The sequence below is a fragment of the Barbus barbus genome, assembly GCF_936440315.1.
Source record: "Barbus barbus genome assembly, chromosome: 2".
Lineage (NCBI taxonomy): Eukaryota > Metazoa > Chordata > Actinopteri > Cypriniformes > Cyprinidae > Barbus > Barbus barbus.
The window spans coordinates 19912609-19984697 of NC_136730.1; the positions used below are offsets into that span (position 1 = coordinate 19912609).

The 72089-nt window shown below is 40.2% G+C and overlaps 1 protein-coding gene across 12 annotated transcripts; it reads right to left on the bottom strand.

The window, feature by feature from the left end:
• Window positions 1-25123: 25123 nt before the first annotated feature.
• Window positions 25124-52162, bottom strand: LOC306886867 (transducin-like enhancer protein 3-B). Of its 12 annotated transcripts, XM_079444203.1 has the most exons (22): window positions 51778-52162; window positions 51086-51268; window positions 50279-50379; window positions 49902-49965; window positions 48517-48561; window positions 42881-42943; window positions 42668-42772; window positions 38353-38385; window positions 36211-36415; window positions 36044-36060; window positions 32552-32671; window positions 31685-31735; window positions 31442-31594; window positions 30889-31021; window positions 30481-30659; window positions 29936-30012; window positions 29145-29394; window positions 28218-28465; window positions 27955-28102; window positions 27515-27665; window positions 27103-27179; window positions 25124-26044 (listed from the first exon to the last, which is right to left on the bottom strand). In XM_079444203.1, exons 2-22 carry the CDS (start codon window positions 51107-51109, stop codon window positions 25937-25939), a joined length of 2352 nt encoding a protein of 783 aa, XP_079300329.1. In that variant the 5' UTR covers window positions 51110-51268; window positions 51778-52162; the 3' UTR covers window positions 25124-25936. The 12 variants fall into 12 exon arrangements, with proteins under 12 accessions (XP_079300329.1, XP_079300335.1, XP_079300334.1 ...); XM_079444209.1 differs by lacking the exon at window positions 38353-38385 and having other exon boundaries at window positions 36211-36412; XM_079444208.1 differs by lacking the exon at window positions 38353-38385 and having other exon boundaries at window positions 30481-30656.
• Window positions 52163-72089: the final 19927 nt, after the last annotated feature.

Here is a 72089-nt window from a genome sequence, read left to right on the forward strand (position 1 = left end):
CAAACACGTCATCATCATAAAACTCTGCTCTAATTAAGCTTAATTAAAGCAATCTAATGTAATCATTCGGTGGATACGAGCCCGAAGAAAGGAGATGAACCCACACGCACTAACAATCACTTGCTCTACGAGTGCACTCACTCCCATCAATCACAGTGCTTCCCAAAGCCATGCCAATCCTTCATTAAGTTGAGGAAGAGCCTCATAATTAAGATAATGCAATAATCTAATAGTGTCGTTGCCTCTGTCTCTCTCAGTTTAGTGCACGTGGGAGGCACCACTCAATCTCCATAAAATACAGACGATGGACAAATCAGTTTCTCCTAGCTGATGTAATGCTTTTTGAATATTCATAGTGTTTTCAGAATTTTAATCAAAGTCAGTGATGGACTGCAATATGAGCTGGGCTGAGCAGACACACACATGCAAGCAAATGCATAATTCATATTGCTTAGCTCACGGTAGTTTGGCCACAGCTGGCTAAAGGAAATGTGTGAGTGTGAAATGTGTGTGTCCTGGCTTGAGGGTTTTGGCTGTGCCTGCTGGACACATGGCAGGTCCAGATGTTCTGGTTTCGTATGTGCATAGCTCATCAAAAACGCCATGCCTGTGCCACCCTTGGGCCCCTGCCAACCCAGACACCAAGCAGGACTCACTCTGCCATCTGCCATGAGCGTGTCCCAATGCATCATGGGCTTGCTGCGTGTGTTTTGTGATGTCACAATAAGCTCATACACAAGGCGACGAGCTGGTTACTTTCCAACATGGTAAAGACCTTTTGGCCTACACTACGCAACCATCCAACATATTTCATACAGGTGTGTTTTGTTGTTGCTATTCCTCTCATTTTTATTTAAAAAAAAACTTAGCAGATGTGCTACTTCTGTTTAAGCCCTGTCCAGTGCTCAGTCTGAAAACCCCTACAGGCTAGATCCAGACAGCTTACACACTAGATTTGAGTCATTGAACTGTGTGGCTGTCAATACCGTATTTACCAATATGCACATATGCACACACCCTTGAGGGGCTAGGTGTCCAAACTGAAGGGATCAAACAGAAGCAAGTCTGGCACAGAGTGATGATGTGTCCCCAGTGACTGCCCGCCATTTTGTTTTGCTTCACGAAGCATGCCCCAAGCCTTCAGTCAGTCTCACTAGCCAGCACTGGTCTATGGCAGCCTGTCAGAGATGCTAATACTCTCCCTCCATCTCTCATACTCTCTCTCGCTCACTCTTTTTAAGTTTAGTTTTTAATTCAGCTCAGTTCACTTGGAAGTAGATATAAAACTAAATTTGATAAATCAAATGATTATATGGCACACTTTGTTGCCACTTGATGTTTTCCACAGCATTAGAGGCTGAATATATATTAAATTAATTACAGTGATGCAATGTTCTATCTTTTATTAAAAGAACACATTTTAGTATCCAAAATATTTAGTTGTGTCCTACATTTTGCATGCATCAGTGTTACCGCATTATTTTGCCTAGGGACGGGCAGCTTGGGTCCTGGAGGGCCACTGTCCTACAAAGTTTAGCTCAATCTCTAATCACCAGAAAAATTTAAAGGCTGCATCCCAATATGCATACTTCCCAACAAAATAGTAAGTGAAAAATAGTATGTGGGGGAAAAAAAGTATGTCCAGATAATATTCATACTGCACAAATTCATAATGTATAGAACATACTTTTTAATGGTCACTACTTATTAAAAAGATGCAATCAAGTATGTGATTTTGGAAATTTACAAGATTAATTGAAAATCACAGGCAAATGTCTCAGGGATTGTCCATCCCTGATTTAAAAAGACATGATTGATTCAGTGAGTGTGGAAGAACTTGACTGGTCTGCAGAAAGCCAAGTCCTGATTCCAGCTGAACACCTCTGGTGTGACTTTATATGCAGACCTTGAGCCAAAAACTCATCACCAAACACCAATGACTTGTACATACGCTATATGGACAAAAGTGTTGGGACACCCCCTTCTTTAGAACCCAGTTTATATATATATATATATATATATGACCCAATACATATATTGACCCAATACTTTTGGCAATATATTGTATGTTTATCGGTACCTACAACCATCCTATGGTCCCAAAATAGTTAGCCCCTTCCTAAGTGAAATTTAATATTAGCTAGATCTGCAACCCTATAATACATCTAATTTTTTATATTTATTCTTACATTAATTTCCTTACATTTTACAAATTGCAAAACAAAACAAAACAAAACTTAGATACAAACAAACGTTATTATAAATCAATTTTGATAATCGAAAAAGATTCAAAATAGAAATATTAGATGAAAAACATACTTGAAAATAACTGGAAATATAAAAATAAAAGCTCATTCAAAATATTAATGAAAACTATGATAGTATATAAATAATAATAAAATAACACTGCAACAAAAATGTATTCATCTTTCATTAAGTGGAAAAAGGCATATCTCACTGTCTGTGTCAGTCTTTGTAATGCCTTTGGCTGCCTGCTGGATGCTGACTGTTAGACTGAGTGTCATCAAACACCATCCTTCTCTTCCTCTATCCATCTCCCTCTTCCTCCATCAGAGAGAGAGAGAGAGAGAGAGAGAGAGAGAGACAGGTGAGAAAGGAACGCACAGAGACGATGGGAAGAAACGCTATTCTTACTGCCAAGTTTTTTTTTTAGTCTTTTTTTTTTGCTGTGCCTGAAGCATTGAAGTGTGTGTGAGTGGAATACAGTTATCCCTGACTGAATGGTCAAAGTCTAACACATACACTGTCTGCCTCCTCCTGAAGAGATCTGAACATCTGGACTGCAGATGAGTTCTTCTCATGCTCCACATTTTCTTTCCAAGGGAAACAAATACCTAATGAAATTAGCCATTAGTGAAAGTGATAGTGAGAACTCTGTCTCATCAGGTATTATTTCCACATGTGCACACACACACACACACACACACACACACACACACACACACACAGAGAGACACACATCTTGCATCACAGCCACCCACAGCAAAGAGATTATTTACTGCTGTTGTACGCAAGCAAGTTCCAGTTCCACATATGAATGATTAATATGCCTATAAAATATAATCCCTCTGTAATCAGAACTCTCTGACTCTCTCTCACACACTTAATACATCTGTGTGATACACACACACACTCACACTACATCTGAGTAACAGAGAGACAGACAAACACTATTAATTATTTATGCACTCGTGAGCAGCATTAAAATTCGCCTATACCGGTCTAATTTTAAAGAAAACATGTACGTTTTTTTCCATCCTCAGTCAACTGCACAAAAACCCGGGTAACCTAAGTCTCACCTGCACAAGTGCTGCCTCAAAGTGTGGAGTTTTATTCATTTATTTTTTATTTATTTATTCACAAGAAAAGGAAGATTTTCATTTTGATTGGCTGGCTTAATCATAAATGCTGTGGCTCATTAGAGCAACACAAAAAGGCTGTAATACTAAAATAGCTAGGAGGTAGTGTGCTCCCTACAGCTCAAAGTACACTATGGTTTTTACACATATGCTAAGGTGTGCATATATGTGCGTATATGTGAAACAATATTTATGAGACAGATCATGTCACCTTTTTTTTCTGATTCATTTAAAATATATGTGATTTAAATACGAGTGCTGTACTCAGTTTCTGATATTTCAGGATTTCCCTATTCAAGCATATAGTACTTTGTTTTGGATGCCTAAATTAGCTGACTGGATATGTGAGATATGAAAGCTGAATTAACTGACTTTTCTTAAATAGGACTTTGATACTTTAGCTGAAATTTTCCAGTTATCAGATGGTGGATCAGAACCTAGAGATGACCTCTACAGCCCTGAACGTCAACGGAGACCAGAACAACTAGATGAGCCCCAGAGACTGATCCCCACTGCCTCCTAGACGGCCATTGGGACAAGACCACAGGAACCAGATGAGTCCTTTGCACAATCTGACTCTGGTGCAGCCTACATTTAAACTGCTGATTTTGTCTGGCCAGAGGAGAATGACACTATTTCAACACTATTTCCCCGTCTAAATACTGTAAAGCTGATGTAAAGCCCCCCAGCTTTATATCAAGCTGATGTAAAGCTCCTTTGACACAATTTGTTTTGTTAAAAGTGTATACAAATAATATTGACTTGGCTTGACTTGACTAGTGTGCATGTGTTGAGTACCTGTGCCCGTACAAAGTAGCATGCAATGAAGCAATCTTCTTTAATTGTTATGCGTACTCTATCTATAATTCCGATCAAAACTGTTGTATACTTTGGCCTTAACTATCGTCTAGCTAACTAAATAGCATGCAAAAAAAACACTAACACTATATTATATACACTAACAGCACTCAATAAACAAGCGCACAATGCAAACAGACACACGGGCCAAAACACAGCAGTGGACAGGATATTCTCTGGATTATATGAAACATAACCTGCATAACTGTGGTGTTAAATTAGACATAACACATCCCCCCTAACAACCTGCCCCCAAACAACCCATAACACAGTGAATGCCAAATCCACTGCTTTTCCATCTCATTTAACAATGCCTTGTCAAATTCACACACGTTAAAACACAAAGCAAAGCATCCCCTGATAGAGAAAGAAAAGCATCTTAGTGCAGTGGAGAGTAAAGTACATGCTGTTTTTAATGTGCTGTAAAATATTGATGTGGAAAGTGTGTGTGTTTTTTATTTTTTGCACACAGGGAAATACCAGCCAATTCAATGTGAGATTTGCAAGCTACTATTTCACGCTGATCTGAAACCAGTGGCTCCTTCTAAATTTGAGTCTTAATTGCAACATGGGAAACCACCGAGATGATCTCAGCTCAGGGTGAAAGGGGTTATGGGTAAACAGAAAGGCCAAAGGGCAGCTAATTTATTCATAAAAAAGCCGGAGAGTGGATGTATCTTCTTACAATGATGTGGGCTAACAGTGTCAGTCAGATATTTTATTCATGCTCCTTATGCATGTCTCACATATTCACTTATACAAGGCTGTTGCTCCCTACCGAACCAGAGTTTGTGTGTTTGACCGGACTGTGCAGACACTTGATAGTAGCTCTGAATATCTACCAGCATTATCGGAAGCTCTTACCACTTTATCTTACTCATCCAAGAGCGCTTCTCAAACTGCAACTGATAAGAGGTTAAAGTTGACGCTGATCACCAAAGGAGGCATTAGAATGAAACTGGATATGGTCTGATATCTTTGTGATCATAATCGTGCAACGGGAGATGCTTTCCTAAGCTTAAAAGCTTTGAATGTGATTTGTGCTTCATAAGCAGTGCAATACATCTAATTTGTCTTCATTACCCATGTGCTTGGACTACAATGAAAGCTATCATTGTGCACACGGGTTTTTAGAGGGCGCTAAATTTTATCTTCCTCTGCAGCCTGAGGTAGAGGGCACAGGATCCACACTCATACGTACACACAGATAAGACCTGCCATTGAATACTATTAATCCTGGCTGATTTGCATTGTCAGAGCGCCTGTGTTTGAACAATGCTGTTGTTTCCTTGTTTGCTAATTTAGGAACAAACATTTGCCTGTGCTGCAAACAAGCTCTCCCAGGATGTGTTATTAATAGGCTAATTAAGCCAGCGGTAATGAGCAGGATTACAGCTAATTATGACAAGATTTGTTTTGGCGTTCCGTCTGGGAAGAAGCAGTGGAGTATGTGCATCTACCTGGGAGTTCATTACTGCCATCACCATGCACCTGAGTGCACAGAGTACGCCGCTGGGGGAGGAGGGGGAGCACTGTGTGGATTTATGTAAAGGAGGATGAAGGGAAAGAAAGCATGAAGGTGTGAACGGTTAGGGTGGTGGTGTCCTGGGCTGTGATATACAATACATGACAAACAATAGAGTTGTGTTTTTTCGGTATTCAATTACTCAACTGGTGAGCATTTCAGCCATCTTATTGTTGAGAGACGCGACTCTTCGTTGAACTCTGCCCCCTTGGTTACTGTTACTAAGGCAGACGAGTCTTAACGAATGGAGATTTGCACAAACAATGAGAAGTTAATTGCTTTTTTTAGATATAAAAAGACGGCGCGCTCATGTTACTTATGAATAGGAAATGTGCAAAAAGTGCAACTCGCAATATGGCGGAAAAGTCCCACCTTCTAATTAAAAGAGCCAATCACTAAAGTCATTGCATCACTGCAGCGTTCTGAGACTGATGCGCACTTAGCACTGCACATGTGCTTGGGCCTGAAAAGTAGCCTTTTTAATGCTATTTGAGCATAAGAAAGTAAAATTATGAGACAGTTGTTGTTAGATTTCATTGATGATTTAAAATATGAAATTTAATTGTAAGCTTGGTGAATAGCTTTGGAGAACGGTTCTATTAGGAGACTCCAAAGGCGGTGGAGCCTCCAGAAGGGCGGTCACAAGTGTTTGTTTGGTCACACCCTTTCTTCGACCCTGAATTTCAGTAAAATGTGTGTATAAAGTCATGATATTTGATTGGATGTTAATCTTACATGAGCTGGAATTCATTTTGACATTAAAGGAATACATTTCTGAACTCTTAAAGAAATTCTTAAAATCACCATGACATCAAAATTGACAAAAAAAAAAAAAAAAAAGTTTTTTTTATGAATTATTTATCTGTGCACACAGTTGCCGGATACAAACTGTCTACTAGATTCCATAAGGAAACAACAAGCATTGGTAATATACATTTACAGTGTGCTGTATTCCTAGTGAAAAATCATTGTCCTAACTGTTATCGCCATACTGAAATCTCAGTTAGCCAATGATTAATTCTTTCTGAATCTTAAAATATTAGTATCCAGGACACCGAGATCTAGAGAATGTACACTGAGATTTTAAAAGCTTAGATTAATTGTGTAAACAGTGATCATAAACAGCTGTCAAGAGTTCTCTTCTCTGAAACAGAGGAGGCTTGGACCCAGAAACAGATGTGTCGTAACTTAACAAGTGTAGGGGAGAAAAGGTCGCATTTTTCATTTCATGTCAACTTTAAACCTTAGCATTGTGATTAAACAGCAGTTGCTAAGGTAGGATTATTCAGTAAAATTTTTAGAGTGTAGCTTAGCAAATTATCAACAAATTGCTTTATCAATAAACTGAAACATGCAAACACTTTCTGTTCAGTTGCTTTTTGGCGACAGTGCAATAATCTACCAAATCCACATATTTTATGTTTCAAATATATTTAAAATCTTATAATCCTAATTTTTGTAATACCCTATGAAAATATGTGCTAGCTAATGTTACAGCGTAACAGAGAGATGACTCAGGGTTTGAATTAAATGCTCACAAAAACATACCCACATACACATATATTTCTGTAGCTCAGGATAAGAAAACTGAGATTGGGATTTACAGCTAAGCTTCATATTTTCACACTCGTCTTTCTAAGAACAGCCAACACCAACACAAATCCCTGCATCTCTCATGCACAGAGAGAGAGTGACAGAGAGAAGGGAAAAGGAGAAATAAATATATTCTTGCAAAAGCTAATTTTGAACAGGTGGATTTATTTGAATGGATCAAAGATTAGGTCACATGTAGAACCTCAGCTCTAAAAATGATTGCTCACATTGTTCCCAGCACTCAGAAAATATAAATCACACATGCACACACATTTAACAAGCTTTCTAAATGGAGACTTTCCATTAACCTCTATTGTTCTTAAATCAAGCTAAATATAATTACTATAGGCCAGTCTTAACCCAAACACTAACCACAAAAATATTCTAAAAATGAATACAAATTATTTGCTTTATGAGGGTCTTGTTATGAACCTATTATTTTCTTCTGAGGATGTTCAGACTTGTTTTTCTTGTGGGGACATGTTTCAGAAATTATGTCTCTAAAAATATAGATAGGCCATAAATAGACTTGCATGTTCACAAATGTCTCATTCAATTTCCATTTGATTTTTAAAAAGAGAAAGGATATTTACTGCTAAACTTGAACAACAGTTTCCCCAAATAAAATAGCTTTTTCTACAGCATGTGTTCACAAAGATTAGACCACTGTAATCTTGCAGGGTTTAATAAAAACATACAGAGAGAGAGAGAGAGAGAGAGAGAGAGAGAGAGAGAGAGAGAGAGTTAAAACAGAGAAATGAAACAAGGCTACACTGCTTCAACAGATGACTTTAATCCTGTTTATTAAATTATAAAGAATCCATGAGGATCAGGAATAGAGAGTCAAGGATTTAAGCGATTTGTGGATTTTTTGCAGAGTTATTTGATGAAATGGGATTGTAGTGAAGTAGGGGAGCTTTGTGAGCATGTGACAGCAGTCGTGAACTGGGATAAATCGCTTGAGAAACAGAGCACAACCGACAGGATCAGACGCAGACATTTATTTGTTCCAAATGCATGAAGTATTAAAGGAAATAATTCACTCATTCTCACACAGAGGGAAGCAGATTCTAGAACAGCATGTGATTGATGGAGTACTGACAGCCTATAAAACAAACGGAACAAAAATATCAATATTCAAATCAGAAATCTGCAGGCTGTATCCATAATCACACATAACAAACAGGAATCAGACTGATTAATGAAAGTCTATGTAAATAAATTCAGATTTCAAAGTGAAAGCACAGGGATGTGCTGAATTACGAAGACTCATTTAAATGGCTAATTTTCTTGCCACTGATTACAGAAGCTTTATATCTCATTGACACGCATTTTGGAACAATGGAAGAGGCAATTTGTGACCCCAGAATAATCTTCAGAGCGCTCTTTGTGATGTCTTTTAAGAGATACTTGGAGGTTGCGATTTGGGAAGATTAGAGCGAATGAGAATTAGCTGGCTGGTTATGGCTGGGTGGATTCGCTGGCTCTTGGGGACCTCTATGTCACTGATAACTTCCACTGAGCTGTTTGCTAAGAGGATAGAATGTGCTAATCCAAGTCAAAAGACATACCATGTGAATTACATCCCCAAACAGATTATTCCACACAGATTAGGATGAAAGCAATAAATCTTGTCATGTCGTTCTTGATGCTGGTACACACAAAAATCAGAACTAGTAGATGATGTTGAAATAAGTTAGCGTATTAAAGTCAGCACTAAGCAAAGAGCAATAAGAAAATCATAACAGGTGTGGAAATATGATTAGAAATCTGAAGTGCAGTGTAATGCTAGAGAAGCCAACTTCTTTGGTTTCTCTCAAACACTCTTAAATATAGTTTTAAGGAAGGATCAGCATTTATTTAGCTAGATTTGCTGTGCAGATGTTGTCTAGTCCTCAATGTGTTTGTATTTATATTGTACTTAGAGTGTGTTTGTGTTCTAGCGGCCTACAGAAAGAGCTGTAAGAGAAAATGTTGTCTTACAAGTTAGTGTCAAGCTGAAAGAGGAAGAACATCACCCTTCTGTCATTATTTATTCACCTTCATGTTGTAACAAACCTGTATAACTGTCTTTCTTCTGTTGAACTTAAAATAATATTTTAATACAGATATGCTGAAACTCATTGGGGTCCAAAACAGTGTTGGACACAACTGACATGTCATCTTTTTTGTTTTCATAAGAAGTAAAATAATAGGTTTGGAAGGACATGGGGCTGAGCAAATAACAATTTTCTCTTTTTTACCTTTAATATCTAGAGAAGTTCTGTTTTGTGCTGTAAACCAGCAGTATTGTAACATTGGTTCATAAAGACCAAGACATGCGATGAGAGTCAGTCATGTGTGGCATATTTTTGTGTGAGCAGTAGCATCATTATCAACAGACATTTCGAGTCTAAATTGGGGTGGACTGTAATTATCTGTCGTCTCACACCTCCACTCCCCTTGCACCTAGAGGGTGTGTGAGAAAGAAGCAAAAGGCAGACAGGTGTGTGGTATTGTCTTTCTTGAGTGTTTGAAACAGTGGCACCCAGAGAGCTCCCGGTGCACACATTGGCACAGATGCACACAACACATACCCACAATGCATCTGGTCATCTAACACCCCACCCAAAAAATAGCTTCACTATTAGATAAACACTTTTTTTTCACCTGTGAATGTGGAGGAAGACAAAAGGGCACGAACAAAGAGAAGAGTAAGAGGTGGTGTCAGATAGGCATGCTATAGGTCATCGAGAATCTAAAAGACATTACATCTGACTCACACTCGCTGGCATTCTGGGACTGCGGGGAGCAGGTGTGTGTGTGTGTGTGTATGTGTGCTTTTATGTGTGCTTGTGCAACCACACTGAGCAGATGGTGAGAGCAATAACTGACAAACCCTGAGAGGGAACTGAAAGCACCTAATAATTATCCCTGTGTTTTCTGCCACAAACACACCAATTAGAATCCCAGCAACACCTTGCCAACACACAGGTTAGTATGTCTGACACTGAGATCATGTGTACAAGGATATACTAAAACAACACGCTATTCTGAACAAAGGGCCATTGTTTACGCTGCAAATGACTCATAATAACATGTTATTTCTTTCCTTTCTCCTAGCTGTGTTTCGGTCTCTCAGTCTTGCGGGTCTCCAGGGGGTAAAAGCAGAGATGTAGCTGTGGATCCCAACAGATGGAACGCTTGTTAGAACACTTACAGGACCCATGAGCTCCCTAGAGGACCTGCTTCTCAGACTCAAGATACAATACATTCAGATTCAGCTAACAGCAAAGTTCACATTCTCTTGTCAAATTTTAAGATGTCCGTATGTTAACTTGCACCCCAATAAAGCAGACTTGACTTGACTTGCCCACTTGAAATTTGTGCAGTCGAGCTACAGTCTTCTTCTGTCTGTCCATGTAAAAATGACACAATGCATAAATTGAAAATTTGTATCCAATTCAGAGTCGTATCAAGGCTAATTGTAGTCTTATTAATGCATAGTACAATTTCAGTCGTGCATTTAAATGTATTTAAAGAGAAAGTACACTCAAAAATGAAAATTCTGTCATCATCGCTACTCATTATAATCCCTTTAAATGGTGGATTTGTTTCATCCAATGTGAAAGCTCTAAAATGAACACATTTGATGGCGTATGAAGTATTTTTGACTATTTTTTCAGACTCATTTCCCTTGAAATCAGAATGTTCCCCTCTTTGCATCAGCGTTTTTGGTTTATGGCATTCAAAGTACAAAAAGTCCTGGCAATTACCACACCAGTCAGATCCCTTGACTTCATCCACTTAACATTTGCATTCCAACAAGGCAAAAAGGCACTTCATACCTCTCAGCAATGTCGACATGATAATATCAGCGACTGAAGCACTCTGGTAATCCAGGATTACAGGAAGAGCTTGGTTATAAATGCAGACAGCAACTGTAAAACAGTAAAAAAAAAAAAATCTATTTTCCTTCAGACTGATCTAGTTTGAAAATAAAGCAAGAGGTAAGCAATGCACAGGCTGATCAAGGTTTAAAACAAGAGACAACAACACTTACTGACCTGGGATCAGTGTAGAGGCTGAGGAGGCTAGGGTCAACCGGATACCCCCTAAATTTCATCCTTTCATAAAACCAGAGAGAGACACAAGAAATAATATCAGTTCCGCTTCTGTCTGGGAAGTGTTGTTCTGTGTGGAATTTGCTAAAATCACTCATTCTTCTGTTTGTTAGACCTGAGTGATGGCTTAGACCATTTTAGACCATTCTTTGATTACCAACTGATCTGAAAAGCACCTCCTCATATTTAAATGTATGTCTATATCTGGTTTCAAACAGTATAGTGACCACAGCAAAGCGAGTGACAGGCTAGCATGTGCTATTCTGTATGCTTTCCTTTACTCAACTATAGAAGAAACTTAATGCACTGTACATTTTTACATAAGCCATCATATGCTCTTTTTTTCTGTCTCCACCCACTCTTCTTATTCGCAGCACTGAAAATGAATCCCCTGAAACTGTCCTAAGGTAAACAGTGAGTGTGAAATCAGGAGAGAGCAAGCTGCAGGTCTTTTTAGGATCCAGCTCAGCTTCTGAAAAGTATTCTAGACTTTTGCAGTGATAAATCACACATTCAAATTTAAATTGTGATATTTTACATTGTTATAATGTACTACTTTTTCGAGGTAATTTTTATAACAGACATTTTCAATTATGTAGCAAGCGTCTGATCAATACTCTGTCAATTGAGACATATGGCAGGAAAAATGCTTGGATAACAAGACCAGGAACACAGCATTATGAAAAAAAAAAAGAAATCTGAATTATTTATAGACCAATATTGTGGTCACAGTGGTTAAAGATCTCGACTGGTGACCTGGAGAATGAAACCTAATATGTGATACATGAACTGGACAGTTAAAAATGCCTAAAACAATTCCACTTGTGTTGGAAAAATGCGTTTGGGAATAATAAAATATGGCAGAAAAATAAAATAAAATAGATTGATTATATAATACACTGATGCTAAATTTACCTCTTTATTTTATGGAGTCACACACACAGTGAGGCAGTTTAATTGTATAAAGGCACAATAAAGTAAAAAAAAATGACATACCTACATCTAAAAAATACAGAAATTGTGGGAAATACTTCTCCAATTAAAAAGACCACTTAAAACAAAAAAGAAGAAAAAGAAAATCATCTGTGCCCGAAAACCCTCCATTCTCAGTGTATTTCACATGTACATGTCTTCTGAGAAGGATTGTTAGAGATTTAAACTAGCATTAGACAAAATACTACTTGAGTCCGATCTGTAAGAATAGCTTCCCACCACCTAATCAACCCGAGGCCTGTGCTGTCTGTCCGCCTGGGTGCCTTGCCTTTGTTGCACCGTGAATAGATGCTAAATATCCTCCCAATCTCCTTCCTGGCTCTGGCTGAGCTCTCAGGGCCCAGTCTATTCACATGCTAATGCAGACAGGCTTGATTCCTTAATCACAATCCTGCTGAAATCCAGGAACAAGGAGATGTAATAGGGAGCCATTTCCTCATTGTTATTTCATTTTTTCCTTTCTGTAATTCTCATACCCTCTCAGTTTTGCCATGAATTACAAAGCATACCGATGAGAGCGGAAAAAGTTGGAGTCTAAGATGAGCCATTCTTTATTGTAGCACTGGATGGTTAGTGACAGCGACTCTCCGCATCAATTCAGTGGAGGATTTGATTTGTTTCTGTTGACGAGCTCTGTTAATTTCCTCTCCCGCCTCATTAAGCTCTAACTGCCAATTAATGTCTTTTGTTCTCGGTAATGGCTGCCTCCCAAACAGAGCCGCACACTAACACACATACACACACGGACACAGACTTACACAACAATAGGGGAAAAGTATCAGTAGTACACCCCTATAGACGGGAAAAGAGAGCAAGAGAGGGAGTCGTTGATTAATTGGGAGCTTAGTGGAACAGCAGGCAGACAGGATCTCTCATTAGCTCCTCTCCAAACTCCACCAGCACTCAGACACCACTCGTAGCCCCTCAGGACATGAGGTCATGATCTCCCATGGCAACAGTTGGACGGACTAACAACGCCCCAATATGCGAAACCTAAACAATGACATCATATCTTCAAGTTTGCACATATAGCCACACAGACACGCATACAAATGGCTTTGGAAACGTCAATATTCTTTGACGTAGTTCAAGGAAGACATCAAACAGCCAAAAAAATAAAAAATAGATGGTTTTGGGTGGTGTAATTTGTTTGTCTCTTGAGAACGCTTGTGTGTCACATCACTCATCTCTGCTTCGAGAAATCCTCAACTACGCTCCCATTATTAATAAAGAGCGGCTATTTTGAAACATGGGGCTCTTAGACTGTTGAGTGCCAGGGAGAACCACGCTTCACCCTTCGGTCCATTAAGAAAGAATGGCTGTTTTTTTTCCAGCCAAATACTTTCTGCGAGCGCTCCTATAGGGGCTTTTAAGGGAAAATATGATTATGCTGTGATTCAGTTTTCAAAGAGATCCATCTGAAAGGTTTTTGAACCTTACATTTTCAAGATCACCTTAATGAACTTTGGTCAGCCCAACTTCTGAAGTACTGAGAACAGTCATCAACTTTTCATTTGATTCTGAGAGAGAGTGGAAGAGAAAGAGAGTGAGAGATAGATCAAAAAAGAGAGAGGGGGGGGGGGGGGGGGGGTCATAAATTTTTATGGACGTCAAAGCATGAAGACAGTGGAGTGTGTGTGTTTATGCAAGTACACTGCAGAAATCTCATTTGTAACCTTCTCTCATCTAACACAACATTCCCAAACCATGCTCTCATCACTATACGAATATTGCATGTAGTTGTTTTCATTTGATTGCTATATTCTTAATATTGCATATAGCTAGCACCAGCCAAAACATCTATATCTTGAAAATAAAGGGGGGAAAGGGGGGTTCCAAAAGGGGGATTTCACAATGATGCCACATAATTTTTACTACTATAAAGACCTTTTTGTGCATATTACATGGATGTTAAAGGTTTTTGACCAGCAATGAAACCATCAATGGCAATAAAGAACCTTTATTTTTAAACAATCTTGACCAGCTGTTTTGGAGATTTTGCTCTGCATTCAAATATGTCTACCTCCTTACTATACAGTAGTCGAAAAACAGTATGTGAAATGAGTAGAATGTCTGAATTGCCAACATAGCAAATGTACTAACTCCCAATTTGTTATATCATACTACAAACATCCATACTGTACGTTTTGAATATTCGCAAAGTTCATCCTTCATAAAATGTAGTACATCAGTGTGTGATTTCGGACATACTCCATTCAAGTAGATACAAGCTGTACTGGCCAAGGTTTTTTCCAAGATGGCCATCAAGTGGATTGATTGACTTTAAGATACTTCGTACAGGTAATGAGTGACAAGAAGCCTCACTTATTAATAACCCAATCTACCCTTACCAATATATGCCAACAATGTATGCCAACTGAAAAAAAGTAACTCTGATCTGACACCACATGTGTCAAGTACAGTGTCAATGCATCTCCTCACTGGCCTCATTTGATAGTAATGTAGACATTAACAAGGCAGAAGTGAGTGAAGCTTCAACTTCCTGTCACTAAGCAGCTGTTGCTGAGTTTACATTTCAAACTGTTGTATCATTAAACCCCTCCATATCACTCCACAGAGAGACTTAATGTGAAAGAGGAAGCTTTAAAACAGAAACAGAGCAAGTTTGCACCAGTACAGAATCATGCATTAGAAATTAAATAAAGAAAGATTTAGGTTTAAGAAAGAAAAAAAAGATACAGCTGTAAATGGAAAGATGTGTGTACGTAAGTGCGTAATGCTTGAAAGAATGAAAGAAAGTCATACACATTTGGAACGACATGAGAGTGAGTAAATGATAACAATGTATGTTCATGGGCAATCTATTCCTTAAAGAATATAATACAAGTAAAGGAATAAACAAATAATATATTCATGAATAAATTAACATATACTGTACCACATTTGAACTGTGAGTCATATTTTACTTTTTGTAAAAGTTTCATGGAGTATCCGAAAAGAAAATGATGTTAGCTGCTGAAAGCAAAACAAAACCTGAAACTAAATCATCTCCAGATCCAGCACAAGGATTTTCACATCCAGACACCCTCCTCTCTCGTTCTCTATCCCCACCACTGATCAGTGGATTACACTGATCAAATGAGACAAACAATATGCCCAACATGGTGACAAAGCAGCCATCCTGCTGTGCCAGGGACTGACAGAACCCACTCACTCGCCTCTGCCAACCCACAGAGGACATGCAGACGGGCTGGCACGGGTCCTGAGCCCTGACCACTGCAGCTTCATGCTCATTATCTCTTCCTGGGATTTCCTGTTAGCACACATGCATGAAACAAAAGGCACACACTTAGGCCTACATGCTGCTAGCATTAGCAAGAAACTGCTTTGGCTTGCTAACAGAGGGACAGAAAAAGAGAGACAGAAATATCAATGCCTCACTTTTTTGGAACACAAATAACTGAATATATTATATATAGTATATATAGTGCAATTATTTATATTATACCATAAAATCATTATAGAAGTATAATAATATTAAACATGTAAAACTGCCAGTATTTAATTTGATATTTGGCTTGTTTTCCACTTCACCAAAATTATCAAAACAGTTATTTTATTCTCCACACAGTTCTGTTTGTGGTGGGATTAACTGCTGCCATCAGAACTAAAGAACTCTCTCCCATCTGTTTTCCATTTCTCTTCTGATTCTACATCTGTTTCTCATTATTCAATTTAATAAAGCAATTAAACAATGCAATTAAAAATAAAAAATATGTGGTTAATGAGTCGTTTTGTGGTCCATTAGAAATTGGTGCTCTGTCTCACCTCTTAAATTAGATAGGTAAAACTTTGAATGCATTTGAGAGCACAGAGCATATTATTTCTTTTGTATGTGTGCGTCATAACTCCAACCTGTGCTCTCTGGTTTTTGTGTTTTAGGACTTTTGTTTTGTAATGTGTTCCTGTTCATGGTTTTCTGTTTGTTTTGATTCCTGTTTATTCTATTAATAAAACTCTCTGCATTCGGATCCTCTTGCCTTCGTCCCTGAGTCTCATCAAACATAGTGTGCAGGTATTCATTGAATATTGTTTTAAATTTGAATATGCATGCATTTAAACTTATATATTTCACTTTAATATTTTAACTACAAAAAATGTAGGAAAATATTTAGTTATATTGACATTTGGCTTAGCCTGTACCGACTGTACACATACAGTATATTAGAATATAACTATTTTTATGTATACGGTCACACTTTATTTTAAGGTTTTAAGGTCCAATTCTCGCTATTAACAAACCATTAACTATGATTTTGCTTCAATAAACTCCTAATTTGCTGCATATTAATAGTTAGTTAGGTAGTTGTTACGTTTAGGTAATGGATAGGTTTAGGGATGTAGAATATGGTCATGCAGAAAATGTGCTTTAAGTACAAATAAACAGCCAATACGTTAATAATAGGCATGCTGTGTGCTGTGTGCAATAATAGTGAAGTGGTCCCTATACTGAGGTGTTACCATACATACTATACATGTTTGCATAAATCTGAAGTGCTTGATACACAAAAACAAGTTTCCCTCGTAGCCAAATTTCAGAGGTAAAACTGTAGTACTGAAGATAAGCAATTATCCAAGCATCAAGTCTCCATTTGCATCCTCACCTGACAAAGCAAAAGTTCAACGGCACATCCACAACACAATCAACCACCTCCTTTTCTCCAGTCACTCAGAAAAGACGAGCACTAATGTCGGTGGGTTTTCAGTGATCAGTATTTTCTCTTTCTACCACTTGTTCACTCTGTCAACCTTTCCTTTTCATTCCTCCCTCTTCTCTCTCCTCCCTTTCTTGGTGGTAATGCTGTTATAGGGATGGAAAGATGTAATACTATGCAATGGGTATCTCAAGTCAAAGCAATGGGATATTAAAGCAGAACATGTTGTATGATTTGCTTCACTTGTCTTACTATATATTAGGTGTCAAAGGGAGGAATCTCCAAGCTGATAAGCTGCATTGAACACACCGGCTGGTTAGACGGAGGGGGGGGGGGGGGGTTCAAGCTTCAAGCTGACTGTATGGTGACAGGGTTGTATTCAACACATACAGTTCCATATAAAGTACAGTGGAGGGTCTTTTTCCTAGAATGGGTATAATTACTTAATGTACCATGTAGGCCATCAACGTGCTAGTCAAATCAGCAGAAGAGGGATGCACCTTTTTTCTCTTTTACAGCTTTAATGGATAAGATGACTAAGCCAAATTCTTTGAGAGGAGGCGAATGATATGTTTGGGGATTCTCTTGTAAAGACTGCGTTCTTCCACCTCCAGACCATTGCACATCCCCACCCAATTTTAAGCCTTAGGGCTTCCAGTCTCATAAACAACAGCCTCTGTTCCTCATTGTCTTACTAGTAACCTTTCCCTCTCTTCTGTGATCCAGGGGTTTTCAAATGTTTTTGATATTTGGGGGTCCTTGACATGACAATCCCTTTGGGAAGGATTATTTTCTAAAAATATAAAGGCAATTATACATTTGGAATAATTAAGATCTTTTTAGAAAAGAAGAAAAGTTTTTTGAAAGAAGTCTCTTCTGCTCACTAAGGCTGCATTATTTGATCAAAAATACAGTAAAACGGCAATGTTGTCAAATATTAATACAATTTTCAATTTGAATAGATTTTTATTTTTTTCCTGTGATGTCTGTGCGGAATTTTCAGCAGCCATTACTCCAGGCTTCTATGTCACATGAACCTTCAGAAATCATTTGAATGGTGATTGTGATTTTTTTTTTTTTTTTTACTTCTTACAAATACACTTAGTATAATCGTCTCCCTTTTTTTCTAGGATGTGAACTCTCTCATGGCCCTTTGATTAAGACCCAGTTTGAAAACCCCTGCTCTAATCTATGCAGCATCTCATTAAATTAAAAACAATTTACATAACTTACTGTAAGGTGCATGTAACTTAGGTTATGCTGGTTGTTTACAATGTTGTTAGTGAAGCAGAATAATCCATTACTAACTTGTTCACATCGAAACCAGCCTTGCATTATGTTAAACAAAACAAAACGCATTCACCTGCATGTAAACTTGGGAAATGAAAAGTAATACGCACTCGAGTGTATGAATGGCGTGAAGGTGGCAAGTATTTACTGACTTGAAGCAGTTGTGCACCAACCACCAACTGTGTCTCTCACACACACACACACACACACACACACATCACCATCTGCTCCTGTGTGCACTGATAGCCCGATGTGAGAACATATTATCATTGTGAAATGTGTGTGTAGGTGGGTCAGCTCAGTCACGGCAGCGATCAGGGACAGAGGCGGAAAAAAGTACCTCATCAGATTAGGAAGAAAAACGCTTATGGTGTCAAGAGGTATGAATTACAACCAGCCCCATCTGTTCTCACTCGCTCAGTGTCATTATCATCAACTCTCTAATTATTCTCATTATGACTGTTTATTTAGAGTCAGTAGTCATTCTCACGTGGCAGCGTCGTTCACAACATACTTTGAGAGCACGACCACTGGGGCCTCGTCGGCACTGAGATTCAACGATCAGCAATAGCACCAGACAAACAGGTCATGCTTTACTTGGACTGCTGAGGTTTAGGTCTTCAAGAACAACACAGCAACTGAAAATAATGAAAAGAAGATGCTCATGAATATAGAAGCATCACCTTTTAAGGATTTAATGACATTTCTGAGGCAGCAAGTTGACAACCACCCTCAGTGTACCAGTAACCACAGGAAATCGTTAGCAGTAAGAGCTCATTTCAGCCCTGCTCCGTCTGATTGAGGAGCTAAAGGAGAACTTCATAATTATGTTAAATTAAAGGTCCTTTAGATTTAATCTTACCCTTTCCAATCTCTTAATTACTTATTTGTCCCAATTATTTGCTTTACTGAGCCCATTAACGGCCCTTTTCACCTCAGAATTAACCAGTAGCAGCTGTAATCATGCCACTGTGAAGCCCTCTTCATTAGAGCGCACCCACACACACACACATGCACACACTGGGGAATATGTCAGAGAAAGCTCACACTCTCTGATGAAAACCAGCATTAAAGTCACTTCAGGTGGCGTTTCAGAGGAAGAACCCAACTGTGCTGAGATGATCTGTGGCTGTCACACTTTCCTACACAACTCACACTCATCACAGAATATGAATCATCCAATACTCATGTCCCACTCTTTGTGTGATGCATCACTGCATATGTAATATAATTTATGTGCAAATAAAATATTTCCTCAAACAGTCACCTTCTCAGCATGGTGCAAATCTTTCATATCTGCTGTGAATCATCCTGAAGATGCCTGCGCAGCTCGCTCTGCCAAAACAGGATATTAACAATTAAAGCAGCTCCGATTTATCATCATTTCTCAACACCCTAAAATGTTGGTACATGACGGACATTTATCATTGTAAGAATGAAGATGTGAACTGCATGTGCAATAATAATAATAAATCATTGGAGAAATGTTCGATGATAGCGTAAGCTTTGCTGTGTTAAAAACCGAAGTAGAAAGCAGATTATTGTCTCAAAAGAGCTTCAAAAACATTGTCTGAATAAGGATTAAGGTGAAACCTTCCCAACTTTATCGGTCCATCTGTGCTGAACAGCATGCACTCGGCTCCTGTGGTTATTACATCTGATTTTTGTCAGAGAGATGGGCCACAAAACTGTTCAGGGCAGGCCATTCAAGAAATGGACGGTTTGTTGGCACTGCTGCTATATGACCTTAGCAGAGAGATTGAGCTATTACACTTTTAATGACCAATGCAGGAAATGTTCCCTTAATCCTGTCTGATTGCTAAAGTTATACATTTCCACTTCCAACAGGTTTAAAGTTAATGACCATTATGGACATACCTGATGATTAACTTCATAATCACATCCTGCTGCTGTTTCTTTTTCTGTCCAGTCTGTCAAAGCACCAGAGTGGATGCATTGTAAGGTACAAAAGCATTTGTACACAATCCAAACAATGCAATGGGCAGAAACAATACATACATGCACACATACAGCAAACTTTTTAATCAAGTATATTGTGATGTGATAAACTTTGTAAAATGTGTACATAATGCAGACTATTGTTTAAAAGTTTGGAGTCGGTAAGATTTTTTTTATGTTTTTGAGTCTCACCAAGTCAGCATTTATTTGATCAAAAATACAGGAAAACAGCAATACTATAAAATATCATTACAATTTAACTTTTCTATTTTAATATATTTTTTAAAGTAATGTATTCTTATGAAGGCAAAGCAGGAGTTTTCAGTAGCCATTACTCCAGTCTTCAGTGTCAAATAATCCTTCTGAAATCATTCTAATATGCAGATTTGCTGCTCAAGAAACACTTCTAAAACACATTTCTCCCTGGGCAGCTCCTGGGACCAAAAAATAATGCACAGCACAATCAGCAGTGCTGCTTGAAAGTTTGTGAACCCTTCAGAATTTTCTATATTTCTGACCCAAAAGATCACCAGACTTTCACACAAGTCCTGAAAGTTGACAAAGAGAATCCAATCAAACAACTGAGACCAAAATACAGTATATACTGTGCCATTTATTTATTGAGAAAAATTATCCATTGTCTGTCAGTGTCTGACATATCTGTCAGTGGAAAAAGTATGTGAATCTTTGCTTTCAGTATCTGGTAAGACCCCTTTTTGCAGCAATAACAGCAGGTAAACATTTCTTGTAACTGCTGATCAGTCCTGCACAACAACTTGTAGGAATTTTAGCCCATTCCTCAGTGGGGAACCACCTCAACTCTGCGATGTTGTTGGGTTTCCTCCTATGAACTGCTTGCTTCAGCTCCTTCCACAACATTTCAATTGGGTTAAGGTCCGGATTTTGACTCGGCCATTCCAAAACATTAACTTTCTTCTTTAACCATTCTTTTGTAGAACAACTTGTAGTAATACACTGACCCCAAGGAAACATGACCCATTTTCTTTCAAGATTCAGGACAAATGTCCTAATATTTTCCTTTAGAATTTGTTGGTATAACTCAGAATTCATTGTTTCATCAATGATGGCAAGCCATCCTGGCCCAGATACAGCAAAACAGGCCCAAATCATGATACTACAACCAACATGTTTCACAGACAGGATAAGGTTCTTATGCTGGAATGCAGTGCTTTCCTTTTTCTAAACATAAAACTTCTAATTTAAACCAAAAAGTTATATTTTGGCCTCATCTGTCCACAAAACATTTCTCCAATATCCCTCTGGCTCCACATGACTGCAGACAGGCAGCAATGTTCTTTTTGGAGAGCAGTGGCTCTCTCCTTGCAACTCTGTGTATTAGAATGGTTTCTGAAGGATAATGTGACACTGAAGACTGGAGTAATGGCTTCTGAAAATTCAGCTTTGCCATCACAGATGTAAATTACATTTTAAAATATATTACAATAGAAAACTATTTAAAATGCAATATTTCACAATAGTACTTTATCAACTAAATGCAGCGCTCAGTGAGCATTTGCAAAAACATTTACTGACCCAAACATTTTACTATAAGTGGATCGTTTCTGCTATAATGTTTCAGTCTGTACAAACGTAACACTCAACACAAAAGGGATGTGGTGAGACTGTCATGTTTGAGCCTTTATAACAATAAATTTACCTCAGCCTCCACCTGCAGATGCGGCAAGAAACTCATGAACCTCACAGACACACCACACTGCCCTCTCAGTGTCTAATCAGATGGATGAAACTAATCTTCTCACACCGACTTCTCCAGTTCAGTAGGAGTCTCCTCAAGAGCCGCAGGAAAGATTTCTGAGCACGCTCGTCGCGCAGGAGGAGAGAGATGGCAGCAGAGGATGAGTGAGGTTACTGTTTCATCTGGCTCAGTAAGCCTGGACTAATTTGAGGCCTGAGTGGAGAGGGCACTTGTGTGCAGGCCTGATGAAAGCTCTTCAGAGGAGAGAAAAGAGTGGAGGATTGTATCAAATCGCTGGTCACTCTCATAGAGAAGCCCTTCTCTATCTCTCTCTCGCTCGACAGAGCCTCTTGTCTTTCTTTCTCTCTCTCTCTCTCTCTCTCTTCAGCGATGCCACTCAACAGGATAGCCCTTTAATCTCCACCTATTCAGCTGCTCCCTTATTAAGAGTGGAACTAGGAAGAAACAAAAAGAAAAAGAGAAAATAAAAACACCTTGTCTATGTACAGCTTTTTCACATCAGAGCAAAAGAAATGAAAGAGATGAGAGTGAGTGAGAGCAGAGCAAGAGCCTGCAGGAAAATCAGTATGTTGGGATTTGGAGTGTCTCTCTCCCTCTCCTTCATCCTCTCAGCACTCTTTCTGAGGAGAACATCAAACTCAGGGCTGCCAGCTAAGGTAAGCTTCAGAGAGACTGAAGGAGAAAACAGAAAGCAACTAAAGGAGAGAAGAAAAGAACTGGCTTCACAAATGCTAAAGGCACTTCGTCAGTGAAGTTTAAACAGAATCCACAGGAACTGAATTAGCTTTGGGTTTGAGATTGAGATTCTAAAAGGGCTTCTGGACAGGGAGGATAACGCAGAGGCCTGACTCACCGAGTAGGGAGAAAGAGTAGGTCAGTTTGTCATCATCTGAGGGAGACAATCGAAATCTGCAGAGATTAGTGAAAATCAATATCTCTCATGTGATCTATCTACTGCCATAATGTACAAAGCCAGGCTGGTACATCAGTCAATCATCAATCTGCTGCTGACACTCCTTTGCTAACGGCAAGACCAAGTTCATCATCTAGTCTTGTGTATTTAGACAGGAGCGCCCACAATAGCAGTACAGACTACTCGTGCTGATGTGAAATCGAGCTTCCTGTGAGAGACCAATAGGTGTAATAACAGAGCAATAGAGGCCTCAGCACTTCTTTGACACCTGTGATGGAAGTGGCATCATGTAGACGAAAGTTTCTTTTTTCTATTTTGATGGCGGGATAATAAAGTCCTGTTCATACCAAGGATAATGCCTACAATTTTAATATTCTAATGCACTAACCACAGAAACCCCACATGGAAACTGTGACCACAGAAAGCACCACACACTACAATCAGAAGTAGAACCATCTTTTATACTTGACAGTTAATTTAATATATCTCTGCCTAATTTTGGATATTTTTCCAGCTGGCAATAGGCATGCGCAGTAGGCAATAGGCACATTTTAGCACATTTAAATTCACAAAATTGTGCAGATTTGCTGCTAAAACCAGTGTAGACAATACAATAAATAAGTCCACATTTCATCTGGGCCTTTCAGTCTCCAGTCCTTTTTCTCAATGTCAAAAAAAGCTTTCCCTCTTTCCTTCTATGGTGCAAGGAAGATTCAAGGCCAAAACAAAATAAAAATCAGTTCACCCTGTAACACTTTCAATTTATATATATATATATATATAAATAAATAAACAAACATTAGTGCCAAGTAGAAATTTTTCCTATGGATTTGAGTATACACATGGCGTAGCCAGGCAATGTTTTAACTAACACATTTACTAAAGGGCTATCGTGGGCAAACTTCAACAGCAAAGTTCATGGGCAGAGGAAGTGTGAAGTTTCATTTCTTTAAGTTACAGTAATTTTACTTCTAGAGCATCAGAATGCAGGAGGTGAGAGACAGACATTTACGGAAATCACACAATGAAACAAACTCAAACCACCAAAATAAATCAATTGGCTCAAACACACTTCCTGGCCAATAATCCACTTGAGGTGATAAAATCAAAAGGGTGTGTTGTGTGTCTCACCAGCTGTGGTTGGGGGACCGCAGGGCATTTTTGAGTCAGCTGGGTCTGTGGTTACAACAGATAGCTGAGGCAGCAGAAACCATGTCTCTTACACACTCAACTTCATGTCTCAACTCTTCAGTCAGCCTTTCAGCAGCTTGACACCATGTGGGAACATCTAGACAACATATCCAGCATTCCCAGCCTCTGTCATTAGTCTCCATACTGAAGACATATGGGGTTAACGTGACACACCCAGCCTGTGATTCAAATCCCACAGTGGTGCTCTCAATTAAACCAACATTCATGACGTTTTACAAAAAAAAAAAAAAAAAAGAGTTTATTGAATTATTAACAACTGTACATTATCAGTGCTGACACATTTTGCTACATACTTGTGTGAAGTAGCGAGGTTGTGAAAGGCAGGTGGGTCAAGGTTTTGTACTGTACTAAAGTCAGAGTTTGCCATGACCGATTCTGCTGTGGCCCCATGAAGCAGACTCCAGTTCCCATAGTTCAAACAGTCCACATTTACACTAAAATGGTTAGCCAGGATCAGGTTTAAAAGTGCCACTCTCTTCGCTCTCTCTCTCATGCGCACACACTTTCACACAGAGCTTCCACCAAAGTCAGTGCAGGCAATGAATAGATTCATTAGAAAACTGGCTCAACTTGTACAGAAATGAATCCCCAATTGACTCTAATCACTCACGTAGAAGAAGATTTACATCAATCTGTGAGTGAAAACAGGGCTGCAGGCTCATTAGGGTGGAGCTCTACAGTAAAAGTAAGCTGTCAATCACTGGGGTGAGTCACATCCCGTTTCAACAACAGCGAACTATAGTGGGGCCGCTTATGGGATCAGTTGGCAAGTTACTCATTGCAATGTGCGATCCACGCCGAGTCAGCATGTTACAATCACACTTCATTATCTGAATTCCTCTTTCCAACAAGACGCCACTCAATGCAAAGGGCACAGAAAAGTAGTACAGTTAGTCATTCTCCATGTTTAATATCGCTGTCAATTTACAAACATCTCCTCTCTCTCCTCTGGGCTGTTTCTGTCGTATTCTGACTTCTGCAGGAATCCTGTCTGATCCCATTTCCATGAACAGCACATAGGCTCAAAAAGCAAAAAAGAATTACTAAGATCAGGAAGGGGTTTTCCACATGAGCCTTTTAGCAAATGGGCAGCCCAGAGAGTGAGCTTACAAAGTCAAAATGAAAAAGTGTGTCCTAATCTACATTCATCAAGCATTAAGGACATGAGGACAAAGAAACCCATCACAAGTATATCAGGACATGGAAATATATATAATTATATTTATAAAACGTCTTTATTACTCCATATATACACTTTTTAACAAATTGCCCAGGGAGCGGGAGGTTAAAACTGAAGCACTGCTTCATATTACATCACAGATTGTTCACTTTTTGTTAAAAGGAAGGAAAGGCGGGGGAAAAATACTATGGAAGGAATAGGCACACACAATCCCATGAGCAGACCGAATGAAAAGGCAAGACAATATTTACTACATTAGTGCTGTCAGGAAGTCCTTGGGACAGTTTAACATGTTTCCGCTTGGATCTGTAGAGGACCGCTCCACTGCTGTAAGAACCCAGGTGCGTTAAAAATAAAAACATCTGGGAACCGATCCCAATGGACCAACCAGTTCCTAACCTGGGTTCCTACTATAAAAGGAGGACAAGTTGGAGGAGTGATCCCTTGAATCCATTAAATATCAGGCCCAAAGAGAAACTCCATACATGGGTCTTTATATCTGGCAAAGCAGTGAATTTAGTAGATCACTTCATACACAGTGGCCTTCTTGTCTCCAGATCCTGTCACAATGTACTTATCATCAGCGGAGATGTCACAGCTCAGGACAGAGGACGACTCTTTGGACTGTGGAGAGAGGAAAGCAGGAAAACGATTAGCTGACATGATCAAACAGTCTCGGTGACATCATAAAGCAAAGAGCAGCATGTCAACATCACTCCCTTCTAAATATTAACTGAAGCATTTAAGCCACTCTGAGAGGCAAGTAGGTGTGTAGACAATTGGCAACATATGTGAGCAGTGCAGAGTTGTGTGATTTTTGCCTGAAGCAGGGAGACTTAAGTCGTCAAACAATTTAACGGCCATCATCTAACTGAATGTCAGCAAGAATTCCCCTTGTGTTAAACAGTATTAATAGATTATCATAACAGCTCATGTCAGCAGTCAACTTGAAGGGAGGAAAAATAAAAAAAAATAACATTTTAGTGAAAAGTGACAGAGATGGTGAATGCAAAAGGTGATTGCAAAGAGGTTTTAAATTTAATTCAGGGAATATTGCCTGCATGTCAAAAAACCAAGCACAAATATTGCTGAGCAAATGCTCACCAGTAAACAGAGCAAACAATATGACAAACCCAGAGTGGAGTGGCAGTTGACAGAGTAAAATGTTTTATTTACTTGTTTACATTTCCATTTAGCTTTATTTATCATGTCACTTTTAGTCATTTTATTTCAGTTATTTCAGTTTTAGAGGTTTTTCATCAGATATATATTTGAAACATTTATTTATATTTACCTATTTAAAACAATGTAATGGCTTTAAACTTAAACAATAAATACTGATTGAAAGTTGTAGCTGCTCCACTGACACTACTGATTGTCTGTTTTTTAATGATGTCCATTATTTTGACAAGGCCATTCAGAATGGCTCTAAAATGGCAGCTTCACTTCCTCAAACCAACAAAGATGTCATTTCATGCATTCTAATGGCCCATTTTCTGTAAAGCTGCATCTCCACAGCAAAAATAAAAGCCATCGCTCAAAGACCCTATTACAACAGGTATAAAACTCCCAAAGAGAGCCTGAAAACAGAATCTAAGAAGCTCACACTACAAATCACACAAACATTTCCACTGTATTATGGTCTGTAGCAAGGGGAGGGAATGAGGTATTGATTGACATACCTGGAAAATGCTGGCACCATAGGGAGTCCTCCAGGCATTCAAGAGATTGTCTTTCCCAGTGCTCACAAACCATTTACCTTTAGGAAATAGAACAAACACACACGCACTAATGGGTACAGAGTCAAGGCTGATCTAAACGACTATTCACTACAGCTCGACTTATTTGGAAGTAGAGTTGGCCATTAAGAGAAAAAGAGAGAGAGCGCTGGGGGTGGTACAAAGTGCAACCTGGCCCCACTAAAATGGAAAAACACCACTGAATACCAAAGTAAGGCTGAAGTACTCTGTGCAATTGTTTTCCCATGTCATGTCTCAAATATATTTTACAGCAAGTCTATTGTACCCCCCCCCCCCCCCATTTATTCTTAGGTGCAAGATGTGCTACATAAAAGGTGAAGTAACAGTATCTTACCACAGTAGGCAAATTTGAGGGAGAGGACACAGCTCTCGTGCAGGTGCAGCTGGTACTTGTCAGGCTTGGTGTGATGAAGCACCTCCACATTACTGCTCTCCATTCCCACAGCCAGCCACTCGCCCGTCGGACAGTAGCCCAGAGAGAAGATCTAGATGAGAGCACAAAAGCACAAAGCCCATCACAAACTGATCTAAAAGGTTCAGCATGTTTTCTACATTAATAATGTGTTTCTTAAGAACCAAATCAGCATATTAAAATTATTTTTGAAGGACCATATGACACTGAAGATTGGAGTAATGGCTGCTAAAAATTCAGCTGTCATCACAGGAATAAATTACATTTTATAATAATAAAAATGCTTATAAATTGCAATATTTCACAACGATATTATATATTACACAATGTTTATATATGATTTGTGTGCGCGCAATATTTACCTGTGAAGTAAAGTCATGCTGCTGGAGTTGTCGTCCCTCTCTCAGGTCCCAGGACCGCACTGTGTTGTCCAGTCCACCTGTCCACAGTTTAGTGCCATCATGGGAAATGTCTATACAACTTGCACCATCTGTGTGGCCCTGGAACTGCCTACATACATAGACAAGACATATACACATCGTTGTTTAATGCATCAGAAGAGCGTATACATCTCTATGCACAAAGAGACACTATTTCATGCAGCATCACTTGGCATGCTTCTTACCTAACAAGGGTTTGGTTATGAAGGTCCCAGACAGCAATATTTCCATCACTGCAGCAGGAGAAGCAGACCTTGGCGTCAGGGCTGATCGCCAGCGCATAGCAGGCTGGGGCAGAAGAGGTGAGCTCGGCTTTGATACGGGGAGTCTGAGAGGCCAAATCCCATATGGTCAGAGTGCTGGCTTCCCCTCCAACAATCAAAGTGCGGCCATCCGGAAGCAGCTTACAGGAACGGATATAGTTATCCCTGTTCTGAAGAGAGAGAGAAGCGGGGAACACATGTTGAGAGACAGAAAATTTTACAAGAATGTGTACAAATGTCCCTCTCCAGCCCCTCAATAATCAGGCTGAAGAGGTGAACCAATCTAAATGGCAGGGCTGAAAAGCAGCTGTTCAGATCCCTGTTATTTGCTCTGGCTCTCTAAATCCTGTCTAACCTGTGTTTATGAAGGTTAATCGAGGAGGAGAGGCGGCCGATAAGAGGGCACAGAATGGTAAGTGGGTAGGGAAAAGCTTTTAAGGGTTTTTAGTTACAGCACCAGGATGAAGCACATTTTCAAATTAGCAGGAGAATTCTAGACCTGTTCCTGAGGGAGATCAATAAGTCCATGCTTTCAGACAAATTAAATCACTTTATAATGGCCGAGCAGCTCATCAAATACACCACTTTCTGCACTATGGAGCAAGCACAGGGACATGCAAGACACAAAAAAAGTTACACAGTCTGAGGGGGATAATGGAGAGCCATCATGGTATTTTCCCGTAGAGTAACTACACAGCCCGAAGATTGGTTCTTTATTTAGCAGGGGGATTAAAGGGAGGATAAAAATTAAAAATAGAAATATTAAAAAAATTAAAGAGAGTGAAACTGTACTTCAGAAAGATAATTCTGGTAATTTGTGTGGACTGACTAGACAACATGAATTTTTACCAGACAGTCGAGTTGTGAGACTGGGCTCTTGCTGCCGGGCTGACTGATATCCCAGATCTTCACGCAGCCTTTGCCGCCAGTATAGACGTGCCGCGTGGGGTTGCTGATGGTTACAGCGCACACCACCTCACCATGGCTGAGTGTGTTGATCTGACGGGCATGACGGGGAATGCCTGGTCCAATCAGAGCATCTGGAGGAAAAGGTACTGGTTGCATCTGGCCATCTGCGCTAACGTGGAAGGAGTAGGCCCTATTTATTAGAACAAAAGAATGAGATAAAAGAATTGGAATGATCAATAATCAATAAGAAATTCTCAAACATGGCACATGATCCTTCAGATATCATTCTAATATGTTGATTTGGTGCCCGAGAAACATTTGAAACATTGAAAACAGTTGTGCTACTTTATATTTTTAAGAACACGTCAATATTTGATCAATTGAAAGTCGTGACGTATTGTCAAGTATGGTGACCCATACTCGAAATTGGTGCTCTGCGTTTAACCCATCCAAGTGCACACACACAGCAGTGAGTAGTGAACAAATGCACACACACACACACACACACACACACCGTGAACACACACCCGGAGCAGTGGGCAGCCATGCTGCGGCGCCCGGGGAGCAATTGGGGGTTCGGTGCCTTGCTCAAGGGCACCTCAGTCGTGGTATTGAGGGTGGATCAATTTAATGCATCCTTGCTGAATTAAAGCATTTCCTACCAAAAAAAACTAAAAGTAATTCTAACAGTAGCATGTTATGCATAGTTTGAGTTCAATAACAGCACTTACGGTTTCCCCCCAGGTATAGAGGTCAGACTTGTTGGCAGACCAGGGGCACGCATGTGGGGATGAGGATCAAAGCCCGCCTACAACACACAGACATCTTAGTATCTTAGCATTAAAGAGTATGCTGCAAAACAAACAGAAACTGATTTTAAAGTCTATTTTTTCCCGTGTCAACTCTATTGCCATATTGTAATATATTGTTAATATTCTAGTTTAGCTCGTTTGCACTTTCTCTCTCCCCTCAAGCCATTATTACAGACCCCCCAGACAAGTGTTACTTCACATGCCATTAGCGCAAACACAGAAGTAGAACAAACGCAGTACAAACGCAAAAGGTAATATTTAACCGGAATGCTATCCTAACAGCGTATGGATGTAAAGTTAGCCTCTGAGTTATGGAAGAGAGCCATTAAAGGCAATTGTAGATGATTAGAGGAGCAGGAGGTGTATGTGTGTGTGTGACAGAAAGAAAACTGGAACAGGATAACAAGCTTCTGCAAACCTTTAAGAATGTTTATGTAATCAAAGAAAAAGACATGGAGTCTAACCATAGGTGAGCGTCCATAGGCAGCAGCGGCTGCGGCACTCATCTGAGGGGAAATGTGAAGGCCAGGGTAAACACCTGGACTAGTCAACGAGCCGTTCATCTCTGGGTGGTGACCCATCATGGCGAACGGAGACCCATATGGCGCCGCAATCGACAATGGTGTACGTAGAGCAGGTGCTGCTGGGAATATATGAAGAAGAAAAGCCAAAGTTGAAAAGCTATAAATGCATGCATACACTTACAGGTTTGACTGGTTAGCACAGCCCCATCATTTCTTGTTTGGCTCCAGATTAGCCACTGATTTAGCTCAGGTGGCTGGTTTCAAAAAGTTGTCCAATGCTCAAAAATATGGTCAAAAGTTTCAATGAATGTGAATGGATAGGTTTAAAAGTGCACATTTACTACTTACTCAGCGCTTCCATGCCTGGTGGTTTTCCGGGTATGGGCCTGAGCCCAGGGGTGTTGCTGGTTCCTGGGGTGGGAGCATCATTGCGTGGGGTGGGGGTGTTGGACTTTAAACCTGGGGTGGAGGACTTGTCGTTCTGAAAGATGAAGGAACAGAGATGGAATTAACGGAGCTAAAGCTACATACCACAAATGCTCAAATCCAGAGAGCTCTCTCGCACTAATCCAGTCAAACACTGACAGCTCATTATAGCGGAGGAGGATAAAGCTAAACTTCAGACCGAACCCTTCCCCAAGACCTCATCCTCTCACTCATCTTTAATCACTCTCTCTTCTCTCTTTTCTCCTCTTCCCCTCTGAGGCTAGCTAAGCGCATAGAGATATTAGCCAAGGCTAGTGGCTAAGCTGCTGTTTGTCTGACAGTAGCTGATGTATTCATGTTACGCTTCAATCTGACATTTACGCTGCAGCTATAAAGCTGAGGAGAGGAAGAGGGTTTTGCAAATGCGCAGAGGCTTGACACCATAAATGCCCATCCTCTATTCCCTAACGCTTACATGTGAGTGGTCCTTCACTTTTGAGGAGGGGGTGCTCCCAGAGGAGGCCACAGAAGCCGGGCTGTTGGGGGCATCTTTCTTCAGTGCTCTGGCCTTATCAAGTCCATTCTCAGGAGGAGAGTGAGATGGGCTGACCCTTGGAGTGGCTGGATCCTGGATCAGCGGGAAAGAGAAACATCAGTCACATATGAAAGAGTAGCAGTTCTACAACCAAAAATGGGAAACACGTATACTAGTTTTTACCTCGTTGGACACATCCACGACCAGATCATCACTTTTGTCACCATCACTGTCCTGTAGTGTATAAAGAACAGTTAAATACTGGAGTGATCCAAGAAAATAATGGATTTCTAAAAATAACATGGATATGAGAAAAAATATTTGGCTAAAACACAGCTGGCTGTAAAAGTTGACAGTATAAACCCAATCATAAATTTCTAGCATGGTATATATAGTTTATATATATATATATATATATATATATATATATATATATATATATATATATATATATATATATATATATATATATATATATATACATACATTCACCATAATATACACTACCATTCAAAGGTTTGGGGTCAGTAAGAGTTTTTAGCATTTTTAAAAAAAGTCTTATGCTCACAAAGACTGCATTTATTTGATAAAAAATACAGTAAAGACAGTAATATTGTCAAATATTATTATAATGTAAAATAACAGCTTTCTAATTTCAAACTGTTTTTAGGACTACTGGACAGATAGAAAGCACAAAGGACTAGCTTTTAAAAAAATTAAATAGAAATTGTGTAACAATATAAAAGTATTTACTGACACTTATGATTAATTTGGCAACCTTGCTAAAACTTTTGAACAGTAGTATATGATTTTAACAGCAAAAAGAACATGACTTGATTAGGGATGCACAATATATCAGTAACATCATTTAGAGATCTGTAAATATTAGATATTCAACAGTGCAAAATCATTTCCTCTATATTTAGACTACATTTAGTCTTTAAAAATAGTCTTTAAAACACTAATTAAATCTGTAGTAAGTTCACAATATGAGTGTCCATTTAAAACGACCGATTTGTATATGTGGGGCTGTATTATACAGAATCTTACATATCGGCTCATGTTGTCCTTCTCCTCCACTCTGCGTTTCTTCGGGTCCAGACTATATTCAGACGAGCCTCTGTGTTTCTCACTGGCCCTCAGGCTGTCTGACGGTGATACTGAATTATTCTGCTTAGACAAAGAAATAAAATGCCGATCAGCACTAATCACAAATAAACGCTTACCACTGTGCACTTGGTGACAATACAAACACTTGTTCTCCTGAAATAATGCTACATTTATAGAATATAAACATTTCACACTTGCGTCAAATCAATAATTCAAGATCGTCCCTCAAAAGATGCAATCTTGAGAAACGCAAACTTATAGAACCCCTTTAAATATCACGTAGCATACATATACTTACATATGCAGGTTTATTATATTTTAAACAAACACTCCATGTAAGGGCGTCTCCCTCAAAATAACATAAGACACTTTAGGATCTGCTCATTAGCTGCAGACAGTCAGCTATGCTCAGGATGGCCCAGACTCTCAGCAGCACAGATACAAATATCAGAGGCGACATGGGGCCACCGAGCCATGTGTGTAAATTCCTCGCTCGTACAAGGTAAACACGGAGAAGCGAGGGGGTTAAGCCCCAGGTCCTGTTAGATCACCCCACACTCCCTGGCATGGAGAAAAGGAGAGAGCGTGGGGCCTGCCAAGCAAGCAAGCCCAGACCCCATGAAGCAAAGCAGGCAGGACAGCTGAGCAAACTATCCCTGAAGAGCGAGGCCTCTAAACCCTGCCTGACCACACCACACTTCAAACATTCTGGGCTAACCTCGCAGCCCTGGGCAACCTGCACCAAGCATTACACAACGCCAATGCGCCAAACTGGACAGCAGTGTCAAGCGAAAACTTATCCCTGCGGCATGGAGGGGGAGAGAGAGAACAACACAGTGAAACGCAAAGACCAGACCAGAATAAACGGCCCCTCACCCCAAGAGTTAACCAGCCAGATGACAGCTTGTTTTCCTACCCTCCTGCACATGCCCGCCCCGACAAAAACACAGCAAACAGCCACCCTTTCACCACAACGACTGGACCTTAAAAGAGGGAGCGGGTCCATGTATGCCACTTTTACTGCCCGGCCCTCTGCCAAAACCACTTGTAGAACCACACAATTAAATTGAAGTAAAAGTGAAATGGCAATGTGGCGTAGGGCAATTATCAACTTGCAAATGCTGTGATTGAACTAAAAATAAATATGCGCCGTGTGTTTTGGAGGGAAGCGTTCTGTATACAAGTAAGCAGCAGACTCTCAAAGAGGCTTGTTCACAGTAAATGCTGAACCTCACAAACTACATCTCTGCATGAGCTGAGTTTGTGTCATGTGTGTATTTAAAAAACGCATACCAACCAACCATCTACCCTAAATTATAATGAAAAGCTGTTAAAGGAAATCCTGTGGTTTTCTGTCTAAAAAGCTTGATTGTTTACTTTGATTTGTATACTTGAAACATAATAAATGAAGACAGCCACAGTATTGTAATTTTACAGTTCTTCTGTAAAATAAAATTATTTGTTATTTTGTTTAATATTGTAAACTGCAATAATGAAAATTTGACAAATTGTTAAGCCCTTCAAAAACAAGCTCAGCAAACCTGGACCTTCCATTCCAATAACACTAATTCTTGTATAATAATTATAATACATAAAAACAGTAATGATCTTTTTTTTCCTAAAATCACACCTCTCTACTTTACTTTGTTTTGGGTGGTTTCAAAAATTAAGAAAGTATTCTTAAACTTTGAGTAGGTACCATAGGAGAAAGTCACAGCAGATAGGACAGGAAAGGAGGAAAGAAGAGCAGCTGGAGCTACATAGCCCAGAATGCACAGAGAGTGGCAGCAGCTGAGTGGCGCTCCCTCTGTGAGCACGGCTGGGCAGGCGGGCACCATCTCTGGGCCAGAGAGTGTGGCACTGCCAGTGCATGATCTCAGCGCCAAGCCCACACTCTCGGTCTGACTGACAAACCTCTATTCATGCAGAGAGAGAAGGGGAGACAAATGAAAAGGAGGATGTGGCTGGGCCAAAGGAAGTGATCTCCAGGCAGAAGGAACTCCATGCTCTCCTGGAGGCGACACAAAGGAATCCTGGCAGCTTAAACCCCACTCACAAACACTCTACAACAATCTCAGTGTTGCTTTTGTCAGCACTACGCAGCCCATTTCTCTCCCCACCCCCTTCTTCTGCTAATCCAAAAGTAATAAACAGACCTAGACTGCTCTCTCAGCCTGACAGGGGAGCGTGTATGTGTGCGTCTCAGATGCGGCTTTAATAGGCTGACCTTTTAAGACAGGCTTAACGTGACTCAATAAGCAAAGTCAGAGCGGTGCTATCAGATGACCCGTGACAACAGGAAGTCCTGGCGGACAGAGAGCAGGATGGCCGCTGCTGCACGAAGCGCTAATCAGCAGCAGAGTCTGATTTCTGCAGGCATGACTACACCCATTCACACTGCTGCCCATTCAACACACACACACACAAAAAAAACTCTTATTGCCAAGTCAAACCTTTCTGCATATCCAGTTTAAGAGGCGAAATGGGGCAATCCAGCATTTGAGAGATAGGGAGACTAAGTGGTTATAAGAAAACTGCAAATAAACATGACAAGAGATATGCACAAAGGGACAGAACGAGAGCTGTGGAGACAAAGAGCCAAAGGAACAAGCGAAAGAGCAATGAACAAAACTGAAGAAAAGAGGCACAAGGAGAAACAAAGGAGGAGGCAATGAGATATGGTTGAATGGGTCAGGTTTATCTGAGCCAGGAGCCGCAGACATGAAGCGTGGGTGAGGACAAATCCTTTAAGATAGAGAGTCAAAGTCTTTTTTAATTGTGATGAAATTATAGCGCTGCTAATCCCTGGCCTATGCTTTTGCGCATTTTTTACCTGGATTAAAAGTAGGATTATACAGCGGGCTCCCCTCTCTTTTTTATTATTTTTTTAAAAGGCTTAGTGTGCCCTAATGCTGCCTGCTCTGCTCTCCTCATGCTGTTAACGTGCCACTGACTGCTCTCTTCATCAAACGCCAGGATTTAAAGGAACAGTTCAATGAAAAATTAAAATTCTGCCACAATTTACTTCATGTCGCTCCAAACAGTTTGAATTTTGTGGAACACAACAGGAGTCACTGTGAGAGATGTGAAATGGAGAAATGTGATGCTCAAGGCAGGTTCTTTTTTTGTTGGACAGGTAAGGGAACTGGAGTGTAGAGCCTTCTCTTTAAAACTCATTAAGATCAGTGTAATTTACATAAAATGTAAGACACAATCATGCTGATCCACTTTGACAGATGGCAGTGCAGCATCTAACACTATTGTGGTATCGGTACTTAAAGTACACAAAGAAGAACGATGCAAACACTTGCTAAAAAACTACTGAATGAACCCATACAGTAGTTAAGTGTATGGAACAGACTAAAACTGAAGTTCTGCATAAAAAAAGCAATTAGAGACAGACATGGAAAATCAGCAAATGACCGTACTCACCGTGCTAGATTCCCGCTCTTTATCCATGGGAGAATGATGAAGTCGTTGAAAGAAACAGATAAAGAAAAAGACCAAGTCAGCATTTACATTTATTTCCTTACCAAAGCATGAGCGTACCGATTCAGGACATCTGTTTTTGTTTACTCTTCAGTGCATACGTGCGTTACCTCTGTGCTCCAGGTCATGATGGTTCTTTTCGTCTTTGACTGGCAGGTGCGCCTGGCTGCCCAGAGCTCCCAGCGCCAGCAGACCTGACCCTGAGCCCGTGACTGGAGGGATGCCTGGGGGCTGCAGCGCCGAGGGGTGAGGGGGCAGCTGGACAGGGGGTCCATGGGCAGCATGAGAAAGGTGTTGAGCCTGGAGCTGCTGCTGCTGTCAACACACACATACATCAAGTGGGTCGGAGGGAAAAGGCATATGGACAGCACACACTGAATAAAGGTGACTGGTTAAGCCCCTCTCACACAGGATGCACGGAGAGGAACATAGGCACCCTAACACCTCCATTAGTGGCTGGATCAAAGCAGGACACCCTTCACAAGGACATGTCCTCCTTGAGCTCAGCAGGAACAGCTCACTCCGACACATACTACAGATTTCTAAACATGCACTGCTCTTAACAATCTACACTAATTAACATGCATTTTTTTTTTGTTTTTGCAACAAACTAGAAACACACAAAACCTTGACTCATTACATGAGCTTCCAACAGAATTTACACACTCCTATCCTATACAATCAAGAAACGATATTAAAATGAGGGTGCATGACTTTCTGGTATTTGTTTTCTGAGTCAATATGTACACACATTCATTCACTACACACACACACGCGCAAAGTCAAGCGAGTTAAGCAAAATGTAGGCAAACATCAAATGAACAGCATCCACTACAGTCACCTCACAGCCCATAATATTTCAGAGAGAGTTTACACAGGTCAGTGCTTACCATCTCCTAGGCTATGCCACTCCTCCATGCCTCCTTAACAACAGCCAATCAGACAAGCCATTCTATGGTTGTGTTAATTTAATAGCCTGTAACACATGGCGTCAAAGCAGTGGCTGTTTACAGCTAAGAGAGGGAGATGTAATAATGCAACGGATAAGAACAGGTAAATGTGTGTTGCACTGTGTGATCCATCTTAATTCCATCTGGATTAAACATTATGTTAGCCATTGCTTAATGTCTGGTAAAAAAATAAACAAAATGTTTTAATTTTGGATTTAAGACATTTTGGGTAAAATATCAGAATCTCTTTTTAAAAAGATTTAATACGAATCCAAATCACAGACTTGTATAAATTTATACCTCAATTCCCACAATTGCACACTAATTATAGAATTTATCACCAGACCAATTTTGCTGGATTAACTGCCCTGTGACACATATATCCAATGCACAAGACCTTCCCAAATCTACAGTAGATAGACATGCCCATATTAGTAATAACTCCAAAACCCCAAATCAATCCACATCAGTACTTAACTAATAACCATCTCAAAAACTAATCCAGTCCATATAGTGCTTAAGAAAAAAATATTCAATTTCAGATAAAAAGCTGAAATACACTACCATTCAAAATTTTGGGGTCAAAAATGATCAAGTGACAGTAAAAAACATTTATAAATGTTACCAAAAACATATTTCAAATAAATTCAAGTAATTTCAATATTAAATGCGGTAAGAAATCAGCATATTATAATGATTACAGAAGGACCATGTGACAATGAAGACAAATCCAGTTTTGCCATTAACTACATTTTAAAATGTATTAAAATAAATTACTGTAAATATGTATTTAACAGTTTTACTGCATTTATTATCAAATAAATGCAGTCTTGGTGAGCACAAGAGACAAACAAACAAACAAAAAGAACAGTAGTGCAAGTATATGAGTTGTGAACAGAATTGCCAATAAGATTTTGTAACCAGAAATTTAGCTCTAAATACATAGTTTCTCGTGCAAAATGTTGCTCATTTAGTTAATGCATTAATTTGTTTTAAGCAATCAAAATATGCATCAAATACATTTTATTGATGTCACAGCAGTCCTGCAGTGGTCTTAATGTAAAGAGGGCTCAAAAATATAATATACCATTTATAAACCATGCGTGAACAAGCACTACTATTCTCCCAGTAAACAGCTATTGTTTTGACACCACTGACTAAAGGAAGCACACTGCAGAACACACATACACTAGATAACACTGAGAAGCGTTATGGTCTAAAGGGTGTTGGGGTCTCAACTTCACTTCAAAAACCCAAATAACACATATACAGACACACACAGAAGCTGTCTTTAGCACTGACCATTAGAACAGGGTAGACAGCATGAGGCTGCTGCTGATGAGAGAAAAGAGACGAGCATGTCATTACACGCTCACAAGATCACTCATGAATAACACATCACTACTTCACAAATCCACCCAGGCACATGACCAACACTATTTCAGCAATGAAGGGTGCTTTTGTATTTAAATGTGTGTTTCTAACCTAACCACAGTGCTGAACACTCTAACCGTCCAAGAAAGACACAATGATCCCTACTAGTCTTCCGCTAATAGCATAGTAGTGACAAATATAACTGGCTAAACATTCACCTTTATCATCATAAGTCATGTTTTGAGTCAGACTGAGGCCATTTATACTGCTAGTGTGAAATCTGAAATGCAAATGAACAGACATAGTATGCTAAATGAATCTGGTGTTCTGTATCTAAACAGAGCAAACCGGCAGCAAACCTCTGCTGTTAAAGTTTTACATTAAAAAAAGAACAAGAAAATTCACACTGACTTCTACATTAAGACAATTTTTACAACTTTTTAATTAAATTAAGGTCTTGTTTGGCTTAACCATCACACCTGTATTAATATGCTTTTCGAGCCCGGTCTCATGGTACACTATAAAAATGAAAACTCCTGGTACTGATATGCAAAAATGGACTTTGGCATGCATATAATACACACGTGTTTGGCGTGCATATAATACGCAGTTTTCGTGTGCATGTGATACGAAATTTGTTGGCGTGTATATGATTTCACGTACATCTGATATGCATCTACCCCACAACCCTAATCCTACCCATCGCATAGCATATACACGCCAAAGTCAATTTTTGCATATCAATACCATGAGTTTGTTTTTATTTGGCATACTATTTATATGCACTTTCATGAGATCAGGTACTTCTCATAATCAGTCTCTAAAAGTGAATTTACCTCTGATATTCTAAGTCTGTATGTATATTTGGATGTATGTATAACTTGAAATTGTAGTTTATTATTATGATTTAAATCAGTTTACATTTACATTTATTCATTTAGCTGACGCTTTTATCCAAAGCGACTTACAATTGCTATACATGTCAGAGGTCGCACGCCTCTGGAGCAACTAGGGGGTTAAGTGTCTTGCTCAGGGACACATTGGTGTCTCACAGTGGATTCGAACCCGGGTCTCTCACACCAAAGGCATGTGTCTTATCCACTGCGCCATCACCACCCCTCAGTTTACAATTTAAAAACAAATACAGCTAAAGTGTTTTAAGAAATTACTGTAATATTACTATGATTAATATTACTTTGTGATTTGATCAATCACAGCCCAAGCATGCATATATGCAAGTGTATGCGTTACTCATACTGTTGCTTTTTTTGGCACAGCTACAGCATCATTAACATAAAAAACCTTATTGGCTATAACTTATTAGCCAAGCCACAGACATGTACAGCACCGTCACTTTAACAGGTCAGTGGTACCGCAGACTAAAGCTTTCATGGGCGTCTCTCTTCTCTTGCTAACCCACTTATTTGCCTCTACCCCTCCCTGTGGATATCACTCCCTCCCTCAATGTCTCTCTCTCCTTTCACAATCTTCCTTCTCTCTTTCTCTCTCTCTCTCTGTGTGCCAAACGCTGCTGGCTCCTGATTAACAGTGAATCTTTAATGACCCCCCTCCCCCTCTTCATCAGGGCACACAGATTGATCTCCTGCCATCTCACCAGCCAACAAATAAAAGCTTGTTTTTTTTCCAAGCCTGTGAGGATGTGTGTGAGAGTGTGTGTTAATTCCTGCAACAGTGCGGCAAGTGTCTGCCTGACTACATCTATTTATCCACCAACCATGTGACTGCTAAGTGTTTGTATGTGTGAGCAGAAGCAACAAGCCCTGCCCCATGCCTCCCCCACCACTCGCCAAGCTGCTCTGCTGAATGGCTAGCTGTTAAATGATGGAAGCCCCGTCGACAGCTGCATTCAGGCAGATTCGAGGAAGCAATTACCTTGAAAACAGGGGTCAGAGTCTTGGCTCATTTGCCTTAATTGAATTCCAATATCGGCCTCTGGCTGTCCTGACCCAGCTCAGGACCTCCTACCCACCCAGCCCAGGCTAATCAAAGTTGGATAGCCACACTCACCACAGGAGACACACTAAGTACTATATCAATAAAAGTTTGATTTCAGTTACTCAGTAGATTTTAGTAAAACAATCATTGTTTTTTGTAAAATCATATGGAAACTTTTAAGACACCAAGAAAGTAATTATTCACCTTTTTCTGAGATGCTTAAGCAAGCACACTAGTTTGGTTTTTAGAACTATTACTGGACCAAGATAATGTGATTGTAGCTTGTCTTTGTCAACTACAGCATTGTGTGCTTGCTCTGAAAGACAGAGGTGACAATGCAGATTTAATATTTCAAATAATACACACACACACATATATATATATATATATATATATATATATACAAATTAATCGTTTGATCAGGATTGACCCCAACTTCTTGCCGTCATCGCAGTGCAAAAGGTATCTATCATTCATTGGTAATCTATCATTACCTGCGTCCCAATGTGCACACTATCCATCCTAAATTCTGTGAGATAGTGATTTTCTATACCATTTAGGGCAGATAGGGTGGATAGTATGCACATTGGGACGCAGGGATTGTGTGATTATGAGGCACTGGGCTCGACAAAAGTGAAGTGAACGCGGAGAGAGAGAGCGAGTGTGTCCGAGAGAGAGTGCGCGAGAGATACGTATACTCATATGTGCTAAGGGTACAGAGAACCAGTGTTGCCAGGGTCGTGGTTTTCCCACACAATTGGGCTATTTTGAAAATACAGTCCCAAGAAAAATTCCAGAGCCGTGGGTTGTGATTTTTTTGGGCTACTTTTATAAATGTACCGCGGCCACCCAAAGTGTACACGTGATCGCAAAAGTTAGTTATTACAAACACTCGATAGTGGTTTAAAGTGAGTTCTGAGTAAAAGTGTATTATTAATCTCATAAATTGTCTTATGTAGCATGATGCTAATGTTAGCTCTAATATACCTGCAGAACAGGTCCAATTCTTCTTCATAATGCATTTTATCATAATACTTCATGTACAGTCGCAAGAAAATATTTTGTTGTATTTAGAAATACTTTTGATGTCAGTGTCATTGATTGGACAACCACAGCATGCAACATTTAACGGCATCCTCATCTTGTGTGTTGCCGGCTGTACTATAAGTTAACACATTATAAAGATATGCATGACACTGTCTTTATTCCCCCCACTCTAATTCACGCCTTTGTTACCATTTATCATTTTCCAAATCAAAAGCAGTTTATACATAGTGAAGCGTTTTCATAACGGTAATAAGAGGTATGTGATTGGTTGTCTGTTGCCAAGTATCTAGCCATAGCATTCTAACACCACATCATTTCACACTGCACCACAATTTAATATGCAAACTCAGCTCAGGAACAACATTTCATATTCCAGGTAAAAAGCATTGCTAACCCCGTTTCTAAATTACAAGTGTGAAACATACCTTTACTCCGGGTTAAATGTAGGGTTTAGAATGACAATAACCAGGGGTTAGGCACAGTGTAATTAGCCTAATACATAAATAAGGTTTGTATTGCCCAAGTCAACAGGAAGCTTCTCAATGCTCCTTAACACAAGCTCTTTAAAGTATTTAACATAGCTAATCACAGACAACCCTGACAGAATTAGACTTCTCCCTTTGTGTGATCAAAACAAGAGCTTAACTACACAAGCCTAAACATGTTTCTCTCCACATGCCTCTCAAACCCTGTGACAGACACACAGAGAGAGAGAAGCACTACACGCACAAATGAGCTCAAATGATCCAAGCGGCACACACTGACGAGACAAAAACAACAATGGCATAAAAAAAGCAAACATCATGGTGTAAACATATGACATTACAAATTAAAACACAGTAAAATCAGACCATGAAGGGCAGGGGCAAATCTGCACCAAGAGACTGATGGAACTAAGACACACCAACAATCCTGATCTCCGCCTAGAACACAAGTATAAACGTCTCTGGCAATCACGGATTTGCCCTTGGACTTTTTAAGAGCTGTTGAGGTGATAGGTGTTGGATTGAAGGTTTTACAGTGGAGGATTACAACTGATGCATCACCTTTGACCCAAACCCCGCCTGTGGGAGTAGGCTAGTTTACCTTCTTTAGCAGCAAATTTGATCTTTATTGCTTCATACTATAAATCCAATTGTCATTTAGGAGCCAGGCATGAATGCATTAGTACACTGAGCTGCATGTGTGCAGGTTTATCCCTGGCCCTGGTCAAATGAAGGAGAAAGAGGGGTATACACACGGTGAGAGGCAGATTGGGAAGTCCACGTACCCCGATGATGGCATTCAACTCTGTCATTGTCACTTGCTTAGCACGTTCAACAGCCTGTGCAACTTGCTGTTGGTGCTGGAGGAAAGAGAAAAGACAAATCAATAAACTGAAAATTAGCATGGGCTAACAGAAATAACAGCACTAAGATGGCTTATTTTATGAACAGAAATTGAGAATATTTACCTCTTGTGACAAAAAAGGCATGATTTGAGCAAGAATCGCATTTAGCCGTTTGGCAATCTCAGTCTGAAATAGAAAAAGAGACATACAAACAGAACGGTTATTAAATGTTGTCAGCTCTTCTCCAAATCACGCAAATGTACTTAATTCACGACAGCATGCGCTCCAGCACTTTCACGTTACTTTCACATTGCTGAATGCTCTAATCAAGCCTCCGTGCATCTAAACGAGGCATGATGGGATACCTCCAGAACTCCTGATTAATGAAGTAAAAACTTCAGAAACGTCTGTCTTTGCTGATGTTGCCATGTGTCTGATCCGCCTCATAATGAACACGAGGCTCTTCAAGCACTGATATGGTGCGTTTCTCACAAAGCCAAACGGCGCTCCAGCACACTGCTACTGAAACAGATCTGGCCAAATCCACAGCTCTTCCAGGCCAAGATGGGCAGAAGGCCTGCGGTGCCCATCTGGCCAAGTGATGGAGAGAGGGAAGGAGGGATGGGGGGGGGGGGGGGGGGGGGGTCGTCTGGCCTCAACCATCCCCACCACCCCCTCATTACCCAGACAGATTATTTCATTAAGATGCTGAAATATGCTAATGCTGATTTGGTGCTGGGAGATTAACGATGGCAATACTGAGCAATTACCATTTTTCCCCATGCTCCCATTCCAGCAGCGCAGGAGGCAAAGGAACCAGAGCCCTACAGCAATATTCAAAATGACTTTTATTGATATGGAGAGACAGACAGGGTAATCAGCCAACATGCTCTGGTTCTCCTGCATTACTCACTGCTACCTGAAGCCCCCAAGAGCTATATTTCAACATGAGCTATGCTAACGCTTCAGGATGAAAAGGAGAGAAGGGAAAGGAGAGCGTGAGGGAGGGGGGAGAGGAAGTATGGGGCGGTGAACAAATTGATTATAGGTTGGAGCAGATGGCCCAGCAGGTGAGGGAGGAGAGAAATTTCTCTTTCTTTCACTGCAAGCCACATTCCGTTCATTTTTTGGCAGCGTGACCTCTGCGTCTGTGGGAGGGTGCTGACCCTGGCACTCTGATGGATTCGGTCTCTCTTTAGAGCGGGCGAGAGTGGATGAGTTCTGACCTGTGATGAACTGTCTCTAGGGATGTGAACAAAGGATCTAAGCCCTCTCCACACCCCTTCAGAGTCATTGAGCAATTAATGCTTTCTCAGCCCAGCTTTGCTACACAATCACACACTCCTTCGCAAAACAAAACACGTACAACAACAATAAACTGTTGGTATCCAACCAAAGCGAGGAAATATTCGAACATGAAATCGCTGCCTGCTCTCTCCCATACCACCGAGCTTCTTTTTCCATCGCTTCACCCCCCTCCCCTTGGCTTACATTTCTGTATGCCACTCTGAGGTTGCCACAGCAACCGGTCCGCCCCTATCTCTCCCTCAGATCATTATGTAAATTGGAGCGCTGCTTGACCATAACAAGCAGTAAAATCATATTATGCGCACAGGGGCAGGTCATTAAATTGAATTTTCGGCCTGTCGATCAGATCAACTCTGCAAATTAATGTGGGATGAAAGGGGGCAGATGGGGGAGTAACGGCTTCTCTTTCATGGGTGGGGTGAAGTGTGTCTGTGTGTGTGTGTGTGTGTCTGTCTGTGTAAGAAAGGGAAGACTGGGAAACACTACCCTTCTGCCTGAGCCAAAAAACCCTGGTGGCTGTCCAAAGGAGAAGATATTCCACAGCAGTTATCAGAAATGACTTTCCCACTGATATACAACATATGACTTGTTAGTACACAGCACACTATGTACCACAGAGTCTAAATACAGAGAGCAGTAAGCACCTGCTTTAGCAAAACAGTTTCCTGTTGTGATGCCGGCTTGAATCAAACAATGCAACTTGTGGTAAAAATATCTACATTTACGTTCATTAAAAAAAAATAAACACTTTAGGCAAGATATGATACAAGGGTGAATCTCATAAAAACAAATGTTTGTGCATCTTGATCCTACAAATATTCTTTAAGATTTTTTGCATTGTGACATTGACTCACATTTTATCCTCTAATCTCATTATGCTACAAAAAAATACTGCAATGCCATTATATAAAAAAAAAAAAAAAAAAAAGAGAATCAATTTAGAGATAAATAAGGGAATTACCAAACAACAAAAAAAAAAACAAGTAATAAATTGAGGGGGAAGAAATATCGTCATGAAACTGCCACAACGCAAAAAATATTTTTCTTTTCTTTAAGCAAAATAATTCTCTCTTTTTTCTGACCTGGACATGTTTTGTGAGATTTATCGTTGACAGACTCCTGCAAAAACGACCTGAATCAGAATCACTTTACACAAACTAACCTAACACAAATTAACCTCAGATTAAACCCCCCTCACCATGGGATAAGAACCGGAAGTGCAGTATTGCTGAGTTCCGAGGGCGTGCGGTTAGCTACTAGAACAGATCCCACACAGGCTGATTAAAAAAAAATAGAGCACAGGGAGTGAAAACAAGGCCCTTCAGCAGAGAGAGGCTTTCTGCTCAGCTTCACAATCCCAGGTGCTCAGTGCTGTCAAGCAGTGTGTGAAGAGCTCTCACACACAGCCCTGTCAATGGCACGCCAGAAGCCATTTACCTGTTGCTGTGGGTACGAGCTGAGTGCAGGGAGACACTGATGAGGATTAAATATGCTGCAAAACAACTGCACACTGAAGGAGAGCCACTCACTGACAAATGAACACACACACACAGACCGCTGCACTCTCTCTGTGACTCAATGAACAATTACACACAAGAGGGAGGGAAAGTAGGGAGCGAGTTTTTATAGTTGAACTTGCATTTACATGCTCACTCAAACATATACATTCTGATGACAGATGAAGCTATCTTCACGGATAAGAAACGCTAACAAATAAACCAAAGCACTCAGTGGCATTCACACACTTGAGTTCATTCCTTCCCGCCTGACACAGGTTCCTCTAACCCTCGACTTCCCTCGGGCTGAAAGGCTGCATTGAGCAGCAGCCGTCTGTACAGGGTGTCTCTGTCTTGCCCTCGCTGCATATGCAGCACAAATCCTGTTGGAACTGTTTAGTGATGTTTGTGTCTCTCTGTGCATTCATCTGCTGAAGCCGGACACAAAGGACACAGACACGACCACCTGGTTCAGTGCACAGAGCTGAGAGACAGATGTGACCCAAACTTTACACACAAACACACACAAAACAATATCTATATTCAACAGTGAAGATGCAATGCGGCAAGCAGCTTAAAATGTCCTATAGGCTTGCATTTGATTACATATTGTAGTCCAATAAAACTTAATTCAGTGCAGCTTTTTCAAGGGAGGAAAACAAATAGGTTAATTGTTCGATATTAGAGACTTTAACTTATGAGTATTGCTTTACATTTAAAACATACGTATTATGTTGGCTGATACTGGATATTTAACTGAGCGCTCACTTAAGGTTAATTCTTAAAGCACTATACAATTAAAACAAATGCAAATTTTAGCTAAATAAAAATCTAAAATGTATTTTTTTATTTTGCATTTTACAAATTATAATGTGACAACAATTCCCTATTAAAGCAATTGATTTCATGGTTTATTGTTCTCTAGACAAAAAACAAAAATACAGATTTTAATATCAGGCATTATGTAAATAAAAACGGATTACTGGTGCAATAAAGTAAATGTAACAAAATAAATAAAAATGCAAACAAATGAACCTTGATAAGGTAAAAAAAAGTGGGTTTTAAATTAGACATAAACTGTCAGAATAAAATATTATAATATAACCTTGTCTGCATTCTGTTAGGATTTCACTGGCCTGCCATGATAATGCAGGCGCATTGTCTCACCACTAGACATCTCACTCACATGTACACAAACACTTCTGAAGAGTGACTGCAGTGTGCTCCGAGTCAGTTTGCTTTGGCTCAGAATCAAATCGACCATCATCACCTTGGCAAACAATTCCTGGAATCCTGAATAAATTATTCATCTGAACAAGTTCCCTCCCCGCTGCCAGTCTCAACCCCCCTCCTCGCTCTCTCTCACCCTCTAAGGCCACAGACTGAGCTTCACTTAATGAATCTGGCTTAGTGTGTGCACACACAAAGAACTGACCAAATATGGCCACACCAATGATAACACACACACACACACACACACACACACACACACACTAGTTCTGCATTCAATCAGCAACGAGCACTTCAGGACAAAATGAGGAAGAAAATGAAGACAGAGGGAACTGTGTTAAACACAGAGGGACAGCAGATCAGGGGCCTCTGAGGCTCAGTAATTAAAGGGCTACATTGACAAGCTGTCTACTTCCTGCCCCCACACGGCCAACCCACCCCCTCACGACCGTAAAACTCACCATCCTGCCCCGAGGCTCTAACGTACCGCAAGATTAGCATTGACTCTCGTACCATTACAAACTCTCGAGAGTGTTTACATAAAACGGTTATTTAACACTAATCTGAATCTGGTGGATCCTGAAAGCACATGACAAATCTGGCACCTAGATGCATTTTCCTCCCTTTCCTTTCTTTTCCAAAAGCATTATATGAAGGGCAGACTATGTGTTATCAGACTGCTGTCATCACTAACTCCAGAGAGAGCAGGGAGTCCATGCTCCGATGAATAATTCATGCATTTGAGTCCACTCAGTCAGAGCCCTATTGATAAACAAAAGAGTGGCTCTGAAAAAAAAGCCAGTCGATTAACCTGTTTGCGCAAAGCCCCTGCACCTTCCCTCCCTTTTCATCTTCTCTCCGTCTCTCTCACAGCTGGAGATAAGTGGCTGACAGAACCTTTCAGAAAATGCAGTGTTTGTGAGAGAGAGACATGTGGCCCAGACACACACACTCGGAGTAGCTGATGGATTGTGCATGCTGTTCCAATTCACCACCCTCACACTGATACCATTAACCTTGTGAGGCCTCAGGGTGAGAACCATAAAGGGCCTCTTCAAACTGAGCCCTCCTCATATGACTATACATCATATCACTACTAATGATATCGAGAGATAGAGAAATAGAGGAAATGGGGGTGTTGCCTGGTATCTCTTTTAAAATGCATCAATTTCATAACCTTACTTGGTTACAAAAGCCAAATCGATCAGCTGCAAAAAAAAAAAAAAACATACAGGCTGACAAAAATTAGGACTGCCTGTGATCCCAACCAATCATATCAATTACTAAAAGAGGTTAAATTACATTTCCTGCTGGACAAAGCAGACCTAGTGACCCCAACTTTCTCTTGCTTATTCTTTTATTTTTAGTTCTGTTGCGTGCAGACTCCACTTTTATTTATAGGGGCAGCGTAGGAAACAAAGAGAAGAAAAGGGAACAGAATCTGGAAATGGATTCAGACTTGAACAAGCCAAATTCAAACAGACGCTAATAACTATGCATCCAACTACTACGGTAATCAATTTAGTCATACTTCTCACTACTCAAACTGTACACTTGCATGTTTTTGTGCACGCACCCGTTGTAATATCTGCAAGAATCCTTCCATGCCATTTTCATCTTTCTGACCAGAAGAATTTGTCTTGTGCAATAAAAATAAAATCACACAAATGAAACCCATGTACAATGTACAATGAAAATAATACGGGGTCCGAGAAGATCACATACCTGTTTATGCATTTCAATGTTCAGCCCATAGGACATCTCATAATACTGCAAGAAAAAAAAGAGAGAAATGCATTTAGCACACAACAGCACAATGCTATTGACTGCAGTAGTGCAGAGTATCCCCTATATCATGCACCCAATTTATTTCCTAGTTTAACACATGAAAAGTGTGCCCAAAGCTAGGACTCAGATAATTGCTTGATTATAGAAGTAGAGAGCAATGTTTATGTATCTCTCTGACAACATTTGTTTAGTGGCATTTACTCAATACTAGCATTCATAAAAGCACGCTTATCTCACACCAGTTACTAAACAGTGGTTTAAAAAAATAAATATGCAAAGATTGACAAATAAGCATCTCGTCCACCATTATTTACTCTCCCTTTCCTCACTGTTCTTCCATCTCTAACAAACATTTATTTTCATTGAAAATGTCATTTCAGTTCCATCATAGGCATCTGTCAGTTCAAAAGAAAAGTGGTTTTCTATACTCAAAATAGCCATTCAGACAATTTTCATCTGAACAACTACAGCAAACTTGTTTTTTTCCTCAGAGCGTGGCTGTGTATTTCATTTCATTTATCTGGTAGTTGCCTTTTTACCACTCGGCATTCCCCCGAAAAATAATATTTAACAAAGGTGCCGGCATGTTGAGTCAATATCTACTGCATGTTCAAATAAGATAAGAGAGTAGAGCTCGGTTAACACTGTTCAACCTGTGCACTATTACATCACATCCTGATGGAATTCAGTTTCCACTCACTGGACTTCTAATAAGAGGCGTTCAGCCACACTAATATTAGTGTAATTCCTGAATTGCACGCATGGGTCAATATTGAGTGAGACTGCAATCATCCTGAAGGTTGATAACGTTTCATCTGGGTCAGGTCTCTTTGTAATTTAAGACAAAAACGACTATACACGCCTCCACTGAACAAATGCATGCACTGTTTGATTTAATTTGTTAGCTTACAAGACCTTTGTTGTTTACATTCACAGCACATCATAAAATTATTTAATCTTGACAAATTATTCACAGTGGCCTGGTCTCTTAAATGCTGCTGAGCAACTGAGCCTGTTTTTCCCCTCACACGAATCAAGAGACACTCAGCACCTCAGGTCAGAGTGGATGGAACAAGCAGTAACTCCCTGCCCAAAACAGCCTCCAGGCATTTCACAACAAATAAAAACACCCACACTCTTATAACCTCAACACTGATCCTCCAGGGCAATCAATGCAAATGCTATCACACAATAAATAGGGGTAGTGGATACTAAACACCAGCTCAGATAGCTGGCTGGTGACCCTATTGATGTTTTCAGAGGAACAAAAGATCAACAGATAGAAGACCTCAGATTAAAAACAAACCACATCTTGCTATTACCATGACATAATGCCGCTGCATCTCTGTCTTCTCATTGGCCAGTTTGTCATACTCCACTTTAAGACTGTAAGGAGAGAGAAAAAATATTATAATGAGTTCCTAGCGTTCCTGGATGGCAAAGCCACTTAAAGATCTCTAGGTGGTCACATACACATGCAACTTATTGACATTATGTACTTATGCAGGGACAATTACATATACAAATATGAAATTATAAACAGTTACAACAAACAAGTATATTACGTACAACATTGTTATAGTTACTTTTCAACAACTGAAAAGCTTAAGGTTGCACTGTTTCTGCATTTGATTTAAAGCGAATCAAAGCAGCATCAGAGTCTAGTAACAGGTGTGAAATGAGTCACAGCCATATTTACCTGTGGTACTGAGCTTGAAGGAACTGGAATTCATCTTTGATCCTGTCACAAGATTCTGCTACAGTGAATTTGAAGCCTGGCTGACCAGGCTGGTGAGGTGCCTGAAAAAAAATATCAATAATTTATGTGAACTGTTGGCAAAGGATAAACTTCACATTACTAATATAATCCTAGTCACTGTCTGATGCAGTATGCCATTACACCAACAACAGTGTTTTAGCATGTCATTGTACCTTTGACTTCCTTACCACCATAACCAACACAACCTACGACCTTCTCCATTACTCCTTTTACGGCAGTCCAAGGTCTCAGGTTTTTCTTTCACAGTGTTTTTGAGCAAGTCATGGGTATAACCACGGGTGTCAATAACACATTTCATGCTTCCCGATTTTCAGGGAAACGATATTTCATCGGAGCTGAACTGCGGTTTGTCAGAAGTGCCCAGGCGCTCCCTCGAGCTCGGCCCGTCGGTGGTTTTGAGCCTCCAACACTCAGCAGCGGTCTGCGTGACACAGACGGGTCACTGCGTCTAAACAGCCCCGGAGAAAAACGAGCAGCTGATTCTCCTCCTTTCATTTTTTCTAAACGTTTTTTTCCAATTTAAAGTGAAATGAAAACGCACTACTCTTCATTAACAAGTTAAAGGACGTCCAGAGGAGTACATCCTTGTTTAGTTTGAGGAGAAATAAAGGACCGAGGCGAGGGAGACGTCACGCGACACAATAGTGCTCAACGGTGGTGAAGGTAAACGCGCTCTTGCGCGGAGCTGCCTGAACACAATGCATCAATGTAATTTATGTTACTCACCGGATGCCGGCCCTGCGGATACATCTTGAATGTATCCTTTCTGAAGTGAAGATCCAGGGATGTGGCGCTCTTCAGTAATCCGAGTAGAGCCCGTCGGTCACCCCTCCCTGCACTCGCGGACACACAAAGCCCAGTCCGTCCACCGCTTCTCCCGCTTCTTATACTCGATTTAACCCCGTTATCCTTCACACACACAGCCGAGAAGCAAGACAAAAACACAGCGCGTTGGCTCATTATCTCCGATAAGGGTCAAGCATTCAGCAGCGCGTGCTGTAAACACAGAGTAGTTGTGTAGAGTGAGTCAAACAGACATTTGCTGCTTGTCATCTGCGCTGCGAGCTGCGACTAACAAGCTGCTTATGAGTCTTCTCGCAATAACAAGATTACCTGACTGCTGTTTGCTTGAATGTAACCCCACAAGATTACAGAACAACGTAAAACACGCTAACGTTAGATAAGACAAAGCAACAGAACCCCAATCAACTTAGAGCAATTCCTCGATAAATGGGTCAAAAATGATACACTCGTTCCGTTTAGCACAATGTCGAGCCTCGAAGTAAATACGGCAATAGGAGCTTTGCAAATTACAAAACAGGAACGGAGAAAATAAAGCACGAAGAGTGTTAAATTAGCTAAAAAAAATACAGTCTAAATTACAAGTGGATTCTTTTGAAAGTTATCTTCCGCGTTACCTTAAATCTCCATGAAATCCTTTTCCGCGAATGTAAATACAGCAATAATTCCTTGCACCGAGGAAACGTCGAAGTCCTCCACTCGTGACCTTATACGATCAGTATTAGGCGCTGGTTGGGAATCAATCCCAACCCTAGAAAAGCAGCGCCTACAACCGCTTCGAGGATGTTTTCCTCAGTTAAGACTCGGTTCTCGCTTGAACACAATTCGCAGTATTCCCGCTGTTGGTAAATTCTCCCAATCCCTATTTGCTTGTTTGTTTAAAAATGTCTGATTGTGAAAAGTTGCCTCGTACGAGCCAGCCGCTCGCAATCGCTTTGGCTAGTTTCTCCAACACTCGCAGTACCACACACAGACTGCCCACTGACACGCGGACTCAACTACAGCGAGAACAAGCGAACGCGACCAATCAAAGCTCGGAAAGGACTTCACCGCGCCGACCAATCAAACGCGGGATCCCCACGTGGGGAAAGTCTGTTCCGCGCGTGCTGATTGGCCAATAAAAATCTGACTTCATGTTCGCCATTTTGGCTCTAAACGGGTTGCTTTCCCCGTAGACAAACAACTTACATGAGCGACGATTGTTTGAAGTCTAGCCACCAACTGAAATCTCAAGAGATAGATTGTAGCCTAAGAAATACATATTACAAGCGAAATTGTCTGTTTCGCTTCTATTCACCGATTTATCAGCGTGACTGCTGCTGTTTCAACGAAAAGCAGTGGAAAGTTGCATCAAATCTGGTTATACTTGCTTTGACGTTTCATAAATAATGTTTTAATGCCATGTTTTCAGTACACTGTGAATCCGTCACTGGTGTAAAATAATATGTGAGCAGATGATCGACTGATTTGAGCCAAAACATCCATAAAATGTCCCGTTTTATCCTTTCAAAGGACGTCTAGCACAGTGAAGCCAGAGAGCACCCTCATTGCCAATGTATAGTTATGCTACCGATTTTGAATGTAACTCAAATTAACAGCATAATCTGTGAAATCAGCCCTCATTACTTGATTCACGCTGTCTGCTCAGCAACACCCTCCATGCCCACGTCTGCGCCCGAAAAAAAAACCCCAACCTATCATGTTTTGCTCAGACCCACGTGGGGCGCAGCTCCTTGTTCTGCGCGAGCTGACCAATCAGAGCACTCACGTGCTCTGATTGGCTAAGAGCGACACGGGTTGTCAGTTCGAGACCTAAGTTGTCAATCAAACCCACGAGGGGTAGAGCGCTGACAAATGCCTGTGCCTCTCAGTCTCCCGCCTGCGAATAGTGCTTGGAATGGCTGCTTAATTAGCTTCGAATGGCTTTTCCTTCCAGCTCAAACAATCTGTCACTACCATGTGGTAAAAAGAGCCCTGCGTAAAACAAAAGAGGGAAAAGCTAGTAGGGGCTAAATATCAGTTAGATTTTTTTTTCTATGCATGCAAGTCGCATTACCACAAAACAAAACATTTATTCCATTCAAAGGCTGGTTCATCGTAGCCAACTGTTTCTGGCTTTATTTGTTTTCTCCAAATAGGGGTGTAATCTGATATTCTTAATAATCCTCTGAATGTATTTATTTTTTGATCATTTAAATAATATATATATATATATATATATATATATATATATATATATATATTAGACATTTGCCTTAAAAAAACAGTAATCTGGGATACCTTAACAGGGAAGGTGCAATGTACTTTTAAATGGACTAATTGGACAAGTTTAAGATGTTTGCACTCAGGGACTTCAGGGTCATTTCAATACAAAGATGTGGGAAAAAGCCAACCATTGTTCGATTAAACTGTAAACTTTTGTCCATCCCATTTGGGCGGTTATTGGCTGGAACAAATGTCTGGAGTGGAGTCATAATGAGAGCCATTATTGACATAGTATTACTCTAGAACTACATTTTGTCAGTGCACAAATGTAATATTTATTCTTTCTCCTGGAATTACAAAAATGTTCAAAATGCTAAAATGGCAGACACACTTTTATGAACAGTAAGCTCTCTGCAAGCTACTTGTGTACCGTTGGTGTGTGCAGAGATAATAGAGATTTCCTGCTTGCTCAGTGACCCCCTCACAAAAACGTTGTGTATAATACAACAAAAGTGTGAGTCAATGAGTTTTCAAGCCACAGACAAGTGCTACCATAGTCCTGTCAAGTCTATTTTGATGACTGTAGTAACAGCTGAAGATGGCAGACTGCACTCCACCCCTCTTTTCAAATTACTGCCTGGGCTATAAAACCAAGTATTTGCCATATACCTGTAAGATATTCATTTCAGCACAGATTTATGTGTTGCTATATAACTATTGCTAGAGGATGGAACTGATTTAGCTGTAATTATGGAGCGGAAATGCACAACAGTTTCATATCCAAGTGCCTGTTCATTCGCACCTTTGTTCTGACAAACAAGCTTTGTATTTTCATGCTAATGCAGGGCCAAATGATAGCCGGCAGGATTATCCTCAGTGTGTGAGAAATGCTTAATTCTCAGTCTCTGCCTGCCTGTTTTTTCATGCATGCAACCTTCCGCTACCTAGCTCTCTCTTCTTTGCTTGATTTCCCTGGTAGTGGAGCAGAAAATTAGGTCTGACTCTGCATGGCGTGCATGTATTGTGGGGTGCCTCTGTCTCTGGATTATTGACGTGCTTTCATACGTGGGATTGGGGCCTGAAAAGAGACATTCCTGCTTACAATAGCTTCAGTGTGCAGCGCTAGGCTGAATGGGCCATGGTGTATCAGAGCGACTTGTCAGGCTGTAATCAATGCAAACAGGATGAAAAGCCTTATCAAAAGAGACAAACGCAGACATGAGCACTGTCGCCAAATGAAAACAAGAGTAGGAAAGATGGAGGCTTTGGCAGTTGGCCCTGTTGTATGTGGAGTATCTGTGTGAGAACGAGGGAGAGAAATCGAGCCAATGACCACTTAGAAATTCTCATTCTGTTCCAGTAAAAGTAATATCTTCAGTACAGGAGCCACGGCGTAACCGTGCTGACTCACGCCGCTCGCAGAAACAGCATATATTAGATGCTAATGTGCAGGTAATGGATGATATATATCCATATAAAAGGACTCAGTGCTTGTGGATCTGTGAGCGTTAATCCAACACTTTGATTTGGGAGCTGCCAGAGATGATGGGTAAAGAAAAGCTTCTCTTTAGGGATTCTCCTCCCAATCCAATCTGCATCTGTACTCATGGATTCACTATAATCTCACCATAAAGAAGAAAGGGATTCCACACGGGAACCTGTGGCACATAAGCCTGTTGAGAACTCAGCTGGCTGTCACAGTGTGTGTGAGTGTGTATAAGCCTGTTTTGAGCACAGCCGAGTGAGTGTGTGTGTGTGTGTGTTTGTGTGTGTTTGGAGAGGGTGTTATATGTTCATAAGCCTGTTTGGGACACAGCTGCCTATCACAGCTATTTGAAAAGCTCAGGGGGTAAGCCATAGGGGCATGAGAGCTCTCTTGAAAAAACTTGGCAGCCATATACTTTACTGAGTTTTTCTCCATGTTGTCTAAGGAATCAATAGCTGTGTCCACTCTTAGGTTCAGAGACAGGTTAAGTACACATTTCAAGAGAATCTGGATTATTTTCCAAGGGTAAAAACATTTATGGGGCCTCTTTGTGTATGTTATAAAAATAAAGTAATGGAGAACATTTTAGCATCCATAAGAGTCTGACATTTCATTGGTTATTGGAGATTGAATGCTGTTTTCCTCTCTAAATGTTCACACAAACTGTACATTAGCAACAGCCACTGTGAAATTAGCAGTATTACACAAACAGCACTAATGCTTTTATACAACAGCTCAATACAGCTAATATTGAGGTACTATTCAGATACTATTTGTTTTTATATTTTATATTTAAAAAATCAATTTAAGTTTTAGTTTTTGTCATTTTTATAGTATAAAAAAATTACACTACACAAATTATTTTCATTTTATAACAAAACTAATAATAATAAGCTAAATAATAACATAATACATTTTTATATTTGATTTAATTTAACTTTGTTTCAAGTAACAGGTTTTTTTTATGGTTTTAGGTATTATACTAGCCCTGATATAGAATAACTTAGATTTTAGACATTTAATTGCCAATGCAAAAAGTTCCAAATGAAGCCACTGTTCACATCTCTAAGCAACACACAGTAGCTGCGAATGAGTGATTGATTCAATGACTCACTCGTAAAAAACAGTCACTTGTTTCATTCCTGAATGAATCAGTGCATAGGAAGGAATTGGTTTAATGAATTAATCAGTGACTCACTCATGAAGACAGTTACTTTTCGCCATAAACTGGTGTAGTGATCTAACTCAGTGGTTCTCAAACCTGTCCTGGGGACCCCAAACCACAGCATATTTTGTATGTCTCCCTCATTTTACACACCTGATTCAACTCATCAGCTCAATAGTGGAGTCTGTAAGACTTTAAATGGGTGTGGCCTATGAGAGAGATATACAAAATGTGTGGTCCCCAGGACAGGTTTGAGAACCACTGATCTAACCTGAAGAAAGAGTCACTCTAAAATCTCCACCACTAATGGACAGGCTAATGCATTAGTGTCCATCTGGAAGACACACACACAGACAGAGAGAGAGAGTGCTAGAAACAGTGATAAGAAATGACCATTGCTGCTTGATCATTTGTTAATATGTATGCATTATAGACCAAACAAAATGGCGCCGCTGATGGCAGCTATTGTGCGTTGCTCCTCGGTGTTTGTATTGTTTTTGTTTGTTTTTCCTGTTTTTTGTTTTTCAAATAAGATCAGCTTTACCAGGGATGATCTACTGAACATTCGGCAGAACACACCACAAAATCTTCTACCGGTTTTTGATTTTTCGGACGTTTTGCTGGACATTGTAGTTGGCGGAGCTGTAGCTCTGGTCAAACGCTTCAGGAGGCGCAGACGGGGAAAGAGAGCCGGCGCGCTCGTGAAACTTCGTCAGCGCGGATTTAGAACGGCGTTGCCTAGCATCCATCTGGCGAATCTCCGCTCTCTACCCAACAAAACGGACGAACTCCTTCTGCTCTCCCGGACAAACAAGGACTTTTCTAACTCTGCTGCTCTATGTTTCACGGAAACCTGGTTGAATGGCGACATACCGGACAGCGCGATCCATCTGCCTAATTACCAGCTGATAAGAGCAGATCGGGACACAGAATCAACGGGGAAATCGCGCGGCGGCGGGACATGCTTTTACATCAATGAGAGGTGGTGTACAGATGTAACTGTTTTAAAGAAGATGTGCTGCTCAGATCTAGAAACGCTCTTCATTAACTGCAAGCCGTTCTATTCGCCGCGGGAGTTCTGCTCGTTCATTCTCGTGAGTGTTTACATTCCACCGCAAGCGCACGTGAGCACAGCTCTACAGAAACTCGCTGATCTGATCACAGAGAGTGAACAACAACACCCGGACTCTGTTTTAATCATTCTCGGGGACTTTAATAAAGCAAATCTCTCCCGTGAACTGCCAAAATACAGACAGCATGTTACATGTCCCACCAGAGACAGTAATATATTGGATCACTGTTACACAACAATAAAGGACGCATATCACTCGGTTCCACGAGCAGCTTTAGGACTCTCTGATCACTGTTTGGTTCATCTTATTCCATCCTACAGGCAGAAACTTAAGTCTGCGAAGCCTGTATTAAGATCTGTTAAAAGATGGACTAACGAAACAGAGCGGGATCTACAAGCCTGTTTCGACCTGACTGATTGGTCTGTTTTTGAAGCTGCAGCAAATGACCTGGACGAGCTCACAGAGACTGTAACATCATATACCAGTTTCTGTGAGGACATGTGCATTCCTACCAGGACTCATCTATTCTACAACAATGACAAACCATGGTTCACTGCCAAACTCAGACAGCTCCGTCAGGCCAAAGAAGATGCTCACAGAAAGGGGGATAAAGTCTTGTACAAACAGGCCAAATACACACTGGAAAAGGAGATCAGAGTGGCAAAGAGGAATTATTCTGACAAGCTCAGGAACAAATTCTCTTCCAGCGATCCGGCTTCAGTGTGGCTTGGATTAAAGGACATCACCAGCTACAAAACACCACCCCCCAGCACTCTGGAGAATCAACACCTGGCAGACGACTTAAACGAGTTCTTTTGTCGTTTTGAACGATCACCCCACACCCGCCCAGAACACCCCTCCACACAACCATTCACACCTCCAGCAACCCCTCTCTCCCCCACACCTACAATTCAAATCAGCGAAGACGAGGTGTGCCAGGTCTTCAGGAAAAACAAAAGAAGGAAAGCACCTGGTCCAGATGGTGTGTCACCAGCCTGCCTAAAAATCTGTGCTGAGCAGCTGGCCCCCATCTTCACACAGATCTTCAATAGATCACTGGAGCTGTGTGAAGTCCCCTCATGCTTCAAACGCTCCACCATCATCCCCGTCCCAAAGAAACACAAAATTACTGGACTTAATGACTACAGACCTGTGGCCCTAACGTCTGTAGCCATGAAATCATTCGAAAGACTGGTTCTGGCTCATCTGAAGGACATCACTGGACCCTTACTGGACCCCCTGCAGTTTGCCTACAGAGCAAACAGGTCTGTGGATGATGCAGTCAACATGGGACTGCACTTCATCCTGCAGCATCTGGACAGACCAGGGACTTATGTGAGGATCCTGTTTGTAGACTTCAGCTCTGCTTTTAACACCATTATCCCGGAAACCCTTCAAAATAAACTAACCCAGCTCTCCGTCCCCACCTCCGTCTGCCAGTGGATCAACAGCTTCCTGACAGACAGACAGCAGTTAGTAAAGCTTGGCAAATTCTCATCCAGCACTCGAACCATCAGCACTGGAGCTCCTCAGGGCTGCGTACTCTCCCCACTGCTCTTCTCCCTCTACACCAACGACTGCACATCTAAAGACCCCTCTGTCAAGCTCCTGAAGTTTGCAGACGACACCACACTGATCGGCCTCATCCAGGACGGTGACGAGTCTGCTTACAGACAGGAGGTTAAGGAGCTGGCTGTCTGGTGCAGTCTCAACAACCTGGAGCTTAACACGCTCAAAACTGTGGAGATGATCGTGGACTTCAGGAGAAACCCCCCTGCTCTCCCCCCACTTACCATCATGAACAGCACCGTGACTGCAGTGGAGTCATTCAGATTCCTGGGCACCACCATCTCTCAGGACCTAAAGTGGGATATTCACATTGACTCCATTGTCAGGAAGGCCCAGCAGAGGCTGTACTTTCTTCGCCAGCTGAGGAAGTTCAACCTGCCACAGGACTTACTGAAACAGTTCTACTCTGCCATCATTGAATCCATCCTCTGCACCTCAATAACTGTCTGGTTCAGCTCAGCTACCAAATCTGACCTCAGAAGACTACGGAGGGTAGTCCGGACTGCTGAGCGAATCATTGGTACAACCCTCCCCACTCTCCAAGAACTGTACTTATCCAGAGTGAGCAAAAGGGCTGGTAAAATCACTCTGGACCCCTCACATCCAGCACACAACCTCTTTGAACTGTTACCATCTGGTCGACGCTACAGAGCTCTGAGCACCAGAACGACCAGACACAGGAACAGTTTCTTCCCTCAGTCAATACATCTCATGAACACTCAATAAATAAACGTAGAACACACAACTAATACATTATCCATTCACCACACTCACTTATTTTATTTTCTCATTTCTAATTTGCACATACTTCACCTGTACATACATAGTCGCCTATATTATATATTATATATTGTGTATTTTTTATTTTTTTTGCTGCTTTGTACATTGGTTATTGGCTATTTCCTGTTATTTTGTTTCATTACCTGTGTCCTGTCCTGTTACTGTCTTTCTGTTGCACTGTGGAGCTTCTGTCACTACAACAAATTCCTTGTATGTGTAAACATACTTGGCCAATAAAGCTCATTCTGATTCTGATTCTGATTCTATATATATATATTTTTTTTTTTTTTTTTTCGGCCTGTCAGTAATACAGATAACACATGACAGTACGTATGTGTAGCTATGCTAATTAATTAAATTTTATATACCCTTTGCTTTATATTTTTAGCTACATTTAAAATAAATTAGTGAATGCAATAGCTGTTTCTTGGGTGCAGGAGAAACAGCAATGGAGAGACACCAAAAGAAGCAAGTGAGTCTGGAGTTCTTCAGAGGGGTGCAGTTATTTTTGGTGATTGAGACACACGTGAGTAGGGCTTTAAAAGCAGGTCAACAAAGTGGTCAGGTGCTGCAGGCAGAGTGTTAAAACTTGGGTGGATGAAAAGTCAAGCACCTCCTCAACACCACCAGTATCTGCACGACCAACCAAGCTATCATCTGACAAGAGAGAACAGTGGATGAGAGGAAATATAACTGACTCTACACCTACACACACAAACACCCACAGATACACTTGTTCATGCTCACTAGCTGTGGAGAGGCTCTACTGAACACTCTCTCGCATGGTACCTCTCATCAAAAAGTACCTTTTTACAACTGTTTAATGAGAAACTCATAATTTGTTCTAAAAAAAGAAAGACAATTCCATCCATAACTGATGAGACTGTAAATGTGAGGGGTTTGTATGATGGAAAGACCTATCTGTATCTTTTGTTCTCATCCTCTCTCAGACGCTGTGTGAACAATTCAACAAATCACAAGCACTCAAAATTTCCCTGGGGGAGATATTGTTCTCCGAGGAAGATTTCATGTAACTATTCCCCTATACAGTGACATACACACCTGTCTAAAATGCAGTATTGTAGGAGGCCCAGTGTAAAACAAAGTTTATCACCTCAGATCAGGTCTAATGGGAAACACACATCAAAGAGCAGTAGTCCAGCCCAGCCCTGAGGGTCTCATTAGCATGACACAGCTGTGATCAGGTTAGCACACCCAATCTGTCCATGTTATCAGCGCCCAAGCACAACAAACGTAAATTGAACCTGCATTAAAGATTTTTCTTTACAAATATTGTAATTAAAAGTATTATTTTTAGATTAGGATCAGTTGCAAGATATGGGATACCTCTTGTGATCAAAATGACAAACACAAAACACTTCCTGATAATAATAGTTATTATTATAATTATTCCACACAAAATATTAAACATAACTTAATTTTTATGACAGTTAAGATCAAAAATCCTTCACTATAGTTGTTTCACAATGGTTTTATGAACCAACCACTTTCTTTTAGTTCTTTTTAAGACCAAAAACTAAACTATAGATTATTCTAAAATAATTTTAGCAGTAAGTGTTATGTTGAAGGGGCCTTTATCTGCTTTCCCCAGCTGTCACACCCTGTGAAGAGGCTTCAGATTTTTGTCCTTGTCCTTAATTCTGAATGTTCTATCATTCAGCAGCTGTCTTCTCCATTATATTATTTTGCTTATTGCTCATTATCTATAGTGCCTTTGTGTTGATCAAAAATAAATCCCCAATAAACATGGCAAACACACTCAGCACTGTATGTTTATTAATCTCTATGGACTTGAAGTGAAATACGCATAGACCACACAAAAACCAGAGACCTGTTGTGTATACATAGACGTACACACACCGGACAAATACATCACACAAACAGGTTTTCGTTGTGTGCACTTATCATCTACTGAACAACACCTCTTTCTCCCATTTACACAAACACAAGCGAAACATATTCTTGTCACATCCTTAATCTGAAACTCCTGTGGACCTCTATCAGGCTTTTAACATCTCCAATCCCCCACTCTCTCTTTCTGTTGACTTCACAGAGTGCTGCTACCTTGTTATCAGCGTCTCCCTGTAGTCCACTTAGCAAAAAGCTAGGGAGCTGCCCAAGGTCCATCTAACTCATGAGAGAGTGCTGACTATTCTGCCACTGCAATTCTCTCTCTTTCTTTATCTCTTAGATAGTAACACATTTCAGAAACTCTTGGACAAACTACATCAGTGTGTAGCCAATCATATTGTGAAACTCAGATAAGGTTAAGTACTCTTTGATGATATTATAGAGTGAGTTTAACACTAGTGCAGAAGGACAAAACTCAGTGTCACGGCCCACAACCCACCGTCAGGCCCACATTTCTTCAGGCATTTTTCATAATGATATTCATAACCTCAGAAGGACTCAGAGGATGGGTGAATAGGTGAAATATGGATCGATATCTCTAATTGATGGTGCTATTTTGTTTACTGTACATTCAAAAGGGGTGTTTTGGCATTAGATTATGCTATGCTAGTGCTCTAAAATGTTTCCAGAGTAAAAAAAAATATCAGTGATGTATTCGAATCAATCTATTCTAACAATGATAACCTTAGTTTATGAGTTCAAGTTTTTATATAACCTTTGAGGGAGATGAAAATAAAACTATTTGGCTTTCTGTCCATGATGAAGGACTCAAACACAAACTCGCCTCAAGCCTCTGGATCAACCACCCCTAGACTAATTAATTAATGTTTATATAATTTTTAATACATAATAAAACAGGAGTTGGGTTGCCGGAGGACTTGAGGTAAGTGTTTATTTCCTTTAGAACTTGTTTAGTTTTCCATTTATTGTACACAAAATACCTAATTAGTCAACTTTGTGGTTTTTGAAGCAATTTCGAATATTATTTTCTTAGTTCGCATGCTGACACCAAAATAAGCTCCTTTCATTTAGCATTTACATCACTTGTAGACAATTCTATAATAAATATTCTTTTTATTTTTAATTTAACTTTACACTTTTAATGCATTTTTCCCTTCTTTTAACCATTTTAACTGTTTTAAATTCAGTACAATTCTTATTTTTTTTTCCCTACCAACTATACATTATTCAAAACTATAATAAATGTTCTTTTATTTCCATTAATCAGTGTTTATATAATGTTGAATGCATTTGCATTTATTTTAAATAAACAAAAAACAAAGTAAAAATATAATTCTCTTTTCACAACAGGTTTACCTTTTCTTAGATATGTTTGTGAGTCATGTTCTCTGTGATATGATGCATTGGGTCCTGCTGCTGTTTCCTGGGGTGTGTTATTATAACAAGAGATTTTCCTCAGGGATCAATGAAGTTCTACCGTATCCTGTTCTAATTACACTACAGAGAATAAACATGACTATGTAAAGATTAAAACAAGATTATGAGATTCAAACAAAATAGATTATTGAAAAACTATTCAATCTCGATGTTCCTTTATTTCTTGCAGTAACTCTTCAATTGCTAACAACCTGTTTGTGATGGGGATTTTTTTCTAACCTCCACTGCCTGCTTCATAAATGACCATGAACTCTGCTTGAGTGCTTTAAGAAAGCCCAAGCCGTCGTCTTGACCTAATGAACGCTGCTGGATAAAGCAGCCATGCTGTATCTAATGCTCAGGTCTTAAGTGGTTTGTCCCCTTCTGTGAGGAGATGGTGTTTCTGGGACTACAAAAGGCTGTCTCTGTACTTCTCTATCAATGCCACTGCTTTATTCAACTCATGTAAAGCACTGCATTTTCCTCCTTCTTTCCTTCTCTCACAGCAGAAAGCTATTAAGTCTGTGTACAGTTTGCCACCGGCACTGAAAAGTGATGAGTGTGCCATAACCTGTTGCTTTTAGTGATTACCTTCCATTTGCATTATTTATACAGTAAAATCCTTTCGGTTGCTTTTTAAAGCATTATGTTAACAAGAGGAAAGAGTCGCAGGAGCTATAGTTCACTACCACAATAAAGAATTGATCTGAGCAGGATGGGCTGCTTTTAACCTTCCTTTTTAAAGGCTCCATTAATGCACTCACAGAAAAGAGTGGCACTCCCAGCATGCACTAGTGTTAATGGCGCTGTGACAGAGGCCTGGGTGGACAGTCTGGAATGTGCGTCACTGACAGCCTACAACCTACAGGGTGTGAAATTTCTCTCTCTGCTCTCTCTCAAGACACACACGTACACAAAAACCCACTACACACACTCACACACCCACAAACAGAAATAACTCGACAGCATGAGGTGGAGTGACTGGTTTCCATCACAAGCAGAGAGAATAGGAAATGGTTTCAAAGGTGAATTCAGGCAACCATATTCTGCAAACAATCAAAACAAGTGAAGGTAAACATCACAGGCATTTTCTGTAAACCACAGTTCATGGATTAGAATTGTACATTTCCTTTCATTATAATGAAGGGCGATGAATTTCACATTAGGGCGTAGCCAGTGTCATTACACAACGGTTATTGCTAAAGTCAGCTGCAAATATCTGAGGATATACGTACAAAGAACAAGATCAGAGGCATAAAATGAGATTTGCATTTACACTGCTGATGTAAGCATTGACGCAGACTGACGTGTGAGGAAAATGTTTGTATAGATTTGAGTAATATCAGTTGCAATGTTTATGTAATCTACAGATCAGAAAGGTCTATGACACTGAACTGCAATATTCCCACCAGGGTTATACGTCAATTAAAAGGTGTCAAATTACAATTTAATTGAGGTTGCAAACATTTTGCATAATAATAATTTGAATTGAAATGTAAAAAAAAAAATTAAAGTTAACATTTAAACTAACTGTATTTTAAAAAATAAAAAAATAAATAAAAATTTCTACTTTGAACAAAAAATTCTCAAGACAAATTTGTAATGTTGGTCGGTTAAATTTTTGGATGGACAGACAGACAGAAACAGAGACAGATTCTTTACCCAGTCATTCCAATTCAAATTCTTCTGAGACAAAGTTTTAATATTGGCCGGCCAAATGTTTGAATGAAGCTTGGCTGAATTTGTTTATAGGCCTTACAGACAGAAAAAACTATAGAAAGACAGAATGATACATAAAATGACAGACAGACAGACAGACAGACAGACAGACAGACAGACAGACAGACAGACAGACAGACAGACAGATAGATAGATAGATAGATAGATAGATAGATAGATAGATAGATAGATAGATAGATAGATAGATAGATAGATAGATAGATAGATAGATAGATAGATAGATAGATAGATAGATAGATAGATAGATAGATAGATAGATAGATGACAAAATTGGACAAGATAAAATGATATTTGAACAGTACTTATATGCTTAGCACATCTTCGTTCAAGGCAGAGGGTGTTCAGCTTATGCAGAGAGGCGCAGAGCAATCAGACAGCCTGTGTCTGCAAGTGCAAAAACTACAGTATCCGTAGGGATGGATGATAACAATTAAAGAGCGTCTGTCAGAGTCAAGCACCCCCTCTCAGCCTTTTTTCCCATTAATTGGGATGTAGGGAGGCTGAGGGCGGGCAGGTTCAAGAGGCTCCATGTGAATGACAGACCCACTCAGGGGCCTCTTCAGAAACCATCCAGAGCAGATGAGTTTCTGACAAAACGTGATCAACAGCATACGGTAACAGCTGAGGGGTCCCACCCTTCCACCCCCCATGCCCAAACAAATACACTTTCTCATTCACGGTTACAGCAGTCTGCCATCAGTGTTCATTTAGAGAGTGATGAGAATGTAGTTTGGATAATAACAGAATTTCTCAAAGGAAAACAATATTGCTCAGGTTGCTCCTTAGGTGTTCAGCTGGTTCATATAAGTATTGTTTTATCTTAAATAAATTCCAATAGATGGGTGTAGAGATTAAATGTGAATGATAAGAATTCAATGTGAAATGTTTGTGTTACAACAGAAACTCTAGCCCTATTTTGCTTTCAATCTAATCTTACGTATGTCTATAAAAACATTTAAAAGTATAAATTGCCATCATTTACTCAACTTCATGTTTCTCATGTCGCACCAGTATGACTTTCTATCGTCTGTGGAAAAACAAAATAAGATATTTAAAGGGGTCATCGGATGGCCATTTTCCACAAGTTGATATGATTCTTTAGGGTCTTAATGAAAAGTCTGTAACATAGTTTGGTTAAAATTTCTCAATGGTAGTGTAAAACAACAGCATTTTTACCGTCAAAACAGCTCTGTCTACAGAAATCTGTTTTCTTGCATGCCGCTTTAAATGCAAATGAGCTCTGCTCACTCCGTCGCTCTCTTCTGCTCTCTGAGAGACAGTAAACTTTAGCCGGATTCATTGTGAAACTTGCTAACTAGCACATTATTAGGAAAGGCGATTTGTAAAGATTCATTAAAAAAAAACTTTACACACTTCTTCTGGAGGTGAAGCTGGATCACTAATGATTCACGCAAACATAGACGCATTTAGGTAGATCGGGGACACATTCCCTTCAAAAACAAATGTAATCCTTTCTGTCTTCAGCAGCTCTGATGTCGGGAGTAAATGATGACCACTATGTTCATTATTACATCCAACAACAGAATCGCTTAGGAGTCATTCTTGTCTACATCTGCTCCGGTGTCGAAACAATGCCGGACTGATGACAGCTCACTCAGGGCGGGTCTAAGGTAAAATGCTACTGTCAATCAAACAATCTTGGGAGGGCCTGAGTCTGTGTGACATCACACAGACAGGCATCTGAGATTGGCTCGATTTGAGAAAGGAGAAATTATTTAACGAGATTAAAAAAATAAACACTGGGTGGATCTTTATCATTATAGGGTGGTTGTGTACACACACTGCCAACACACATTTCAGTTCAAACAGCTTGTAAAAGTGCATGTCGCATCCGATGACCACTTTAAAAAAAAAATCCTTCATATGTTTTTGTTAATTCAGTGAAAGTTAATAGAGTCCTATGTTGTTTTGGGGCCCTACTGACTTTCATTGTATGGACAAAATCAGTTTAAACAGTCTTCAAAACACCCTTTGTTCTACAGAAGACAGAAAGTCACACAAGTTTTGAATGACACAAGGCAACATGAATTTATTCTCCGACAAACCATATGTATGTCACTTGGCAGAAACGTTTAAAGTCTAGTATTTCATATGCAATATGTGAACTGCTCATTCATGTGGAGAAAGAAAAACAAACACTTGTGTTTCTTTGTAACCCTGCTATACACAATGAGCAGAGCAGAGGGTGAGAAAGGAAGTTAAGAGCACTTGTAAAGAGGCCAAGAGTGTCAGCAGTGGGGATGTGACTTATCAGTTCAGTGCTAAATGGGTTCAGTGTCCACTATCATCTCTTAAGACCTTGGACCAAATGCTTGAGGCTACAAAAGCTGAAGACTGCAGTCTATTAAAGTCTGGAAAAACAAAAATGTCTTATTCAACATAAAATTACATGTTCAATGAATCAATGTGGTTTAGACGTGTAAATCCCGCCTGTTTCCTTTGACACATACACAGAGTGTTCTGGTCACTATGTACTTCACACACTTTCTGGAAGGAGCGGCGAGGAGACGGGAGCAGGCAGGCATGCCGTGACAATACACACCACTGTGTTTTCCTGTTGAACACAAAGGCTATCTGTCACTGCAGGCCCCTTCTGACTCACTCCTCCTAGATGCTAATTTCATGACCTTCCCAGAAAAAAAAGAAAGAAAAAAAAAAGCTTCCCTTCTGGTCCTCACTGCAACTTAAATCCCCCTCCAGGCGAAATTGACTTCACACAAGTACTGCCATGCTCACTGAATGACACAGTCTCTCCAAAAATATCCCCTTCACTGGCAATGGATTGCTGTTGAGCTCTATTTCCTGTCAGAACACACTCGACTAGACGATGAGATGGAGGGAAGGAGAGAGATGAAGGGAAAGAGCGAGAGTGAGGGCACAGAACCGCTTCAAACATGGAGTTATCAAAAAGCACCGAGTAGGGGTTGCGATACACATCAAATGCGCCTCAGGCTCCCTCTTATCATGCATGCATTAACACCCACAGTCCCTCTTACACATCCTAATAAACAAACACACACCTCACAAACACATTGTGTTGGTTTAACAATCATGAAAGCTCACCACACACACAGACAAAGAGGTGAGTGCTAGCTCAGAGCAGTCAGTTACTCTGATTAGCACTGATTAACCTCCTCACGGATCATGAAGTCTGCCGGGGCCTGAAACAAGATTCATCGATCGTAACACTCAGCTGTTTCTTCCGGACCGAAAACATCTCCAAGCCAAAAACCTCCTAATCATCTTTCTATGAACTTACACACAAGAGAGAGAAAGCGATTAGCCAAATCAACAGAGATTAATGCGCTAACCGTGTGTGTGTGTGTGTGTGTGTAATCCATTAGTCTTCTTTTCCAAAGAAGATTAAAAACGGACTTTCTTTTAATTCTCTAATTATCAGACTGCTCTATGTTAATGTATCGCCAACAAGCTCTCAAGCAATTATTATGAGTATGGCTGATGGCAAGCGAAAAACAAATAGCATATTTAACTGGTGCTAATGGCTTAAATTACTGTACAATTCGGTGCCAGTGAATTTATTTCGTATTTATCCACTTCAAACTAAAACAATCAGAGAAAGCATTTCACAGCAGTCTTCAAGGTCAGTCTTGTTAAATTGCAACCATTTGACAGGATTGTATCTATTACACCTGTGTGTCCAGTTCACATTTCTCTCATGTGGTTAGCCAGGAAACAGTTGGGTGTGTTTTTTTCATTTAAGACGTTTTTGCCAAGTGGTTCTGTGAGTCACACGCCATATTGTCACAAGGCTTGCACGTCGCCGTGTGAGTTTCTTTCCTGATGGCGTGAATCCGGACCTCTGTGTGAATTAGGGCAAAACTCCCCAGGAAGAACTGTATGGACTAAATGACTAACATGTGGTGTTACCCTACCCTTTTCACTCCTGTCTTCAACCATCTGTCCTTCCTACCCAATAAGTGATCCTTGTCCTTTATATGCAGTCAGACACTTGGAGTTCAGGGCATGGTCATGCATACATTTGGACTGGTGTTCACTGCCATAGTACCATAGAATGCCACAGTGATCATGAGAACATGACGTTATGACAACACTTATTGGCAGATGGCAGAGTCCATTCACTAGCCCCACCCTGCAACAAACTGGAAAAAAAAATTAATATTAGTGATCTATATATTAAACTGGTCAATTTTAAAGGCCATCAATGAAGAATGTTTTTTTAGAACTAGCTGTAGCAAATTCAAATACCACAAGCAAGGGTTAATGGGGCCATAGTAACCAGATAGTAACAGTAACTCCTTAAAGGATCACTCCACTTTTTTTGAAAATAGGCTCATTTTCCAACTCCACAAGAGTTAAACAGTTGAGTTTTACCATTATCGAATCCTTTCAGCCGATCTCCGGGTCTGGCGGTAGCACTTTTAACGTAGCTTAGCATAGATCATTGAATCTGATTAGACCATTAGCATCGCGATCAAAAATGACCAAAGAGTTTCAATATTTTTCCCATTTAAAACTTGATTCTTCTGTAGTTACATCGTGTACTAAGACTGACGGAAAATTAAAAGTTGCTGTACCCATGGTACGGCAGCAAATTTCCTTGATTATTACGCTGGAATGAAAGTATAGTTCCTAGACACATCGGCCTAGAAAATCGCATCTTTTCATTTTCCGTCAGTTTTAGTGCACGATGTAACTACAGAAGAGTCCAGTTTTAAATAGGAAAAATATTGAAACTCTTTATTGATCTATGCTAAGCTGTGAGCCAGAGATTGGCTGAAAGGATTCGAAAACGGTAAAACTCAGCTGTTTACCTCTAGGGGAGTTGGAAAATTAGCTTATTTTCAAAAAAGTGGAGTGTACCTTTAAGAACAGATCCCAAACAGATATCAAACTATAGCTGTGTGCAAAGTGACAAATCTCTTATGCAATAAACAGACACTTCAGAAGGAAGATATTTTGGAAATTGACAAAAAAAAAGGTTTCTATGATGATTATTTATTCAAGAGATATAGATTTTCAGCAGGGGGAGTCTTGCATCTTTGTCAGCATTTGAGCCACACATTAAAAATGTATTATTGCTTTCCATTTCGTCGTACCTGTATGCAAAGGGTGATGCCGAAAACCTCAGCAAAAATGGTTTTGCAGAGCTGTTCATAAGATGGTCATCACAAATTTTGTTTACAAACATTTTTATTTTGTTCCCCTATCATTTGCCCATTAAATAAATGTAAAATATTAAAATATATAACTAAACAATTCTATAGAAAATTATTATTATATGTGTTAAATATGCCTGTAACCCTTTCGTGGTAATCTGAATTGTGATGTATTAATGTTTGTCCCTCTTTAGGGTAAAATGATGATGCAGAAAGATTGGAGATTCTGTTGTATGGAGACTCTCATCCCAGACATCATGAATGTACTGCAGAAGTTCATTCAGGAACATCTGTATTTTCACTGTAAGGCTTGTTTTTTTCAACTAAAGATGCTTCTACATCTGGGGAACTGAGCACCTGAAGATGGATAAGATATCATGAATGTAAAACCAAGCTTTATACAATTCATAATAACAATGATTTTTCCCCAGTTATACTGGAACAAAACAAAGCAATCCAATAACACATTTGGGAAGGAAAAAATAGTTTATATTAGCATGTTAGAGTTTTGTTATTTTATTGTGCAGTTTAAAGTTGATTGATAGGTTCTGGAAAAAGAGTAGGGAAAAATCAATCAGTATATCTTCTGTATTACATGATAGATATTTTTCCTCACAGAGCTACTCACACTGTTGCCAAGACTGCAGTCCTCACACACTGGACTTCCTAATAGTCTCAGAGCAGGAGTTGCCCTGGTAACATACAGGTAAGTGTCTAGAGTCCTGACGGTTGTGCCACATGAGACAGAGAGAGCAGTTCTGCACTCACGTGATGACTGGCAGTCTAAACAAACGTCTAAAGACAGTTCAGACATCATCTGCTCACAGTAAACTGTAAAGAGATACAAGACAGGATAATGACACATGTAAATATAGTGAATACAATATGGGCGTTTACTATGTGGGGGGTTTTTTTGTGCCAAAATAATGGAATGCCTGCCAATGGAGATGTTTTTTCCCCCTGATGATAAAGTTGCAACACCTACCAACATGGCTAACTCTCCATGTTAACTAGCCAAACCATGACCCTATGATATACACATAGAGTGACTTTCAATTGGAAGGCTGCATTTTAGTGAGGCTGCGTCCTTCCTAGTCTAGTCCTTCTGAGGCCTTGAGGCTAGACTCTTTCTCAACATAGAATGCTAAAATGAGATGGCCTAGTATTGCTGCTGGCTATGTTACCCTGCAGACACAGTGCAAAAAAATACTAATAAAATATATATTTTGAATTATAATTTATATTAAAAATGTTTGTGGTCTCCCAGTAATTTACATAACAGGAGGTTTGGCATTATGTGATTCCTTTACAACACAACAGAATAATTTTTGTGTGTGTGTTTGTATTTCATAATGATCTCAAGCAAGCCTTCCAAGGATCCGTAACATTTAGAAGGCCTTTGACACCGCTTGATGATGTGGCATACGAGATATGCAGCCTTACCAGGACACAGCCTTCCTATTGAAAAATAACCACAGAGACTAATGATTTAACCACGAGACACACCTGGAAACAATCACAACAGGAAAACAACCAACATAGGAACAGGAAAGAAAAGACAACACTTCAAAATAAAAGTCAACATGCACCCAGAGTCTGTTACACCCTTCTCAAATATTGTGAGAGTCAAATACACTGTACATCAAACACTGTACACATGACTATGATTTAAAGGCGCATGATGAAATAGTTCAGCCCAAAATGAATCCTGTCAGTCTGACGGCTCAATCTGACACACACTCCTTTATGTGTGGGTTTCAGTCTTCACATCATTCCCACAAGTCCTAAGAACATGGCTTTTGACATATGAATGAACACACACACACACACCCTGTACACTAACATCCACCATCATACAGGCACAATAAATATCTTTCTTGTGCTTCCCTCTCTTATTTAGTCCCCCAGGACAGCAAGTCCAACCAAGATCTGAAAACACATTTTCGGCTCTACTGAACAGTCGACTGTGAGGGTGCAGAGATGCTTGTCCTTGCTGCTCTGTCTCGCTGCCTCTCCACCTTGTGTTCGGACAGTCCAATAAATCTATATTGCTATGGCAGCATGCCACTTACACCTCAAGCCTGGTTTTTAGACAACCTATTTTAGTACAGACCTTTTCTGTACCCCCCCATTCCCCACCAATGCCAGCTTCCTGTGGATTACTACAGACAGATTGCATGCTCAGCAAAGGACACTGAGTCCACATCGCACTAGCACTAATGAGCTATCTGGCCCACTGATGGGGCAACCGCACATACCCACGTCAAAGTCGCTCAGTGACCCTCACTAATTGGGTGCTGGCAGAGAACAGCTCCATTTGCCCAAGAAGCATGTAGAGAAGCACACTACCTGAACGCGCAATGAGCAGAATAAGTATGCACCACATTTGTCACATAAACGTCAGATAAGAAAATGCTTCCTGCAGCATGCTGTGAATTGTCAC

Excerpts from the sequence above, each read along its gene's own strand:
- LOC306886867 (XM_079444203.1), bottom strand. The coding sequence starts at position 51,109 with ATGTATCCGCAGGGCCGGCATCCG. Across the intron at positions 42,773-42,880 it reads TGCCTTTTTTGTCACAAGAG|CACCAACAGCAAGTTGCACA; the intron begins GTAAATATTCTC and ends TCTTTCCTCCAG. Across the intron at positions 26,045-27,102 it reads ATGGTGCCAGCATTTTCCAG|TCCAAAGAGTCGTCCTCTGT; the intron begins GTATGTCAATCA and ends CTCTCTCCACAG.